The sequence below is a fragment of the Bubalus bubalis genome, chromosome 4 (assembly GCF_019923935.1).
Source record: "Bubalus bubalis isolate 160015118507 breed Murrah chromosome 4, NDDB_SH_1, whole genome shotgun sequence".
NCBI lineage: Eukaryota > Metazoa > Chordata > Mammalia > Artiodactyla > Bovidae > Bubalus > Bubalus bubalis.
This window is the reverse complement of record NC_059160.1, coordinates 767,028-836,984: the sequence shown is the minus strand read 5'-3', so window position 1 is coordinate 836,984 and position 69,957 is coordinate 767,028. Positions and strand designations below refer to the sequence as shown.

Genomic DNA, 69,957 nt, shown 5'->3' with positions numbered 1-69,957 from the left:
ACATCACCTCCAAAACTCCATCACCACATCACCTCCAAAAGTTTCTCGTCCTCTCAAACTGACACTCTGTCCCCATTAAACGCTCACTCCCTATCCCACCCCCAGCCCATGGCCCCTGCCGTCTACTCTCCGTCTCTATGAATCTGACGCCCCCTCAGAGAAGTGGGATCATGTAATACTTGTCCTTTTGTGACTGGTTTACTCCACGGAGCATACTCTTGTTCAGGCTCACCCACCTTGTAGCAGGGCCCGAATTCCCTGCCTTCTGAAGGCTGGACTACATCCCCCTGCGCGGGGACCACACTGTGTCCTCCACCCACTTGCCCGTGGACGCCTGGGCGGCTCCCGCTCTGACTGTGGTCACCATGCTGCTGAACGCGGTGTGCAAGCGCCTGCTCGAGCGGCCGACTCCGCTTCTTGGGGGACGTCCCACGGTAAAGGGTCGGGGCTTCCCTGGTGGCTCGGATGGTAAAGAATCTGCCTGCATTCACTTTGTGGGGCACGTCCCCACAAGTGGACCTGCTGGGTCACGTGGTAATTCCGTGCGTAATTCTCGAGGCACCTCCTCGCGGCCTTTCACGGCGGCCGCAGCGTTTGCGGGCCCGCAGCGCTGCACAGGGGCACCAGGTCCCCACCCCTGCCATGCGGGCCCGCAGCGCTGCACAGAGGCGCCAGGCCCCCGCCCCCGCCATCCTCGCTCTGGTCTGCTTTGCGTAGCGGTCATCGTGATGGGTGTGAGGTGGGTCCTCATGTGGCTGTTTTTTCTTTCTTTCCATGTGGCTTTGATTTGCGTTTCCCTAATGATCAGCGATTTATACCTTCCTTGAAGAAATACCCGTTCAAGCATCTTGCCCTTTTTTAATCAGGTGTTTGTTTCCTGTGGTAGAGTTGTAAGAATTCTTTGTTTATTCTGGACATTAGACCCTCATGTGAAACATAATTTGCAAACATCTTGTCCCATCCCATGGGTTTTCTTCCACTCTGTTGATAGAGTCTCTGATGCACAAAAGAACACTACATTTGGTGAAGTCTAATTTATCTATTTTTTATTCTGCTGCCTGTTGGTATCACATCCAAGAACTCAGTGCCAACCCATTAACATGAAGGTTTTCCTATTTGTTTTCTTCTGAGAGTTTATGGTTTTAGCTCTTCTGTTTAGGCCTTTGACCGTTTGGAGTTCATTTTTGTATATGGTGTTAGGTAAAGCTCCAACTCCTTTCTTTCACACGTGACGTCCAGATTTCCTGGCATCATTTGTTTAAAAAAAGTGTCCTTTCCCCATTGAATGGCCTTGGCACCCTTGCTGGAAACCACTGGCCATCTCTGTCCAGGGCCTGTACTTCTGGGCTGGAAACCACTGGCCATCTCTGTCCAGGGCCTGTACTTCTGGGCTGTCCGTTCTCACCCGTAGGTCTGTCTGTATGTTGGTCATCGTGCCAAACTGCTTGATTACTGCAGCTTTGTAGTGACTTTCAAAAACATTGTGAGTTCAACTTTGTTCTTCTTTTTTTAGATGGTTTCAGCTATTCTAGGTCTCCAGATTCCACATGAGATTTAGGATAAATTGTTCTTTTTCAGCAAAAAAAAAGAAGACACTGTGATTTTCATAGAGGTGGCACTGAATCTGCAGGTCGCTTTGGATAGAACTGCCCTCTTGAAAATCTTCAGTCTCCCAAGACGTGGACACAGGGTGTCTTTCTACTTATATCTTTCTCAATTTCTCTTAGTGACGTTCTGTTCAGTGCATGAGCCTTCCACCGCCTTGTTGATCCCTAAGCATTTCAGTCTTTTTGATGCGGTCATGAATGGGATCGTTACCTTCCTTTTGGATTGTTGTCTATTGCTGTACAGAAGTGCAGCTGATTTGGGGGTGCTGATTTTGCATCCTGCAAATTTGCCAAATTTATGAATTTTAAAAGAGCTTTTGTGGAGTCTTTACAGCTTTCTCCATTTAAAATCATGTCACGTGCAAACAGAGGTTAATTTTACATCTTCCTTTCCACCTCGGGTGGCTTTTATTTCCTTTTCCCCCTAATTGCTTTGGCTGGTACTTCTGTGCTATGTTGAATTGAAGTGATGAAATTAAGCTTCATGACTTGTTCCTGATCCCACAGGAAACATTTTTATTCTTTCTCCATCAATTACGATGTCTGCTGTGGGTCTGAGAATACGGCCATTACTGGGTCACGGTAGTTTAATTCTATTCCTAGTTTGGTGAGTGTTTTCCTCAGTTAGGTTTTTTTTAACTGAAATATAATTGACATACAATTCTGACTTAGTTTCAGGCGTGCAACACAAGCGTTTCACATTTACGCACAAGGCGGTCACCATGAATGTTGCGCATCTTCACCGTGAAAGTGCGCTGAATCTGCTGAACACTTTCTGCGTCCGCTGAGACGGCCGTGTGCTCCTTTTTCCTTTCTTCACTCTGCTCACATGGTGTGTCTTGACTCTCCGCCACAGCAGGGTCGCCTGGACACTGGCTGAGCTTTGCCTCTGGGACCCGAGCAGTATCAGCATCACAGCCACACTCAGAGCACAGTGTCCCTTCTCCAAGACCAGTCACGGTGCCAGCTCTGCGGTCGAGGGGTCAGAGCAGCGCAGAACAAAAAGCCGCAGAGAAACAAGGACATAGGGGCCAGGGCAATAGGAGCCAGGACCAGCGTCAGTCCACGTCCAGAGGAGCACAGACGGGATCACATAACCCTGCTGAGGCGAGCTCCAGAGGGACCGTGCCCCGGGGGTCCAGGGCAGGAGCCACAGAAAGACCCCCGAGCCTCCCCACCCCCAGCCATCTGCACCCTCAGGCTGGGTCAATGCATTCCGGCATCTCAAGAGCTCACACCTGCACAGGTGTGGACCCCCATGTGCAGGTTGGGTGATGAGTGGAGTTTAAAGACATTCCTCAGGGCCCTTCACCCCAAGAGACCCCAGAAGACATCAGATCACAGATGACCCAAGAAAGAGAGCAGGTTGAAGGTCTCGTGGCAAAGACTACTTCCAACTGAACTGCTGAGGGAAGTGTGTCCTGAGAGGGGCCAGCCCCTGGAGGCCCGGAGAAGGAGGTGGCCAGTCTCGAGCGGGGCCACATAGGACAACCCTCGCCCCACCCGTGTCTGGTCCCCGAGAGCGAGAGGGGCACTGTCCACGGTGCTGAGCAGCCCATCTCCAGCTGCAGGAAGTCACACACAGTCGCTCTGTAAAGCCTCGCGGGTGACACAGGGCTGGGAATGTTTAGCCATGGACTCGGGGCTCACGAGGACATGCCAGCAGGGAAAGAGAGGTGCTTCCACAAGGGACAGGGGGACGATGGGGCTCACACAGACAGGGATCCTGCTCAGCCCCCGTCCTCAGGGCCACGGGGGCTGAGGAGTGTGGCACTGCCCAGGAACTGACGGGACACGGCTGTCTGCCCACAGCCACCAAACCACCAGCAACCCCAAGGCCCTGGCTTCCGTCCCCTTCGGGCGAGGCACCCATGAGGCCTGAGCTCCAGCAGGGGCAGTGCAGCGCTGGACAGAGCCCAAGCAGGGGGCCAGAAGTGGACAGTTGGGGCTTCCAGCCACGCGAGAGGAAGGCCACGGAAGACGAGCCGTGCGCGTCCATGAGAATTGGCAGCGAGGGCCCAGGGCAGTGGGCAAGGGAAAGGGGGGCCACTGGCTGGGCAGCCTTGCTGGGCTTCAGCTCGGGGAAAGAAGACACTTTCTGGATGACAGAATTGTGCAGAAACAGACCAGGAGCTTCTGTGAAGGAGTGAGCTGCCTGTCCACTCTGCAACTTCAGGAGCTGGCAGACGCGGCTGCGTTAGGCCACAAAGAAGGGTGGGTGCCACCTGGAGAGGCAGGTGGGCCACGGTGTCCTCGTCCCAAAGTCACCCTTTACCTCTGGGGCCTGGGGCCTGCCTGCACCCCGACCCTGGAGCCAAGGTTCTGCCGCTGTTGACAGGAACAGTTTGCAGCTGTGTGTCTATATTGGTTCTCCAAGCCCAGCTATTTATAACCCCTTCCAAACGGAACTATAAGGAAATGTGTTGGCAATTTTGTCTTTATTTCATAAAACACAGGATGAGGCCAAATGGGAGTCGGTTTCCGAATGAGCACAATTACAGATCTGAAAAATCGAGTTCACTTTTAGCTGCAAATATTATTTAGAGGAAATCTCTTGTTTTGTGAAAAGAAGCTGCGTGTTGACAAATTTATTTGCTCAAATTCTGGAGAGTTTAAAGCTCCCAGAGTTGGGACTCTACCTTGAGCTAGGGGCTTGTATCCCACCCTCCGGGGACCCTCTCCCCTTTGGGGCTGGTTCAGGGTGACATCACCAGGTCACACGCAGCTGGAAAGGAGTGCTCCTCCCCCGCAGCCCACTGCCCCTGGAAGACCAGCCCGTCCAGCGTCAGGTTCATGAGAGTGTTCCCGTCCCCCCACAGCTCAGCCCCCGGCCCCCCAGCGCAGGTACAAGCGGCCCCGCCCACCACCCGGAGACCCGCCAGCTGCCCCCTCCTTCCAGACCCGCAGTCCAAGCACCCTGCCCCGCCTCCGCCTCACAGGACCCCCAAAGGCCCCGGGGGTCCACGGGCTCCTCCTCTACTTGGGACAAAGGCCCTCCGTCCTCCATCTCCTCATTCCCGGTGGTCCCTCCTCAAACATCACCCCCTCACAGCCCTCATCTGCTGCCTGAGACACAACCGTGCCTGCTCAAACCACTGACCCGCCAGCCCCTGCCTGTGTGTTTCCCGCCCCAGGAACTGCATCCACACTGTCCATCTCCACACCATGTCAGCTGCCTGTCCTGGTGCCAGCTGCAGCCCAGGAAGACTTCCTGGAGGCGGCATTTTCAATGTCAACCTAGACGCATGAAGAGAGTGATCACCCTCTGGGCTCAGGTTCCCCTCAGTTGTGGGGCTGGGATGCAATGGCCTGTGGGCATGTGGCTGGACCATCCTCCCCCGTGGACAGAGACACCTGGGGCCCAGGCAGGCGAAGGGACAGTCAGAGGCCAGATGAGAGCCCAAGGCTGGAGGAGGGGTGGAGCTGCCCACCACCCACCTCTCTCCCAGAGTCAGACCCACCTTCGCAGGACCTGGGACCCCCAGAGCTCCCCAACTGCTTGCCCTCCTGCTGGCCTCGGGGTCCTGGCTTCAGGGCCCATCAGCATGTGGCCCTATGTGGAATTTGTCTTGAGCACACCCTTGAGGACCAGCAGTGTGTACAGGAGAAAGCCACCAAACACAGGCCCCAGGTCCTCGCTGTGTGACCCCAGGCAAGTCACTGAACTTCTCTGGGCCTGTCTCCTCTCCTGGAAAATGGTCAGGAGGGCAGCTCTGCGCTGTGGTATGAAAAGAAGGGGCTGCATGGAAGTTGGTTGGCCAGCTGTCAGGAACACAGTAGCCCTTGGTCATGTGGCATGAATGAGCGGATGCATGGGTGGGTCATCAGACAGTGGAGGAGAGGATGATGAGTGATGAATGGTGGGTGGGTAGATGGGTGGATGGAAGAGTGGATGGATGGATGTGTGAGGCGAGGGGTGGATGGATGGATGGGTGGATGGATGGATGGATGTGTGAGGCGAGGGGTGGATGGATGGATGGGTGGATGGATGGATGGGTGTGTGAGGCGAGGGGTGGATGGGTGGATGGGTGGATGGACCGTTGAAGGGATGAATGGAGAGATAGGTGGTGGGTGGATGGATGGGTGGATGGATGTGTGAGGCGAGGGGTGGATGGATGGATGGGTGGATGGATGTGTGAGGCAAGGGGTGGATGGATGGATGGGTGGATGGGTGGATGAACGGTTGAAGGGATGAATGGAGAGATAGGTGGTGGGTGGATGGATGGGTGGATGGATGTGTGAGGCGAGTGGTGGATGGATGGATGGGTGGATGGATGGATGGATGTGTGAGGCGAGGGGTGGATGGGTGGATGGGTGGATGGACGGTTGAAGGGATGAATGGAGAGATAGGTGGTGGGTGGATGGATGGGAGATGGACCAAAGAAGAGCATTCCCCCCCCACACGCCATCCCACCACAGCGCCGCCCCCAAGAAGGTGCGCTTTGCTCAGAGGCATGAGGTGGCCGGCTTGCCTGTGGCCCCCAGGTTTCTGCAGCACTGGACACCCAGAGAGCCTGGTCCTCCCGCACAGCAGCCCGCAGGGCCTGGGCTGTCTGTTCTGTCTTTGTCCTGGGGCGAGAAGCTGGTGTCCCTGCCAGGAGAGAGGAGAATGGCCAGATCACGCATACACACAACCTCACCGCCAGGCTAATGAAAAGTAGCGATTAAATACTTGCAGGAGTCAGAGAGAGATGCACAGCTACCCCCAGCTCCAGCCCTTCTGTCTTTAAAATTATGGTTAGTAATTAGCAGAGAATTTTGACTTAAAAAAACAAGAGTAATAAGACATTTAATGGTTTCCAAACTAATTACAAATATGGCCATAATTGGAAAAGCAACTCCATAAAAATGACAACTTGGCTCACAGGAGAAACAGAACGTGCGTGGCCCATAGATGTCAGGCCTCCTTTAATCTCAGGGCCCAGAGGCTGGATGCCCTCCAGTCCGTGCCCTTCTGCTCCAGCCTCCGGGGGCGGGGGGGCGGGTAAAGGAGCTTTAGTACAGTTCTCATTTTTATACCTAGTGGCTTTATTGAAGTATAATGCACATATTATTCAACTCACCCATTTGAAGTGTACAATTCGGTGCCTTTTAATATATTTATGGAATTCTGCAGCTACCGCCACCTCAATTTCAGAGTATTTTTATCAGCCCCAAACCCCACCCCCCGCTCTTGTGAACCACTAACTTCTGCCTCTCATAGAAGTGTCCACTCCAGACGGTCCTGGGATCCTGGTTTCTTTCCCTGAGCTTATTGTTTTCAAGGTCCATCCATACTGTGACGTGTCGTTATTTCATCACTTTTCGTGGTTGAGTAATATCCCGTTCTGTGGCTACACCGCATTCTGTTTATCCATTTATCCTCTGACAGACATCGGGACGGTTTCCATTTTTGGGCTGTTACAAATAATGCTGACGTATGCGTCTCTGTGGGCATGTTTCCGCTTCTCTTGGATGGATACCTAGGCGTGGAATTTCAGGGTCATCTGGTAACTTTACATGTAAGCATTGGAAAAAGGGCGAAAGTGTTTTGAGGTGGTTATAGCCTTTGTCGTCCTGATCAGCACAGCGGAGTCTGTGACTCTGCCCCTTAGATGCCGGCCATCCTCCTGGGTTGCAGGTCGTGTCTCTTTGTGGCTTTGATTTGCGCTTTCTGATGACTAATATAATGATGTTGAGCATCTTTTCATATGCTTACTGATCTTCTTTGAAGACATATCTTTCGGATCCTTTACTCATTTTTCAATTAGGTGTCATTTCTTACTGAATTGTAATGGCACGTCAGTGATAATAAGGAGAAGGGGAGCAGAGGATGAGACGGTTGGATGGCATCACTGACTCAATGGAGATGAGTTTGAGCAAACTCCAGGAGGCAGTGAAGGACAGGGAGGCCTGGCGTGCTGCAGTCCAAGGGGTTGCAAAGAGTCAGACACCACAGAGCGACTGAACAACAATAACAATGAGACCATATATAATTCTTACATATTCTAGACACAAATCATTATCAGATATAAGATCCATAAATATTTACTCTAGTCCTCTGGGTTGTCTTTTTATTTTCCTGATGGGGTCCTTCGATACACAAATCGTTTAGCTTTGGTGAAGTCCAGCTCGTCTATGCTTTCCTTTGCTGCTGTGCGTTTGCTGCCATATTAAAGAAACCATCACCTTATCCAAGGTCATGATGATTCATACCTATTTCCTTTTAAGAGTTTTATCATTTGAACTCTTACAGTTGGATCCTCGATTCATTCTGGTTTAATTCTTGCATGTGGTCTGAGGTAGGACTCCAGATTTATTTTTTGCACACACATATCCTGTTGTTCCAGCACTATTAGTTGAGAAATGTTCTTTTCCTCCGGGGACAGGTCTTGGCACCTGTCAAAAATCAGTTGACTTCCAGGGTAAGGTCTTTTTAACATTTTGGTTTTTGAATTAATGTATTTATTTTTGGCTGTGCTGGGTCCTTGGGCTGTGAGAGGGCTGTCTCTGGTTGCAGCGAGCAGGGGCTGCCCTCCAGCTGCAGGTGCGGGCCTCCCCTTGCGGAGGCTTCTCCTGCTGTGGAGCGCCGGCCCCGGGCACCAGGCTCAGGAGTTATGCTGGACCGGCCTACTGCCCCTAGCACGTGGGATCCTCCCAGACTAGGGACTGAACGCGTGTCCCCTGCATTAGCAGACAGACTCTAAGTCCTGGGCAGCCAGCAAGCCCGTCGCGAGCTCCTCTGCCGTTTCCGGCTTTCTGTTCGCCTGGCTGACGGCGGCGCCGCTGCCTGCCTCACTGCAGCCTTAAGTAAGTTTCGGGAGATGTGACTGAAGTAAGGCGTATCCGGAGATATGCCTCCTCCAACTTTGTTCTTCCTTTTTCAAGATGGCTTTACCCTATTCAGGGTTCCTTGAGAGTCCATATGAATTGTAGAATGGCTTTTCTGTTTCTACAAAGAAGTCAGCTTAGATTTTGGTCGGCATAACAATCTGTAGATCAGTCTGGGGGTATTGCCATCTTGGGCTTCGCTGGCGGCTCAGGTAAAGAATCCGCCTGCAATGCGGGAGATGAGGGTTCGATCCCTGGGTGGGGAAGATCCCCTGGAGGAGGGCGTGGCAACCCACTCCAGTATTCTTGCCTGGAGGATCCCATGGACAGAGGAGCCTGGCGGGCTACAGTCTGCGGGGTCGCAGAGTCAGACACACCTGAGCAATTAACACTCACATTGCCACTTTAATAAGTTTAAATTTTCTTACCGTGAACACGTCTTTGCATTTATTTAGATCTAATTTATTTCAACAATGTTTTACAGCTTTCAGAGCACAAGGGTTGCTCTTCTTTCGTTAAATTTTTTCCCAAGTGTTTTGTTATTTTGACACTGCTATAGGTGTGATTGTTTTCCTAACTCACTTTCAGTCTGCTCAACGCTACGCTGGAGAAATACAGTCTCCTTTTGTGTTTGGCTCCATGTCCTGCAGCCTTTCTGAACTTGTCTGTTAGCTCTAACAGGTCTCCTCCCCGTCTGTCTGTCTGTCTGCCAAGCCGCCCACCTCCTCAGGCATCACACCCAGCCTGTGAGGTTCAGCTGACGCTCTGCTGCTTTCCCTGCTGGGTGGTAGGGCACTCGGCAGGTAATGCAACTGAATCCAGGCAGGGGCGATGTTCAGCCAGTCTTTGAGGTTTGCTCTTGCCCAGGGGGCCCTTCTCACCTCTTTCCATGGTTCCTTCTAATGGCCCATGGGGTAGCGAGTGCTATTAATTAAGAAGAGTTACTCTTTTCCAGTTGTCAGAGGACGCCTTACAAATAGCTGTGAAAAGAAGAGAAGCAAAATGCAAAGGAGAAAAGGAAAGATATAAGCATCTGAATGCACAGTTCCAAAGAATAGCAAGGAGAGATAAGAAAGCCTTCCTCAGTGATCAGCGCCAAGAAATAGAGGAAAACAATAGAATGGGGAAGACTAGAGATCCCTTCAAGAAAATTAGAGATACCTAGGGAACATTTCATGCAAAGGTGGGCATGAAATGGTATGGACCACTATAAAGGAGATGGCAAGAACACACAGAAGAACTATACAAAAAATATTTTCACGACCCAGATAATCATGATGGTGTGGTCACTCACCTAGAGCCAGACATCCTAGAATGCGAACTGGGCCTTAGGAAGCATCACTATGAACAAAGCTAGTGGAGGTGATGGAATTCCAGTTGAGCTATTTCAAATCCTAAAAGATGATGCTGTGAAAGGGCTGCACTCAATATGCCAGCAAATTTGGAAAACTCAGGAGTGGCCACAGGACTGGAAAAGGTCAGTTTTCATTCTAATCCCAAAGAAAGGCAATGCAAAGAATGCTCAAACTACTGCACAATTTCACTCATCTCACATGCTAGCAAAGTAATGCTCAAAATCCTCCAAGCCAGGCTTCAGCAATACGTGAACCGTGAACTTTCAGATGTTCAAGCTGCTTTTAGAAAAGGCAGAGGAACCAGAGATCAAATTGCCAACATCTGTTGGATCATCGAAAAAGCAAGAGAGTTCCAGAAAAACATCTATTTCTGCTTCATTGACTGTGTGGATCACAACAAACTGTGGAAAATTCTTAAAGAGATGGGAATACCAGACCACCTGAGCTGCCTCTTGAGAAATCTGTATGCAGGTCTGGAAGCAACAGTTAGAACTGGACATGGAACAACAGACTGGTTCCAAATAGGAAAAGGAGCACATCAAAGCTGTATATTGTCACCCTGCTTATTTAACTTATATGCAGAGTACATCATGAGAAACGCTGGACTGGAAGAAGCACAAGCTGGAATCAAGATTGCCGGGAGAAATATCAATAACCTCAGATATGCAGATGACACCACCCTTATGGCAGAAAGTGAAGGAACTAAAGAGCCTCTTGATGAAAGTGAAAGAGGAGAGTGAAAAGTTGGCTTAAAGCTCAACATTCAGAAAACGAAGATCATGGCATCTGGTCCCATCACTTCATGGCAAATAGATGGGGAAACAATGGAAACGGTGGCTGACTTTATTTTGGGGGGCTCCAAAATCACTGCAGATGGTGACTGCAGCCATGAAATTAAAAGATGCTTACTCCTTGGAAGGAAAGTTATGACCAACCTAGACAGCATATTAAAAAGCAGAGAGATTACTTGGCCAACAAAGGTCCATCTAGTCAAGGCTATGGTTTTTCCTATGGTCATGTAAGTTTGTGAGAGTTGGACTGTAAAGAAAGCTGAGTGCCAAAGAATTGATGCTTTTGAACTGTGGTGTTGGAGAAGACTCTTGAGAGTCCCTTGGACTGCAAGGAGATCCAACCAGTCCATCCTAAAGGAGATCAGTCCTGGGTGTTTATTGGAATGACTGATGCTGAGGCTGAAACTCCAATACTTTGGCCACCTCATGTGGAGAACTGATTCATTTGAAAAGACCCTGATGCTGGGAAAGATTGAAGGCAGGAGGAGAAGGGGATGATGAGATGGTTGGATGGCATCACTGACTCGATGGACATGAGTTTGGGTAAACTCCGGGAGTTGGTGATGGACAGGGAGGCCTGGTGTGCTGTGGTCCATGAGGTCGCAAAGAATCGGACACGACTGAGAGACTGAGCTTCTGAACTGAACTAATCTTTCCAGAGGCTTGAACTGTCACTCACTCTGTTTCAGATGAAGCTGGTTCCCTTGGGGAGCCTTTGGTGCGGTCTTCTCGAGGGACCCCCTCTCCCCTGGACAGTCTCTGAGCCACGCTCTGGGCAAGGCGTGACCTGTGGGCATCAGGCTGGCTTCTGGAAGCAGGGGTGAGAGCGGTCCGGTCCCCACCAGTCAGCCCTCCACAGCTGGCGCGGACCCTCCCGCCTCCTGGCCACCCTCCAGGAGTGGATCGTGGGGCGTCGTGGAGCTGAGGAGTGGGCGTGGGGGCTGGCGAGCTGCAAAGGCCTGGAGTGGCCGGGGGTGGCCCCTGCGTCCCGGGCTTCACCTCCCGGAGCAGTGTTTCCGTCAGGCCGGGCTGGGGCCCCAGCTCTCGGAATTCTCACCAAGTTTTAGTGAATTTTCCTGAGTAAATATTTCTTCGTTTGCTGTACGCCCCGAGGACAATTTCAACACACTCTAAGTGGGTTTTCTAAAGAGTCCTGCGAGCTTGGCCTGCTCTGCCGGGGGCCGTCCATAGAGCTCCTTCAGCTGTCACCGCAGGAGTGGAGCTCCCTCCAGCATCAGTTTCTAGATTCCTGGTTCTGGCTCAGACCCCACCTGTGCACGCAGCTGCCTCTGGGTAACCCCGCCCTTGGGTTCTGTAAGGACCATACGTCTCCTAACATGACACTGCCCAGGCTCACTGTCCTTAAAGCCTCCTGTGCCCCCAAGGAACGTGAGGTCCCCAGCAGCCTCTATCTTCACACCACGCCCCTCGTCCGGGGGGAGGGTTGGGGGGCCCAGCCTGCTCCTCGCCAGCCCCAACTGTCCCGAGGCCCTGGGAACCTCAGGGGCCCTGGGGACAAGGACGCAGAGCTGCGCCTCGGCCCGCCCAGCCAGACGTCCTCTCCGTCTCAACATCCAGGGATGCTCGCTCCACGTCCAACTACAACCTCAGACCCCCAGCCACTTGAGCAGGTGGGAGCCCCCCATATCAGGAACCCCCTCATCCCCACCGCACCCCACACCAGCCGCCCGAGGTCCCTGCCCACACAGGGGTCGACCTACTTGGAGCTGGGTCCCGCACCCTGCGCTGAGGGTCTGGGGACAGGGCACCCGTGGAGGCCACAGCCTAGGGGAGGGAGGGGCAATGACCCATCCCCTGAGGGGCTCCGAGGTTGCCCTGGGGGGCATGGGATCCGCAGGGGTCGTGGTAGGGGTCGAGGCGCCTGCCGGCCGGTCAGAACCACACCTAAAGCCAGCCCTGCTCTGTTTCAGAGACAGGGTCCTCCCCACTCCAGGCTCTGCAGCCTAAACTCGAAAGAGGGGCTTCCTGATAACCACGCAGGGGACGCGGCCCCACAGGGTCTCAGCAGACTCAGGTCCCCCTGCACCCCCACCCTGCAGTCTGGGCCCCACCCATTGGCTTGGTGAGAGGGTCTCCTGGGTCCACAGCACCCCGCCCACCTGCCTGGTTAGAAATCACACACAGAACACACCCTGTGTGAAGACCCACGGAGCCCGTGGGCCCCACACCCTACCAGGAGCAGGTCCCCCACCCGGCTCTCAAACACGCCGCTAATAAACAGTGGGGTACGGATGTGAGAGCTGGACTGTGAAGAAAGCTGAGCACCGAAGAACTGATGCTTCTGAACTGTGGTGTTGGAGAAGACTCTTGAGAGTCCCTTGGGCTGCAAGGAGATCCAACCAGTCCATTCTGAAGGAGATCAGCCCTGGGTGTTCATTGGAAGGACTGATGCTGAAGCTGAAACTCCAATACTTTGGCCACCTCATGCGAAGAGCTGACTCATTTGAAAAGACCCTGATGCTGGGAAAGATTGAAGGTGGGAGGAGAAGGGGACGACAGAGGATGAGACGGTTGGATGGAATCACCGACTCAATGGACATGAGTTTGAGCAAGCTCCGTGAGCTGGTGATGGACAGGGAGGCCTGGCATGCTGCAGTCCATGGGGTTGCAGAGAGTCAAATACGACTGAGTGACTGAACCGAACTGAACCCCTACAAAACCCAGCAGCACGTCCCAATTCTGCCCAAAGCTGCTACTTAAACTTTCCCTGTTTTATATTTCACGTTAGCCCCCAGACTTCGAGTTCACAGGAATGGGTCGCGGGCACTGCCCTGGTGGCTCAATGGGTAAGAATCCGCCTGCCAGTGCAGGGAGCAGGGGTTTGATCCCCGATCTCGGAAGATCCCACGTGCCAAGGGGCACCGACGCCCGTGTGCCACAACTGCTGAAGCCCAGGAGCCGCAGCCATGCTCACCGCAACTGCTCATGCAGCAGCAGGGCCCAGAGAACACAGAATAGTAAATACATAAAATTTAAAAAGAAAAGACAAGAAACGGGCTGAGGTTGGTGACAGCCGGAGCGGCCTGGCCAGCAAAGAGCACTTATGCCACCTGGTGGCCGTGCCGGGGATGACACCAACCGCGGGAAAGCCCAGCCCTGGGGAACCGGAACCCTGCAGACAGGAGTCCCCGCCCCGCAGGGCAGCGGCCAGAGAGCAGGACGCCTTACATGCTGCAGGAAACACCTGCTGAGGGCCACGCTCCCCTGGGGCTTGAGTTCACACTCTGCAGCCGGTCCCCCCTCAGCCTCCCCGCTGTCCCCCTGAGCCCAGTAGGCACGGAACAGATCCCGGAGAACAGGACCCGGGGCCCAGCACCGGGTGGACAGGGAGGAGCCTGGGCCGCCCAAGACCCCCAGGGCAAAGGGCTGGAAAGGAGCGGGCTCGGCTCCTCCGTGGGCAGGGCCACCGTCAGCACCCACCTCCACTTCCAGCCTCCCCTGAAGGCCCCAGGTCCCAGCGAGGGTAAGCGAGGGTGAGAACAGTGCCCACAGACAGCACCTCTCCCCGGGCCTGAGGCCAGAGCCCAGCCTGGGGGCCGTGCTGGAGAGTGGGGCACATGGCGCCCGGTCAGGGCACCAGGTCAGATCGAGCGGGAGGGGCCGGGGTGGGAGGAGAGGGGCCCACCCGGTGGGAGGAGGTGAGGGGCCCAGGCGGGAAACTGCCCCCACCCTCCACTCAGGAAAGCCGTGCTCCCTGCAGGGTTCACCCTGACTTTCTTTTCTCCTTTATTCTTAGATCAGCCACTTCACGTAAATTCAAGATCCTAAATATTATTTAATGCATTTTCTTGCTCTTAAGTAAAATTTATTTTTATTAATAAAAATCACTGCATATGCACTGCAATTAAGAAAACCCTCCTTATAAACAGACTCTGAGCAATTTCACAGTTTGTTCTGGGAAACCCGCCTCTGATAGTAAATGGCCCGGGGGTCCCACCCAGAGCCCAGAGAAGCCCCGCCCTCTTGACACCCCGCCTGCATGCATGTATGCAGAAGGTGACTAATGTGTGTTCTTGGGAGGCAGGCTGAAGTGGGCAGGAGTATCCTCGGAGGGCCAGTCCTCACGGACCCCAGGCTGACCTGGGCCCCGGGAGCAGCTGGACAGTAAGACCTCGGTGGGGGCAGCTTCTGAGGGCTTCACATACGTGACGGGCCCCCGAGGGGCCAGGAGGACGGGAGGGGCAGGTTGCAGAGGCTCCTCAAGTCCAGGTCCGAGAGGACACCTGCCCCACGGCCCAGCCGCAGGACTCAGGGTCCCGTGGCGTCGCGTGGCGTCCTGAGGGGATCTGAGGAGCACCCCCCAAGCCCTGCTGGACTGCAAGCACAGTGGCGGAGCGCTCCGCTTCCCTTGGACCCCGTCGCCGCGGGGCCACTTAGAATGGCGGTGTGCTTCAGACAAGGACAGGTGAGCACCATCGTGTACCTGCGGCCGCTGCACAGGAGCTGAGAAACTGAGACAGCGGCTTGTCTATAAAACTGGACCAGGACTATTTACTGGGCTTTCATTTACGATAGAGTCAGACGGCTTCTTTTAAGTCCCTTCCAAGCATTTTCTTGGGACGAGCGAGGGGCCCCTACTGAGGCCACCCCTGGGGATGGATCAGGGTGACGGGTATGAACTCGAAGGGAAGCAAATTTCTCCACCTCCTCAGAGATTAAGATCTGTAGGTTAAACATGAATCTGGAAAGACCCCCGAGCCGGGCTCTCCTGACACTGTTTTAAAGGTGAGCGTTGGGGCTTCCCTGGTGGCTCAGTGGTGGAGTCCGCTTGCCAACGCAGGGGACACGGGTTCGACCCCTGGTCTGGGAAGATTTTACATGATGGGGAGCAATGAAGCCCGTGCTCTGCAGCTGCTGACCCTGTGCCCGGGGACCCATGCTCTGCAGCAAGAGAAGCCCTCCCAGCACGACTAGAGAGCGGCCCCCACGCTCCACAACGAGAGGAGAGCCGCACAGCAACCAAGACCCAGAGCAACCAGAAATAAATGAATGATTTTTAATGCACACGAATGTTGCACATTTGGGCTTTTCGCCTGACAGGTAGCGTTGGCCTCCGAGGAGCAATGCTGACGGTTGGGTGGTGATCAGGGCTCCAGGAGGAAATCGCCCAAATAAGCTAGTACCCAGGAAGCCGTGCTGGGCCTCCTCCTGTCTTGCCCCTCCAGGCCATGCTTGTCCCATGTGGACAGGGAACAAGCACGGGGCCCGTAGATGAGCTGGCAGGAGCTCCTTGGAGAAGCGGAAAAGACTCAAACACCCTTCAGCTTGAGCGGTGGGTTTCACACCAAGAGCAAGAAGAATAGAGACCAACCCCTCATATGAAGTTGTAGCCTTGGGACCTGCGAGGGCTGCCCCGGGGTGGAGAGGGGCTCGACACGGCACCCACCTCCTCAGAGGGCAGAAAGTGGGGAGCAGAAGGCGCGGGTGGGCAGGGGGGCCAGGGGTGTCCTGCGAGGCTGGGGTACATGGCCCCCCACCCCAGCCAGCCCCTGGCTCCAGCTCCTGGCTCCCAGTCCAATTCCCTGGGGATGGTCAGCGGAAGTGAGGAAGCGGACGGCATCAGTAACGAGCTGTGATGAAGTGCTGACGGCGGACCTGGGGCCGTGTCAGGGGAGGGGCGGCGCCTGGCGGCCCAGTGTAATATATCATAATTCACACAGTTTGGGGAGAATTACCATATTTTTCAAATGCCTTCAAACTTATTTTCCTTCCACGGTCCCTAAGTTTCTCCGGCCCCATTGCTGATTAGTTCCAGCTAAATCTGCCTTTTCTCATCAAAAGAAAAGATCATGCATTTTATTTTCAATTAAGTTGCAGGAATCCATCAGGAGTAATCCAGCCAAACCTCATCATTCACAATCCAATTTCTCAAACTGCCAGGAGCCGGGAGGGGTGAGGCAGGGTGGGCCTGGGGGTCAACTTAGGGGGGTGCATCCACCCCCCAGTCTGGGTCGTGGCTGCAGCATGCCCCGAAGAGTGGGTGGCAGGGCCTCCATCACCAACTGTGCCCAGAGCCCCTCAGGGCACCCATGGACCTCACTGGCAGAACTCGGGCCCTGGCCGCCCACCGGGAGGGCGGCTCCCGGACCCCCGGGGAGCTGCTGGCAGGGGTCTGGACCCCCACCCCGGCACCCCGGCAAGACTGGAAGCAAAGTGGCCCCGAGGCTTCCCATCCCACGTCCCAGGGGCGTCCGGTGGGGCCTGTGGGTGGGCCGTCTCCCCGCGTAGCCTGTCCTCCCGTCTCTCTGGCCGTGACCTTGCCTGCGTCCCAGGTCCCCTCCGACCGGGCACCTGTGCTTCTCAAGGCAACAGAAGCCTTGTGGCCCTCCGAGGCCCGCGTGTCCACAGACTGCACTATCCTGGCCTGGCGTGGCCGCGTCCCGGCCGCAGAGGTGGAACAAGACGGTGGGCCTGAGAACAGGCGGCCCCGCCCCGGCCCCGCCCCGGCCCCGCCCCTGTCGGACCCGCCTCCTCGGCGGCTCCACCGCCCCCCTGCATCGAGACGACCTCTCCAGGGTCCCAGGGGCCCCCGGCTCCCTTCCGACCCGCTCGGCCACCCCACCCCCCCCAGAAGCTTCTCCACTTGGTGTCCAGGATGCCTCCCTTCCTGGACCCTCCTTTTGCCCCTCCCCCTCCAGACCACCCTGCTCTGAACACATCCACTCTCTGGAGACCCTCCCTCCTTCTGAAGAATTCCTGCCCCGCCTTCTCCAGCCCCCAGGGCTCCCGGGCCCCCAGCTCAGGGGTCAGCAGGCGTCCCGCGGTGCCCCGCCCGCAGGTCCCACCATCAGCAAAGCTGTCGCTGACCTGCAGACCCGCCTGCGCGCGCGGCCCCTCCGCCACCTCCCCGCAGGCGAGCCGCCTCGCGCGGCCCCAGGCCCTGCACTCAGAGCCGCAGCCTCAAGCGCCCCCGTAGCTCGGATGGCGTCACCCACCGGGCGACCCCCAGGCCTTGGAGCACAGCCCCCAGCGTCTCCCCCTCCTCATTTGGCCTGGCCTTGTGGTTCCTGCCCGGGTGCCGGGTCTCTGCCCTTGCCTTGCCCTCCACCCAGGACCCGCCAGGTAACAATAAGCAGAGCGCAAAGGCCCCGGCTCAGAAAGAACTGGGAGCTGAGACACCCGCCCCTCCTGACACCACGCGCTTCTGTGCCATGTCCTCAGAGCCCCTCTGCCCGGAAGCCACCATGGGCGCGACTCCGTCCACAGCCTCAGACCTGCCTCCTCTACAGCTCAGTCCAGCCATGTCACGGCCTCCACTTCACCCTTCAACGTGCACAACTGTCCGGCTAGCGTGGTGGACCCCTAGCTAGCTAACCTTGTACCCTTGTCCAGGTGGTGGCCTTACGCCCCTCCCCAGGCCTCTCAGGGGCTCCTCCATCCCAACACCCCGCGCCCCCCTCCCTTGAACTGATGCCTTCCTGCCGTGCACCCAGGAGCACCCCATCCTGGGCAAAGCTGTGAGACGCCTCCTCCAGGCAGCCTGCCCGGCATACCTGTGGCTCCACACTCGTTTTGGGCGCTGCCCAGCTCCTGCCTCGGAGGGGGCACCAGGCCCTCACCCATCTCCTGTTCTGACACAGAATCTGGCATACAGTAGTTCCCAGAAAACAGCTGTGGACCTAAGTAGATACATGCAGAAAGGTGGGGGAGAACAGATGGGCTAGAGGAAGGAGGCTCAGTAACCAGGGGGCTCGAGGAAGACCCAGAGAAGGAGGCTGAAGGGAGAAGCAAAGCCAAGGAGGCCGGGCTGGGGGGCACTGCCCAAGGAGGGCCCTGCCAGGCTTGCAGCCCAGGAGACAAAGGCCTGGGGTCTGGAAAGCAGTGCAGGGGGCTGGCAGGGGTGGATGGGGAGCTGGTGCATGCCCAGCAGGGCTGCCCCAGACCCAGATGTGCCATGAGGGCTGTCTCTGTGCAGAGGACAGAGAAGGCCTGGGTCTGGTGGCAGTACTGGGGGAGCCACGGTGGGGCCCCAGCACCCCCAAACCAGAGGCATCTCCCTCCCGGGAGGCCATCGGCTCCCCAGGGCCCCCCTCAGCAGCAGTGGCCGTGGAGTCCAGTCATCGTCCCCTGTGGACCGAGCCTCCTGCCCCTGCTGGCTGGGTGCTCACAGAGGCCTGAGGAGTCCGGTGGGGAGGACTTGCTCGGGGGCCACCGTGCGTGGGTCAGGGGCATGTGAGGCTCCCAGGCTGGGGTGGGCAGCTGAGTGCGGGGAGTCAAGTTCCCGGGTCCACACCAGCCCCCAGCCCTGAGCTGAGCACCTCTGGGCTCCGGATTGCTTAATGTTCACAGAGGCCAGCAAGCAAGGCCACAATCCACTGGGGGCACCAGCAAAGCCGCAGCATCTGCTACGTATAAATTAAAACAAATTCGCCGTCTCGCTGAGGACATGCAGCCGTCACAGGCGCGGCCAGCGCATGCGCATGACACACGTGATTTATGCGCAGAAAGCACAGAATCACCAACACAGCCAGGGAGCCACGGGCCAGGCTGCCCCCCACCTGTAGCCCTGACCCCAGGACCACCAGCTTCACCCCCGGCAGAGCGGAGCAGGATCAGCCTGTCCTCAGACCTTGGCGGTCACCCACTGAGGCCCACCCCCACCGGGACATGTCACGGAAGCCAGGCTCACAGAGGACACGGAGGGGCAGAGGGAAGAGGAACGGAGGGCGCCACTTTCCAACTCAGTTCAACTCAGTTCAGTCTCTCAGCCATGTCCAACTCTCTGCGATCCCAGGGGCTGCAGCACGCCAGGCCTCCCTGTCCATCACCAACTCCTGGAGCTTATTCAAACCCATGTTCATTTAGTCGGTGATGCCATCCAACCATCTCATCCTCTGTCATCCCCTTCTCCTCCCGCCCTCAATCTTTCCCAGCATCAGGGTCTTTTCAAATGAGTCAGCTCTTCGCATCAGGTGGCCAAAGTATTGGAGTTTCAGCTTCAACATCAGTCCTTCCAATGAATATTCAGGACTGATTTCCTTTAGGATGGACTGGCTGTATCTCCTTGCAGTCCAAGGGACTCTCAAGAGTCTTCTCCAACACCACAGTTCAGAAGCATCAATTCTTCAGCGCTCAGCTTTCTTTATAATCCAACCCTCACATCCATACCTGACTACTGCAAAAACCATAGATTTGACTAGGCGGACCTTTGTTGGCAGAGTAATGTCTCTGCTTTTTAATATGCTATCTAGGTTGGTCATAGCTTTCCTTCCAAGGAGGAAGCGTCTTTTAATTTCATGGCTGCAGTCACCATCTGCAATGATTTTGGAGCCCCCCAAAATAAAGTATCTCACTGTTTCCACTGTTTCCCCATCTATTTGCCATAAAGTGATGGGACGACATGCCATGATCTTCGTTTTCTGAATGTTGAGTTTTAAGCCAATTTTTCACTCTCCTCTTTCACTTTCATCAAGAGGCTCTTTAGTTCCTCTTCACTTTCTGCCATAAGGGTGGTGTCATCTGCATATCTGAGGTGATTGATATTTCTCCCGGCAATCTTGATTCCAGCTTGTGTTTCTTCCAGTCCCACGTTTCTCATGATGTACTCTGCATCTAAGTTAAATAAGCAGGGTGACAGTATACAGCCTTGATGTACTCCTTTTCCTATTTGGAACCAGTCTGTTGTTCCATGTCCAGTTCTAACTGTTGCTTCCTGACCTGCATACACGTTTCTCAGGAGGCAGGTCAGGTGGTCTGGTATTCCCATCTCTTGAAGAATTTTCCACTAATTATTGTGATCCACACAAAGGCTTTGGCAAAGTCAACAAAGCAGAAATAGATGTTTTTTAACTCTCTTGCTTTTTCGATGATCCAACAGATGTTGGCAATTTGATCTCTGGTTCCTCTGCCTTTTCTAAAAGCAGCTTGAACATCAGGAAGTTCACGGTTCATGTATTGCTGAAGCCTGGCTTGGAGAATTTTGAGCATTACTTTACTAGCATGTGAGATGAGTGCAATTGTGCAGTAGTTTGAGCATTCTTTGGCATTGCCTTTCTTTGGGATTGGAATGAAAACGGACCTTTTCCAGTCCTGTGGCCACTGCTGAGTTTTCCAAATTTGCTGGCATATCGAGTGCAGCACTTTCGCGGCATCATCTTTTAGGATTTGAAAGAGCTCAACTGGAATTCCATCACCTCCACTACTTTGTTCATAGTGATGCTTCCTAAAGCCCCCTTGACTTCACATTCCAGGATGTCTGGCTCTAGGTGAGTGATCACACCATCGTGATAATCTGGGTCGTGAAGATCTTTTTTGTATAGTTCTTCTGTGTATTCCTGCCACCTCTTCTTAATATCTTCTGCTGGCTCCATGGCACTGGAGCAGCCATGAAGAGATACCCCACATCCAAGGTAAGAGAAACCTAAGTAAGATGGTAGGCGCTGAGAAAGGGCATCAGAGGGCAGACAGACTGAAACCACAATCACAGACAACTAGCCAATCTGATCACACGGACCACAGCCTTATCTAACTCAATGAAACTAAGCTATGCCATGTGGGGCCACCCAAGACGGACGGGTCATGGTGGAGAGTTCTGACGGAATGTGGTCCACTGGGGAAGGGAATGGCAAACCACTTCAGTATTCTTGCCTTGAGAACCCCATGAACAGTATGAAAAGGCAAAATGATAGGATACTGAAAGATGAACTCCCCAGGTCAGTAGGTGCCCAATATGCTACGGGAGATCAGTGGAGAAATAATTCCAGAAAGAATGAAGGGATGGAGCCAAAGCAAAAACAACACCCAATGTGGATGTGACTGGTGATAGAAGCAAGGTCCGATGCTGTAAAGAGCAACATTGCATAGGAACCTGGAATGTTAGGTCCATGAATCAAGGCAAACTGGAAGTGTTAAACAGGAGATGGCAAGAGTGAACGTCGACATTCTAGGAATCAGCAAACTAAAAGGGACTGGAATGTGTGAATTTAACTCAGATGACCATTATATCTACTACTGTGGGCAGGAATCCCTCAGAAGAAATGGACTAGCCATCATAGTCAACAAAAGAGTTCGAATTGCAGTACTTGGATGCAATCTCAAAAACAACAGAATGATCTCTGTTTGTTTCCAAGGCAAACCATTCAATATCACGGTAATCCAAGTCTATGCCCCAACCAGTAACACTGAAGAAGCTGAAGTTGAATGGTTCTATGGAGACCTACAAGACCTTTTAGAACTAACACCCAAAAAAGATGTCCTTTTCATTATAGGGGACTGGAATGCCAAATTAGGAAGTCAAGAAACACCTGGAGTAACAGGCAAATTTGGCCTTGGAGTACAGAATGAAGCAGGGCAAAGGCTAATAGGGTTTTGCCAAGAGAACACACTGGTCATAGCAAACACCCTCTTCCAACAACACAAGAGAAGACTCTACACAGGGACATCACCAGATGGTCAACACCAAAATCAGATTGATTATATTCTTTGCAGTCAAAGATGGAGAAGCTCTATACAGTCAGCAAAAACAAGACCAGAAGCTGACCATGGCTCAGATCATGAACTCCTTATTGCCAAATTCAGACTGAAATTGAAGAAAGTGGAGAAAACCACTGGACCATTCAGGTATGACCTAAACCAAATCCCTTATGATTATACAGTGGAAGTGAGAAATAGATTTAAGGGACTAGACCTGATACACAGAGTGCCTGATGAACTCTGGACAGAGGTTCGTGACATTGTACAGGAGACAGGGATCAAGACCATCCCCAAGAAAAAGGAATGCAAAAAGCAAAATGGCTGTCTGAGGAGGCCTTACAAACAGCTGTGAAATGAAGAAAAGCGAAAAGCAAAGGAGAAAAGGAAAGATATAAGCATCTGAATGCAGAGTTACAAAGAATAGCAAGGAGAGATAGGAAAGCCTTCCTCAGTAATCAATGCAAAGAAATAGAGGAAAACAAGAGAATGGGAAAGACTAGAGATCTCTTCAAGAAAACTAGAGATATCAAGGGAACACTTTCCAACTATGGCTGTTTTATCTGACTCAATGGACATGAGTTTGAATAAACTCCGGGAGTTGGTGAAGGACAGGAAGGCCTGGTGAGCTGCAGTCCATGGGGTCGCAAAGAGTCGGACAGACTGAGCTGAACTGGTTAATAACAGCAGGAGGGCCTGGGGCTCCTGCCCACCCCCTACCCCGACCCAGCCCAGGTCCAGTGCACAGGGCCGCCCACCACCCCGGACACGACCACGGCCCTCAGACCTCTCTGTACCTCTACCCTGGGGGCCTCCTCTGGTTGGGCAGGTGGAGGGAGGCGTGAGGGCCTGGAGGGTCTAGGCTCCAGGATGGGAGTTAGTACTACGAGAGATGCTTTTCATTTGCAACAGAAGAAGCACGTTAATGAGATAAGGCAACAGAACGCCATCAGACAGATTTCCCAAGGAGTCTCTGCCCTCCGCAGTGTCTCCCCAAATCTGCAGCTAAGAGCCCAGGCCCCCCACTCCCAGCCACCTTGACAAATCACCCCCTTGTGTCTCAGCGAGCCCGATGGAGTCTTGGAGCACTGATGAATTTTTAATTTTCAATATCTTTGTGTATATTGCTTTTTAAGACCAAATAAAATAAGTCCTCCATGACAGGTAAGCATTTCTTTTTAAACACAAGTCTCATGTGTCAAGTGGGGTGATAACCATGGGACTGGGAGTGGAAGCTGCCGGAGGGGCGCTCTGGACAAACTAAAGGGTTGGACATGGGGTGGGTAGGTTCGGGAGGGAGGGCACGTGTGTTCTTGTCGCTCATTCACGTCATTTATGGCAGAAGCCAACGCAACAGTGACATGAGGTATTTTAAAGTGCGAGTCTGGGTTATAGACGGCGGGGCCCCCATCGGGGAGGAAGCACACGAGCCCCGAGGAGCCCCCCAGCCAGTGTCCCCCGACCCGAGGCCGGTTCCCGCAGCCCCGGCTGCCTGGCTGTGGAGCAGAGACGGACGGTCGGCTCCGCGTCCCCGACCTTTTATATGGGAACCAGGAGCAGCTGGACACCAGTTGGTCCTTGTCGGACCCCAGGCTGGACCCCCACCCACCCGGCCTCACCTGGAGGGAGCCCCTGGGCTGCCTGGCTCCGGGCCCGCTCTGGGGATTGGGGATCGGGTCTCTGCATGTAGTCCCCGCAGATGCAAGCGGGCGCCCCCTCTGACCCAGCAGGGCACACAGTGTCCACCCTCCCCCGTCAGGGGGCGAGGCCGTGAGGACCCCCGTGCACTGTGTCTCTGACGGGCCCCCCCACTCCCTGCCTGTGGACGTCAAGGGCGCCGCCAACCGTGGCCCTTCCCAGATTCTGCCGCCTGGGAGGCCGCTTGTCGCGGTGGACACAGCTCACGGCTCGTCACTCAGGCAGCTTCGGGCCGGAAGGGCTCCGGCCGGATGACCAGCGTGGGGCCCGACCGGCTCGGCATGGCGTCTTCCAGCCGCCAGGGGCGCTCGTGCCGCGCCCCGTCTAGCTTCTCTGCCCTCCTGAAGGTTTAAAACGGCCTTTATGGCGCCTCTGTAATTTGCGTTTCTATTACTATGCATGAAATTCAGCATTTTTTTTCAACATGTGTCGAGCCAATTGTACTTACTTTTCTGTGAAACGAGTCCACTGTTTGCCCGTTTTTTTCTGTCCTATTGGTGAACTATCGGGCTTGCAGGAGGAGAATACAGGAAACTCAGGTTCGATTCCTGGGTTGGGAAGATCCCCTGGAGGAGGAAATGTCAACCCATTCCAGTATTCTTGCCTGGAGAATCCCATGGACAGAGGAGCCTGGCGGGCTACAGTTGATGGGGTCTCAAAGAATCAGACAGGACTGAAGTGACTTGCCACAAACACACATCACATAAAGTCTTCAGGATTCATGGTATTGACGAAAAATTAATCAGTCAAGCTACATAAGAAATGGAACATTTCATTTGAGCCAAATTTGAGGGTTATCACCCGGGAAGGACGTGTCGGTAAGCTCCGAGAACTGTCCTGCCCATTACACGTCGAGGCACGGTGAGACAAGGCTTTTGAGACCTTATACCTCAACCTTGAGGGCTGGACATCAAATGACATATTATTGACAGTTTACACAACCCAGATCTAAGTGTCATCATGGCCCCTCAGGAGATTAAGAAGGAATTTATCTCTAAGGAGTTGTCTTGCTGACGCTGGGAGAGTATTGGTTTTCATGGCTGAGCAGGTTATTTCTGCCAATGGGGAAAGCTTGGTTGCTGCATATTGCAGATACACCGTGCACAGGCACAGCAGGGGAAGAGAGTGGGCCAAAGGGTAGAGAACATTTTTTGTACAAACTTTTGTCTTGCCATAAAATATGAGCTGCATTTCACAACAGGCAAACTCTGTGCTTGCACCAGAGACCCAGGCTCCATCAATCTTGTGGTTCTGCCCCTCCCCACAGGACCCAGAATGGCCGCCCTGGCACCAACCGCCCCACCCGCACCCCAGCCAGCAAGAGAACTCCTCCCACCTGAAGGACGCTGCCTGGCAGTGGTGCTTCCAGTTACTTGGCATCTCTCTGGTCCCCAGGCCTCACCGAGCTGCCAAGGAGCCTGGAGGTGTGGCCTTTACTTCAAGAGGCTTCATTACAACACACAAGCAGAACGCGGTGGGGGGGCCGGCTGATACCTCAGCAGCAGGAACTATAGCAGAGGCCGCTCCCCACCCCACAGAACTCGGTTCTGGAAGCCTGGGGCTCCAGGATGAAGCTAGGGGCCTCAACTGCCCATGGATGGCGTTCCCTGGGGGGGTCCCAGGAGGGCCTGGGGTCTGAGTGAGGGTGGCAAGACCTGACCTCACAAGTTCTTGGGGTGAGGGGGGTGTGAACAGTCTCCCCAGCCTGGAGTCAGCCCCTGGTTTGTGGGGAAGGATTTGGGGGATCGCGGATCCCTCCTCCCCCATGAAGCCAGATGTACCTGGTCCAGGAGTGGGGAGTCCACCATACCCACAGAGCAGGCCTGGAGGGGGGCCAGGAAGACACATCTGGAACGGAGGGCCCCACAGAGGGCATGCAGGGAGACCCAAGGATCCCTGCCCTGCTCAGTGCTGCCCACAGGACTGGGGGAAGCCGCACCACTGGGGGACTCTGTGTGAGGGGACAGGTCGGGAGCCCCAACCCCATAACAAGCACCGTCTACACTGCCTTGAACACAGAATGCCCCAGGACAGGCTGGGAGCTGGACACCAGGGCCACACTTGGCGGGGGCGCAGGCTCCTCTGCCTGGACCAGGAGACCCGTGTCCAGTCTCTGCCCCTGTGGCCTCAAGTCAGTAGGGCCAGGGCCCTGAGCAGAGAGCACACAGGGTTAGCTGCAGAAGCTGAGAGACCAGCCCAAGGGCCCCCAGCTATCCGTGCAGACCCCCACACACAGAAACTGCCCCCTGCCCACCGGTCCCCCAGGACCCATCCTCTCCCCACACAGCCCCTGGGAAAACCTACTCCCCTCCACCAGCCCCAACACTGCCCACCCGAGGCCTTGTCTCCACCGGGCCCAGGACACCTCTGCATGACCCAGGGCCAAGAGACCCCAAACACAGGTGCCCCCACTTTAAACCGCCCTGCGAGGGACAGAATTCAGACTATCGACGAGATGCTACACCCTGGCCAGAGACCAAAGCGCAGGACCCAGGGAGCAGCGCGCCCAGGCTGGCCAACACCCCCAGCGGGCACACACCACCCCACACCCACTCCAAGCTCTCAGCAGCCCGCTCTGTACTCCTGTCTGAAACAGAGATGGGGAAGACAGATGAGCTGGAAGCAAGAGCGGGACAGGCTGGAGTTGGGCCCCAGGAGACTGGACTTTGGACAAATCCTCTCAACTGTGAAACATCTGCATCCTGGAGCCCCAGGGCCCTTGGGGCGTGACCCAAGCTAAGGACACAGGGTGCCCTCAGCCCGGGCAGGGGTCCGCCAGCAGCCCCACCCACCACGGCCCTGCCCAGGGTCGGGGGCCAGGCCGTCAGCCCTGGGCCGAGGGAGCTTCCAAGATGGGGGCTCCCTGGGGCTGCCCTCCATCAGAGGAGCCGGTGCGAGGCTGGGTGCGCCTAGTGGAACCTCACGGCGGAGCGAGGAGCAGCAATGCCAACGTCCGTGCCTACACCACAGAACCTGGGCAGACTGGCAGGCTGCACATGGGCAGGGCCGAGCGGGCGGCCCTGAGAGGCGGGGCAGCCCCAGAGCGGAGGTGCAGGAGCCCCCACCCCCCCACGAGCACAGGCCCTGGGCGGGAGGGCTCTGTCCCTCTCGTCCCCCTTGGACCATGGCCAAGGCCGCACCACGGAAAGACAGCCCCAGCAGGCCGTCCACGAGGACCCGGGATGCGGGCAGAGAGAAGGCGGCCGTCAGACACGGGACAGAGCTATCCAAGGAAGATGTTTATTTTCAAGTTTCTATGGAAATGTTACAAACAATGGAAACTGAAAAGAAAAAAACATTTAAAGTTTCAAGCTACCATTTTAAAATAAAAATATGATTAGGTGAAATAATAAATAACGACACCCCAGAACACGAGCGATGAAGGCGGGGCCCGGGCCAGGGGCAGGCCCAGGCCGGGCACCCTCCCCAGCCCGCAGCCGGCCGCTCGGCGTGCTAGGGAGGCAGGAATGAAAGGGCCACACCGTCCAAATCTTGACTTTATTTTTTTTTTATATAAAAAATGCAATTTTGGAAACCCACCCTACCTTTTCCCCTAACATAATGCTTTTACCTCTTAAAAATAAAAATAAAGTACTAATTCTATATACATCACATGTACCATACAAAAATGTATCCAAAGTTTCTATTGCTACCAAAGTGTTCTAAATTAAAACGAGTTACAGAAAGCCCCTCATTGTAAACAAAAGATTACAAGTTACAAAATCAAAGCACACACAGCCAGAGTCATTTATACACCAACCAACATCCTGCTCCCAAAGCAAGTTGAATTTTTATGTGCCTGTATAAAAATGCATATCAATATACTTCTGCAAATTTATTTTTCATTATAAAGCAAATGAATACACTTTCTACAATAAATAATCCGCTGGGAGGCACACCGTGGGAGGCTGGCAGGTGGGCAAGGCGGCAGGGGAGGCCCGGGAGGCCCGCCCCGGCCCTCACGGAGGCGGCGGAGTGTTTTTGGTGATTTGCGAGTGATGCACGCGGCATAAATTTATTCTCCACCTCTTTCCACAAAGTACCATTCAAAATAATGTCATTTTCTTTCTTAAAATACACATTTGTCATTGTAAATGTACATCCCGTCTATTAAATAGTGGTACTCTGTGTAAAGAGTATGATTTACAAAATTATTAAACATTCAAAAGTCTTTAAAAAAAAAGAGAGAGAGAGAGCGCTACAGATGGAAGAAATGACGCCAGCAGCAGCCGGCCGGTGCCTGTGAGGGGCACGGAGCGGCGCCCGGGGTGCGCCCACGCCGTCACGGCGCCAGATGGACATGGGTCCTAGAAAACCAGGAAAGAAAACCTCCCCCTCCCTGGGAGAAAGAACTCAACTATACCTAAAACTCAGAATAAGTTAAGTGGTGAACAATGTACAGCATGTACAGCTATGCACACTGGACGGGCCGCCGCTCAGTCTATGTCGCTGAGGTCGCTGGCCGGCTCCCCATGCACGCGGCTCAGGTGGCTCATGGCGCGGTCGAAGGCGACCCTCACGGCCTTGCGGATGCTCGAGTTCCTGCCCTCCATCATCTTCAGCTTGTCTATCGTCTCGTCGATGCCCAGAGGGACCATCTTGGACTTTGGAAGCCACTGCCTTTGAGGAAGAAAACAGAATGTGAGGCCCGAGCGCACCACCTGCCCATGGCGACCCCGCACACGCCCGGCCTCCACACCCCAGGCAGCGCCTCGGAACCCCAGAGCGCCGGCCCTGCGGGCACTCCCACCGCCCCTGCCTGACCGCCAGGCACACCGCTCCCCAGCCGGCGGAGGGCAGGGTTGCCCAGCGGAACTCAGCAGGGCGGCCAGCTGGGGGAGGCAGGGTCAGCAAGACGCGCCCCCACTGACCTGGGGCACGGCAGGCCCCGCACAGGGCGGTCTGGCCTCACACAGGCCTCGGGACGGGGGCTGCGGAGGAGAAGGCCGTGCAGCCACGGCGGGAGCAGCCCTTGCAGAGACAGGGGTCCGGGAGCCCGAGTGGGGCCCGCAGGGTGCACGTGGACCCGGGGGCCCAGCGCCCGCACCCCCGCCTGCCCCGGGGGAGGCTGAGCGCCCACTTGCGCTCAGCGGGACCGTGCTCACCAGCTCCTCTTGTTGTCAAAGAAGAGCACGAGGAAGAGCTTCTCGTCGGCCTTGGTCTGCATGTGCTCGCCGACCTTCAGCACGTCCAGCGGCGGGGCCGGGATGGTCACCCCGTTGTGGTGGCCAGGCACGCGCGGCATCTTAGGGTCAATAATCTGCACAGGGAGGGCGTGAGGTCACGGCACAGGCCGCGCGACCAGAGAGCGGTGGGCAGGTAGGGACGCCAGCCACACCCGACACCGTGAGACCCCGACCCCAAGACCCCCACACCCCGACCCCGACACCCCAACTCCCCAACACCCTGAGACCCCGACCCCGACACCCCAACTCCCCAACACCCTGAGACCCCGACCCCGACACCCTGACTCCCCAACACCGTGAGACCCTGACCCTGAGACCCCCACATCCCAACCCCAAGACCCTGACACCCTGACACCCTGAGACCCCGACCCCGAGACCCCCACACCCCGACCCTGACACCCTGACTCCCCAACACCCTGAGACCCCAACTCTGAGACACCCACACCCCGACACCCCCACTCCCTGAGACCCCGACTCCAAGACTCCAACTCTGAGAACCCCACACCCCGACTCCCCGACACCCTGAGGCCCCGACTCCGATTCCCCAACTCTGAGAACCCCACACCCCGGCTCCCTGACACCCTGAGGCCCCGACTCCGATTCCCCAACTCTGAGAACCCCACACCCCGACTCCCCGACACCCTGAGGCCCCGACTCCGATTCCCCAACTCTGAGAACCCCACACCCCGGCTCCCCGACACCCTGAGGCCCTGACTCTGAGTCCCCAACTGAGACCCCCACACCCCGACTCCCTGATACCCTGACTGCCCAACACCCTGAGGCCCCGACTCCGCGTGGGGTCTCCCGGGACACCTGTCCAAGCGGTGCTGGGGTGGCCCCAGGCCCAGGAGCGGGGGACACGGCCCCGAGGCTCGGTGCCTGTACACCCTGACCCGCCCACCCGCACTCACCAGGGCCGGGTACGAGGGGTAGCCACTGCACTTGGCCCACACAACCTTCAGGGGCTCGAGAACGGAGGCGGCCGCGTCAGTGGATATCCACATGCTGTTCTGACCGACCTCTGGGGAGAAGAGTTGGGGAGAGGGGAGTCACGGCAGGGCCCTCAGGACCCGCTGGGCCACGCGCCTAAGATCACCTGGACACCAGGACCGGGGGACACGGGTGGCCCGGCGTGGTGTCAGGAGTCCTCTGCAACTGCGCCCCGCCCCGCTCCGCAGCCCTGGGCTTCGGGGTTCCGGCACCTCCCGCGCTGCGCAGGGCTGGTGGGCGTGCACTCACCAGCAGCAATACGCGCTGCCTTTGCGTAGTTCCCGTTCTCGATGCAAGATATCAGCTCGCTGCGGCCCTCCAGCGTGTGCCTGCGGACCAGGGCCGGCTTGCCGCGGCCGCACTTCGGTGCGCTGAAGCTTCAGGGGGAAGCGGACAGACCGTCAGCACCCAGAGCACACCGGTGCCAGGCGTGGGGGGTGTTCAGGGGAGGCAGTGTGGGCTACAGCCACTGTTTTTTGGCTCCACCACGTGGGATCTCAGTTTCCCAACCAAGGACCAGCCTGGGCCAGGCAATGAGAGTGCCAGGTCCTAACCACGGGATGCCCAGGGGCTCCCAGCCATCACCGCGATAAACCAGGGCTGGGAAGGCCCGTATGGACGTGGCCTATTCGTTCGCAAGCTGCGCTCAACTCTCACATGGTGTCTTCCCCACTTGTGAGCTCCACAGAGCGGGCAGCGGGGAGCAGGCACACCCGGGGCCCACCTGGCGTCGCAGAGCGGGCTGCTGCTGGAGGAGATGCTGGACTCGGAGGCGCAGCGGCGGCGCGGCGCAGCGGTCCTCCCCGGGGCGCCGCCCAGCTCCTGCTCGCCCCGCGCAGCCCCAAAGCCATTGGTGAGACCTGAAAAACAAGTGTGCGTGCAGCCCTGAGCTCGCCAGCTCTCTAAATCGGGACAACACAGACAAACGCACCCTGCAACCCACACCCACGCACCCGGTACATGGAGACGCACGGAAGCGGGGAACTGAGTGGAAACACAGATCCCACGAAGGCAAAGAGACACCGGCTATTCCTTCCTGGACACTCCCATCCCACCAACTGAGGCCCTGAGCCTCCGGGGGGCGGGGGAGGCTTCCAGGGGATCTGCACGTCCCCAGCGAAGGAAAACCTTCTTCCAAGACAAAGCACGAGCAGGGTCCCCAGCCCTCCAGAGCCTGGGACCCAACACAAGCGTCTGGTCCACGTGGGACCCTTGTGTCTGGAAGCCACTCACACCGACCCTGCCACAGCACACAGGAGGCCAGGAGGCCCGAAGAGCAAGCGGCCCACAGGCCCAAGGCATCAGGCCGCAGGTCGAGGAGGACCTCAGAGCCAACCTCAGGTCCTGCCCCAGAAGTCCACGCCAGGAGGAGGCAGGGAGGGGATCAAGCGCCCCACCCGCTGGGTCACGAGGTGCCGGGAGCCCGAGGCGTGTCCAGCGCCGCCCGGCCCGGCCCGGACCCTCTGGGCGACGGCTGCAGGGGGGACGTGCCTTTTCCCCCAAAAGAATCCCATTCCTCATGCTTCAAAAATCTAAAAATCTATGTCTTTAAAAATGTTTTGAAGGAACTAGCTGATTACAGGTTTTCTCATCTGCTGCACATACTTCTCTGTAAATAAAAGGAGACAGGGAGACCCTTTATCAGACCGCCTCAAAGATGCAGGAAGACAGCGCGCTTCCTGCTGCCCCGCCCACAGCGAGCAGGTCAGGCGGCTGCGGCTCTGCCGGACGCACCCCGAGCCTGGCACTCTCTCTCTCCTACCAAGTCTTATTTACTTATAAGCAGCAGCCACAGGTAGTCAGGGGTGTTACACTCATTTTTGGAACCTGGACCAAACCACCCAGAGAAAGCACGCATCTTGTCTCAGCCCAGGGGCCAGGTCCCCGGGCGCAAGCCCTGCACCTGGGCTCTGAGACCCCACCCACACCCCAGGAGACCCCCAGACAGCCCGACGCGGGGCCAGGCCCAGACAGGCCCTCAGGGACAGCAGGGCCGCGGAACCAGAGCCGGGGCCGCCTCCCCAGCCCCCCAAGCCGCTCAGCGGCCTTTCCTGGAGGAGAGGAGGACCCCGAGAGGGCGACAGGCAGCCTCACCCCGACAGGCACCCGGCGCCTGGGGAGGGCTCGGCAAGGGGTCAACGGGGCCTGCCGTCCGTGGCCCCAGCACATGGCGGGAGCCGGGAGCCGCACACCCAAGGCTGACAGAGGGCGGGAAAAGGGGGAGACAGGCCAGCCCCAGGAGCCCGAGCGCATCCCGGGGAGACGGCGCCGACAGCCCTGCCCGTGCACACACGTGGTGACGAGCGACCCAGGGAGAGAGGACCCGGGGGGCAGCCGGGGAACACAGGACAGGCGCGCCTCCCCAGGACTCAGGGGACACACCCACCCAGGGTGACGAGCGAGCCGAGCAGAGTCCTCCAGAGCGGCAGACAAGCCCAAGGGCATGAGGCCCGTGGCTGGAGCAGGACCAGGCTCTGCCAGCTGCCCCACGCGGCCCAGAGACCTCGCGGGGCCTGAAGTGACACTGGGCAGGAGCTCGCACAGGGTCCCTTTGAAACACCAGGAGTCAGGTCAGGGCCCATTCAAAAGTGGCTTTGGGGACAGGCCAAAGCCCCCAGGTTCCCTGGGAATCAGAGCCAAAGCCTCGGATGACAGAGGCACCCTTCTCCATCCCAGAGACTGACACGCCGAGTGGGGAGCCCTGGCCCAACTCAAGACGCCGGTCGGCGGGGCCACAGCAAGCGTCCTGAACCCTCACACCACGGGGACAGGAGGCCCCCAGGGGCTCCCACAGGTGCGCCGGGCACCAGGCCCACACGCCACAGCCTGACGGGCACGCAGGGGGCGGCACGGGGCCGCAGCCAGCCTCTCGGAGCAGGGTGTCGAGTGCCGGTCACTTTGGTTACAAGCTTTATTTTCACTGTTGGCAATGGAGTTGCATGTGGGGGTGTTTCTCCACCTTTCAATGAAAACACAGATGCACAGCAAGTAGGATCCCGACGCCCTGCTCGTGCCCAGACCGGCTCCAAGAAGACGCAGCAGCAGGAAGGCCAGCAGGTCCCCCGTCAGCGGACGCCCACGCCTGGGGACAGGACGTCCGCTCCCGGCAGCAGGCATTCGGCGTGGTGACAGAGACAGAGCTGTACATCCCGGAGACCCGGGGGGCGACCGAGGCACCGGAGAAGCAGGGGGGCGGCAGACTCCAGGGGGCCAGCGCCAACAGCAGACAGCGAGGGCGGAGGCGCTGACGCCACGCGGGCTGGGCAGCGCGGTCCTTCCTGAGCCGGCCCCAGCTCCACCCCAGGTCCTCTAGAGCCAGTCCGGTGCTGGCCGAGCGCAGTCCAGGTCTGTCCACGTCAGTCGTCTGTGGAGGCAGCGGCTCTGAGGGCGCCTCAGCCCAAGGCTTCCCTCTGCACGGCCACCCCGGGCGCAGGGAGGCCACGCGACGTCCCAGCCAGCTTGAGAGCCTGCGGGCGGCCGGACGCCTGACGGGGCGGGGTGGGGCGGCCTGGCTCCTCCGGGTGCTGTGTGTGGGCTTTGTGTGGCGCTTCCAATGCCATCCACAAGGACTGGGTGACACGCAAGGATGAGGGGTCCTTCCGCTTCTCCCGTCCAAGGTGAGTGAGAGAGAACAGTTAGGGTCCAAAGAGTGAGTTACCCCGCATGTTAGTAGCTAAAACGAGGACCTGGAAAACAGCGAAACAGCCGTTTAGTCTGACTGAAGGCCAGACGCTCCCTGAGCAGCGCGCACGCCAGGAGCCAGGAGCCAGGAGCCACGTGGCAGGTGTCGCGACAGGAGGGGCCGAAAGCTCGGAGCCCGGCCCAGGCCAAGAGTCGGCGGGCACAGAGGAAGCGGGCAGACAGCACGGGCCCTGGAGACATGGCTCCGGGACCAACAGCCAACGTGATGACCCCCGGGGCACCTGCAGCGAGAGGCCCGTGTGTCCGGAAGGAGGAGGCCTTGCCGCGTGCAGTGGACGTCAAAGACTTCCTACGAGGCACAAAATGGCTCTCTGGGAAAACCGGAAGGTTGCGAATGCCCATATCCCGAGACCGCAAAGTCTGTGGCTTGGAGCCACGGAGCCCGCCAGACGCCCGGGTGAGGCCACACCAGGACCAGGGGCCAGGCCAGTTGGTGCCAAGCAGACCCTCAGGACAAACCGCGCGTGGAAGACGGAAGATGCCACTGTCTGGAGAGGAAGAAAGGGCTCTGCCTGAGCCGGGCCGCAGGGCCAGCACCTCCAATGCACCCAGCCCGCTCGCAAGGCCTCCAGAGCCGCCTTCCAGAGCTGCCACCAGAACCTGCAGCGTCCTTGGCTCAGGGCTGGCAGCGAAGAAGCGACGTGGTTTCCACAGAGACATCTTGGGAGGGAGCCCAGAGGCCCCAAAGTCCAGCAGCCGGAGACCCACAGGGCGGTGTCTAACTCGCCTCCCGGCAGCAGGGGGCCTGCTAGGAGAATCCTAGCAACAGAAAACCAAGCCGAGTGTCTCCCACTAAGCCTAGCTGAGAAAGGCCCCCGCCACGAAGGGACCCATCTGAACCTGGGTCCTGGACACTAACGCAGCCCAGAGAGCTCATAATTCTAACAATGTACCAAAAATTACCAACTTGATATCAACTCATCAAAACAAAAGCACTGTACTTACTGGAAAGTGTATTATCTAATAAAACTAATTAATGGGCACAAGTTTACTCTGGCGACAAGAAGACCAGTCTGTCCGTCAAGGTGCAGGAGACACACCTCCGTGAAAGCTGGGCACCCGCCCACTCCGCGAACCCGTCGCTCAAATCCAAGCAGCAGAGGGGAGGACGCACTTCTCTGCGTGGCTGTGACCGACGCACCAACAGCTCACTCCACGGCTCCGGTCCGCGGCCAGCACGCCTCCAGCAACACCCACAGCACAGACACCGTGGAGCGGATGCGAGCGTGACCCGCCGCTACTTCACCAATATGGAAAGCCCGCGCCTCCGCCAGGAAGGCTGGGGTTCAGTGCAGGCTGAGCACAGGGGAGCGAAGGTGCCCGGTGTAAACACAGCCCGGGGGGCTCCTGAGGAGCGCAGGCACGCGGACGTGAGTTCATCAGACAGACCTCAGCCTTGAGAGCTCCGTGATAAACCAGAAGCACACTCACACTACCTTAGCAGCGGACAGCTCAGTGCACGTGAACCAACCAAGCCACACAGCACAGAGAGCAGGCGGACGGCACGCCGCATCCACTTGGGCCCGCAGGCTTCAGAAGAGGGGCCCGCCGCCCGGCACCCACGCGCCCGCCACAGTCAGGAGCCTCCCGGGTCCAGACTCCCAGCAAGGGACCAGCAGGGCCCCTAGGCCAGGCCGACCCCAGCCCTCGGCCACCCTGAGGTGCTGCCACCCCAGGCCTGCGACTGGGTGCTTTTCAAAAAGAAACACGTCTGTCCCCTCCCGTGGATGCAAAGGGCAAACACCGGCCCTGGAGGCACCCCCACCCCGACTCTGCCCGGGACTGGGAGCACACGGGTGGCGCTATTTACCTGTGTCCAGGCGCTTTCCCGGGGACCCCTCCTCCACCTCAGAGTCGCCGCAGGTGCTTCGCGACCTTTTTCTTGGCTGCAGAAGAGTCTCCAACCTCGGAAGGACTACAGACAAAAAGGTTTTGGTCCCTAGCTGAGGAGAAGTTGGCTGGGTTTCAGTGTTCTTGGCAGACTTTGGGGGGCTTACACTTTTCGATTTGCAGAAGAGAACAGAAGTGCGTCTGTTTACATCGCTCGATGGCTCCGCCCCCGGCGCAGCGCCACTACGGGCGAGGGTGGGCTCTGGAGAGTGTCCGCTTAGCAGCGCGCTCTGAGTGCAAGTGCTATGTGACTCATTACCAAATGTGACTCTTTTGGACAGTTTACTCTGCTCTGGGTGGAGTTCTACTGGGTTGAGGGTTGGTGGTTCTGAGTTAGGCTCCGAGTTTGAAGGAAGAGGTAATGCATCTGATGGTTCAAGTTTAGGGGGAGATTTATCTCCTGAAAAAATTATAAATAAAGTGATTTTTGAAAGCTGATAATTATCAAAGCTATCATAAAACGTACTACAATTGTGAAGTCCACCAAACACTAATCCAATCAAGGAAACACAGCATCGCACGTAGCTGTCTGCAAGCAGCCGCGGTCACACTGTGTGCGCGCCCCTGACGCCCGGCCGGCACCTGCACCCAGGGCCAGAGGCTCCCTGAGACCACCGCACACGCGCCAGCCCAAGACACAGCCGAGTCATGACACGCGCTGCCATCGACAGTCACTTACCTTGAGGAGGAAAAATATGTCACGTAACTAAGGGGGTCTAAGCGGGCATTCCCACAGTCCTGACCTGGTCCACAAGGTTAGCAAACAGAAGGAAACAAGCATGTGAATCTGATTTCTGACCAGGGCATTCTAAGTTGATGTCAAAAAACAGGGAGCAGTGAGTGGCTGCGAACGCGCCAGGGAAGCCCCCCATCGGCTCTCAGACCGTGCCGCCTTCAGAAACGTTATAATCCAAGCTCGTTATTTTAAATCTGACTTGAAAGATAAAAACACAATCCTTGGACAACGACTGCCTTAGCCTCTTTAGAAAGGCTTTTAGAAATTACAAAACAAGACGCCTGAGCGCCAGTGCATCGGCCCCGGGCCCTGGGCAGCTGGAGAGACCTGTCCTTGGAGCACGGGCTGCGCACATCCTCTGGGATAAGCCACTGAGGTTTTCCTCCAATCAAGGCTGAGGTTGGCATCAAGACGTGCAACACAGAGCAAGTGACTACGCAGCACATACGGCCACAAAGTCGTCCCTATTGGACGAACCCTGCAAACCTCCCCACATCCATCCGAAACAACACAAGGTTAACGTTTTCAACTCAAAGTCATTTTGAAAGTGAAAAGCTACACAACTTCAAAAGTTCACCTATGTCTCGGAGCACATTTTGTGAATTCTCCCCACTGATAGTGAGATGGGCCGGCCAGGCTTGGCCCCCAGGAGGGCGGCAGCGGTCAGGCTCCGCCCAGAGCTTTCAGACGCCACTCACCTACGAAGGCTCGTGACACAGCTCAGAAAACGAGGAGAAAGCCTTTCCTTAACCAAAGCCGTTAGAAACGTCAGTGCAAACACACGTGCAAACTGGAAACACGTGTGCAGCTGGCAGGGCTCGAGTCCTGCTGACGGCGTGTGGCTGGTGACTGGTGACGAAGCTCCCACCTGCTGCCCGTGGCTGTGAGAGACACTGACCCGTTGGGGAGCTGCAAGCGGGCAGAGTGAGCACTGGACGCTCCCTGGGAGCAGGCCCCCCTCCTTCCCCAGAGAGGCCTCCTCTCCCCCCAACCTGGGGCCCCACAGGGGCTCTCGTGCTGACCTGATACCCGAGCTGCCGGCATCTGCCTCTGCCTCCACCTGGGCAGGGGACCCGCACTGCCCTGGAGCCGCCCCGCCCTCCGTGGAGGACGCCCCTCCCTCCGTGGAGGACACCCCTCCCAGGGCCCCCACTCAGCAGCGGGCCAAGACGACGGCCGCCCCACCCCAGGCCTGGGCACTCCTGCCAGGGCAGCTGCCCCCAGCACACAGGCCCTGAACCCCGCGGCACCCACTGTGCCCACACTCTGCCTGCACCAGCCACGAGGGGGGCTCGTCTTAGGGGCGCCTCGCTCCTCCTCCCAAAGATGACGCTATGGCTCGGGGCTCTGAGTCTGCCAGGGCGGCTCACAGACATGTCCCGGGCGTCCACAGCCTCACGGATGGCGGGGATCACGGCAGAAGGTGCTCAGGTGACCCAGTGCAAACCATCCCCCCACCAGCTGCAGGCCCCTCATGGGCCGCGGACTCCAAGCCTTGGTGTTCTCATCCGTCAGGCGGGAACAGACAGAACAGTGCCCGCCATCTGGTGGCCCACAGAGCAGGTGCTGGCCAGGGATGCTGGGGCCTGCCCTCGGGGTCGACACACTAGACCGACCTCCCTGCGGTCACTGGCTCTGGGGCCTGCCCTTGGGGTCGACACACTAGACTGACCTCCCCGTGGTCACTGGCTCTGGGGCCTGCCCTCGGGGTCGACACACTAGACTGACCTCCCCGTGGTCCCTGGCTCTGGGGCCTGCCCTCGGGGTCGACACACTAGACTGACCTCCCCGTGGTCCCTGGCTCGGGGGCCTGCCCTCGGGGTTGACACACTAGACTCACCTCCCAGTGGTCCCTGGCTCGGGGGTCTGCCCTCGGGGACCACACACTAGACCAACTTTCCCCACGGTCACTGGCTCGGGGGTCTGCCCTCGGGGACCACACACGAGACCGACTTCCCCGAGGTCATTGGCTCTGGGGCCTGCCCTCAGGGACCACACACGAGACCGACCTCCCCGAGGTCACTGGCTCTGGGGCCTGTCCTCGGGGACCACACACGAGACCGACTTCCCCGTGGTCACTGGCTCTGGGGCCTGTCCTCAGGGTCTACACACGAGACCGACTTCCCCGTGGTCACTGGCTCTGGGGCCTGCCCTCGGGGACCACACACGAGACCGACTTCCCCGTGGTCACTGGCTCTGGGGCCTGCCCTCAGGGTCGACACACTAGACTAACCATCCCCGCGGTCACTGGTTCCTAACACACCACTCAGCTGCTCGGGAGAAACATTCCGGGAACATCTGGAATAAATGATGTGTTCGCGGCATAAACGAACGCAGAGCCTCAGGACGCGCCAGCGTGAAACCTGGCATCTGGAGTCCCACTTGAGGGAACTCACGACGCACAGATCGGCATGGGCCCCGCCCAGGGCACCCCACGCCACCATCCATGCCCCGGGCACTGACCTCCCATGAGATGCTTCCAAACCAAAGCTACACATGGACCAGGGACCCGGCCTGGCACCTCACTCGACACCGTGCCGCCGTCTCTCCCGAGTCGGGGCGCCCCCCACCCAACTCAAGCATGACCTCGTCATCCAGCCTAAGCTGCAGTGGTCCCGGCAGCCCCTACCCCTCTGGGGAAGGAGAGGACCCAGTCCTGAGCCGCGAAAACAGAGCCTCACCCTGAGACTAGACTGCAGTGTGGCAGCGGGAAGCAGACACCCCCTCGAGGCCCACGGCCACGCCCTCCTGACTGTTCGGGCCACTGCTCAAGGAAACCAACCTGGAAACTGAAGACCTGCCTGCAAGGCTCCCCGCCGACCAGGGGGAGGTCACGGCTGCCAGCCCTCCGGCCTGCCCCACATCTCCTCATCAGGGTTTCCAGGGGAAACCCCGTGAGCACCAAATGACAACTAAGACGTTGAGAAACCACTGCCCTTTCAGGTGTGATGGACGATACTGAGTGATTTCTGTCCCAGGACCGTGTTCCCAAGCACATTCCTGCAGTCCTTCACACGCGGCCGTCTCTGCGGTCTGCACCAACCACTGTTCACAGACACCCCCCCCCAGCGCTGATGTCTGTCGCCTCACAGGGGGCACCCCCACCTGTGCCGCTGGCCAGCCACCTCCACCACACCGCTCCGCCCACACGTCCCTTCCAGCCAGCCCCACTCAGACCACTGCGCTGGCTTCCTCTAACGTGGGCCCAGCCCCAGAAGCAGCATGAGGGGGCCCACAGGGACACCCGCATCGTGGGAGAGCTCAGAGAAGCTGCTCTGTGGATAGTAAACCAACCTGGTGACCCGTTCTCCCCCAAGAAGGGAGACGCACACCCTCACCCCGAGGAGCAGCGGGGGCAGCAGGGGTGGCTGGCAGGAGGGGCCTCCCTGCACCCTGAGAACCCCGAGGGCACAGGGGGGCACAGCCGGGGAGCCCAGCGAGACCCGGCTGCCCAAGGCCCCCGGGAGAAGGGCTGCTAGGAGCCAAACACACAGGCAGGGCCAGTGTGCTGATGGCAGGGAGGCCCCGGACTCTACCGTCCAAGCGTGAGTCCCGCCCCCGAGCAGGGACACTCCAGAGCCTGCAGCTGGCACACGGCCCCCCAGGCAGAGGGCACCACCAGGGGCCCCGCCCCACCACACGGCCACCTTCTCCAAGCAGTGAAAGCTTAGGGATCCAGGTCCTATCCGCTGCTCCTCAGGCAGCTGGACCCCAGGACACCACCGGACCAGAGCAGTCCACCCGCCCACAGGCACCACAGAGACGTGGCATCACAGCAGGATACCTCAGGGCTGCAAGGCCAGCACACACCCGCAGAGGCCACGGTCCTGTTCAAAGGGTGAGCAGCAGGACAGCTTTCTATGTCCTTTCATGAACGGCTTTGTTGTTCTTATTTGGACAAAGTGGTAAAAATTCAGAAAGACCACACACAGCTGCTAAGAGCCATGCAGGGAGGGAGCCTGACCCCACGGCCTGTGCTGCTGCCTAAAACGCCCAAGTCCCAAGTGAGGCGAGGAGGGCAGGAGCGGGGGGACCCTCCACCTGCCCGAAGGGCACCTGAAGGGCACCTCCAGGAGCCCAGGCTGAGCCCGGGGCTGTCCCCGGGGAGGGGCCCCAACGGCGCGCGTCCCACCCACAGGGGCACGGGGCCGCTGGAGGGCCCTGCTACCTTACACGCCCTGGGAGGGGGGCTGAGACAGTCCTCCCCCCGCGCAGCCTTGCCGGGTTACCAGGCACCTGCTGGGAGACTCTGCTCCACGTTCCCGCCCCAGCACACGGCCGTGCCTCCCGGCACACCAACCCCTTACTCTCCGACTGCCCTGCAAGGCTGTGGACAACCTGAACCGTGCTCGAGAAATAAATCTCATTTCACCCCCAATGTTTTTCAGTGGCCAAATGCGGCGCAGACAGGACGAGACCCCGGCCTCAGCCCGGAGCGTCTCCGAGCGCTTACCTTCCTCCGCGGCCTCCTGCCCCCGCGGAGCACCGTCCTCTTCTGAGCCTGCAGTACCTGACTCCACGGCCGGGGGCTGGCTGTGTTGCTGGCTCAGCTTGCTCCGCAGGACAGCAATCTCCTTCTTCAGCAGCTTGGCCCGCTTGCTCCGCGACCCGCTGGACTTCATGGCACACGTGAGGTCCAGCATGTCCAGCAGCTCCCTCAGCTGCTCCTCCAGGACCATGTGGGCCCTGTTGGCCGGGTTCAGCAACCTGTCCACTGGAGGCAGAGACACGGCCATCAGCTGCCACACGGGTGCCGCCCACCTGAGACCGCCTCACCAGGGGCCCCAAGGCCCGCCTCGCATGGCACCTGCTGGCTGGGTGCCCCTGGCAGACACGGGGGCCGGGGCCGCACCCGGGGACACTGAGCCCTCCCATCGAGACCCGGGGCCGCACCCGGGGACACTGAGCTCTCCCACCAAGACCAGGCGCCCAGGCCAAGAAGGGCCAGAAAGAGGTCCAGACCAGCCAGGGTGCCAGCTCGGGGCCAGTGCGTCTGAGCCCGAGTCACAGTCGCAGGTGGCTATGTGGCTTTTCTTAACTGGGCTGCAAAGTTCACAGGTAATCCAGAGTTTGGGGCATATTTATAAGAAAAATTCTTAACGAAATTTCAATTTCAGCCAAACACCAAAACATATAAAGTAGACTACGCTAAATCAGTGAGAGGCGGCTAAGAAACTAAATGAGTCTACAGAACCCCCTGCAGACAGACCTGGGACTGAAAGCACGGCAGCGCGGCCATCCGACAAGGAGACGCCCCTCACTCCACCGGCAAACCTCTCCCTAAAGCACCCACCTCATTACGAGAAGAACAAGAAGCCAGAACAGGGAATCGAGTAAGAACACGTCCTAACAGGACGCCACAGACAAGAAGGTTCACAGCAAGAAATCCTATCTCATCCGAAAGCCTTGTAGCATCTGGCCTGCCCTCGAGCAGAGGACACCACGGGGAGGGGCCTGGGGCCGCCCAAACGCAGAAGGGACACAACTGTGCTTCTCGCCCCAGTCCATCCTTCGTGAAAACTTGGGCGTGGAAATGGATGCAGAGACTCATAGTGACGCGCCCGGCCATTTCCTGCAAGGCTGGCACCCCTTCCCCACCCCGAGCGCTCAGGTGGGGGAGGGGATAGGACCCGGGAGAGCCAGCGGACACGGACGTCCCTCCCGAGGCCGCCTCGTGAGGTGGGCAGAGCCCTGCAGGGAGGGCCTGCACCTGTTCCCTGCTCCCTCACCAGGGGGTTCCTCTGCCACAGGACGTCCTCTCAGGCCCCCAGGCCCACCTGAGCACACGGCCCGAGCGACACTGCTCCCTGGCCTGTATCAGGGCGACCTGCTGTCCCACTCGGGCCACGGCTCACGTGTCTCTCAAGTGGGCACCTGAAACGTGGATGCTCTCAGCAGAGATGTGCTGACTAAGATGCACGCCACACGGCAAACAGAAGGAGAAGCCGTGAAAGCGACCCTCTGTGTCCCTGTGTCACTTACACATTAGAATCACCATACTGAGGCGTACTAGGTTGAAGATACGACGCGAACACAAGTCCTCACGAGGCTCCTAGGAAACCTCAAGCCAGCGTGCAGCTCGCATCCCACCTCCTGAGCCTGCACTCCAGCATCAGGCAAAGTGCCCCACCACCTGCTCCTGGATGGCCGTGCTCACCCTCGTCCCAGGAGAAAGGCCGCCGGGGGGCCGGGGGCGGCCGCTCGGGCAGGTGCATCCCCGAGGCCTCGTCGAAGCCGACGCTGTCTGCCTGGCGCCGGGCCTGCCTGAGCACCACGCCGCCCTGGTCGCGCAGCCGCACGGCGGCCCGGTAGAACACCGTATCCTTGGCATTGTACTTCATGCAGTTGTCCACGATGAGGTCAAAGTCCTCTTCCAGCTCCCTGAGTGTCCGGTACCCCTGTGCTTCTAGCCGCTTCCGCATTGTGGCAAAGTCCATGGGGCGTTTGATGTGATCCAGATAATCCGGGACCTGATTTCAGGGAACAAAGCAACTGTTTACAGACACAACCAGAGTCACACACTCCACATAACCAGGACACCCGTCATGTACATACACACACACACAGGCGCACTCCAGGCTCACGCAGTACCGCGGGGCAGCCCAGGTCCTCTGGCCAGACATGCACGCATTGGGAGGGGTCGTTCCACATCCCCTGGGTCACTGCAGACCCGAGGGAGGCCGCACAGGAGGCAAGGACACCCACCTCCTTCAGGCTCACTGGCTGGGCGAATATGCGGGCCGGGTCCTTCTCCTGCAGCTGGTCCAGCACCGAGCGCAGCAGCACACTGAGCGGGGTCAGCCGCAGCTCCAAGGCCATCTGCTCCACCTTCACCTGGGGGCCAGTGCACCAGGGCTCAGCGCCCGAGGGCACACTCCCTCTGAGGAGCCACCTCCCACCTCGAGGACGCAGGACCGTCCAGGGGCCAATGGAGGTCCACATTAAAGGCACAAGCGGTACGCCCCTCCTGCTCACACCTCCTGGGACCCGCTGGACACCACAAAGACCCCACCCCAGCCAGTCTCCTTCACGGCAGAGATCAGTGTCAGCCCCTAAAGCCACCAGCACCCCTCACCAGAGAGGACCACTCAGAGGACGCGGGGGCAAGGACTGCGGGGCCCAGCACAAGCTGCCCCTTCCCCGGGACGCCCCGCCCCTTCCCCGGGACGCCCCGCCCCTTCCCCGGGACGCCCCGCCCCTTCCCCGGGACGCCCCGCCCCCGCAGCCTCACCTGCTCCCGCTTGAGCTTCTCGCGCTTGCGCAGAAGCTCGATGAGCAGGCGCGCGCGCTCCAAGTCATGCCGCAGCCGCTGCCAGTACTTGAGCTTCTCTTTGGCGGCTTGAATCTCCTCGTCGTTCTCTCTCTGAGAAGAAGAATGGAGTCAACCTTGTCCCCGACACAGACACGCACGGGGAGGGCTCCGCGGCTCAGCCCCTCGCCTCCTCCCCGGGGAGCCTCCTCCGGGGACAAGCTCGCCCGTCGCTGGTTCACCTCCAGGCCAGCGCTGCGGCGAGGGGTGGGGCCGGGCAGGGAGAGCGCGAGGCCAGGGCGCCCAGTGCTTCCGCCTGCACCCCACCGCCAGTGCCCGCATCCCCGGCCTCGCTCCCCTCCCTCCCCGAGCTCTGCCCAGGGCCTGGGGTCCTCAGAGCTTCCTGGAGGGGCTCAGGGCTGCCTGCCCCCAGCTCCCGGGGCCCACCCTCCCACCGCCGCACGTGCTGGCCGCTCAGCGCACCTGAAGGCTGTCCCACCACAGCTCCTCCCACAACCCCCATTAAGGCTCCAGGCGGGAGTCTGGGGCCCTCCTGGTCAAGGCCACCCGGAAGCCGAGTCCGACCTCACGCATGAGGCTCCCCTTCCCTGCCGCCGCCGCCACCGCCACCGCCACCGCCACCGTGGGGCTGCGGCGGCGCAGGCACCGCTTTCCAGAACGCTCCGCACAAGCCTCAGGCCCTCTTCTCTCCTCATCCTCTTCTGCCCCTTGGAGCCCACCCCATCCGGAGCGAGCTGTAACAGCGCAGCCATGTGGCTGCGTTCGCGGCCCCCAACCCCTATCCCAGTGCAAACCCTGAACCCTGGCAGCAGGGAGCACTCTGCTCTCAGAGGATCGACCCCAAGGCTGATGCTGCGTTCCAGGACCTCAGGGTCTGAAGGCAAAAAACCCGTGGCCAGAGTTGCAAGGCCCCTCTCGCTTTACTGGGGAAGGCAGCAGAGGGGCCCACCCAGGAGGCCGGGCGCAGGGACGGAGCCGGGCCTGAGCCTCCCCTCCACCGGCATCCTCCAGCTCTACCGGATTCCAATCACCGGCTTGTTTTTACGTTATTTGAAATTCTCAGGCATCAAACAGGAGTTAACAGTAACATCAGCTGTATCAACAAAGCCAGTAAATACATTAAACAGTGGGCTCAGAAAACCAAATTCCCCGAGAGCATCTGAAATCATCTTGTTCGTCAGTTTGAAACAGACACTGAAAATACCAGCTCCAAGGACGTTTAGCCTGGTGGCCCACATGAGACAGAGGAAAGCAGTTAAGTCCCCAGAAACCCCTGATGCCCACCTGCTGTGCCCACCACTGGCTGCAAGACCACAGGCCCTGCCTCCAACACAGTGCCCCCGCCAAGCAGGAAGCTGCAGGGAGGACATGACCGAGCCCCACACCTCTTGTGTACAGAAGGGCCTGCCTTTCTGACTCCACATGAGCAGTCTTTAATTTATGCTGCTGCTGCTGCTGCTAAGTCACTTCAGTCGTGTCCAACTCTGTGCGACCCCATAGACGTCTGGCAGCCCACCAGGCTCCCCCGTCCTTGGGATTCTCCAGGCAAGAACACCGGAGTGGGTTGCCATTTCCTTCTCCAGTGCATGAAAGTGAAAAGTGAAAGTGAAGTCGCTCAGTCGTGTCCGACTCTCAGCGACCCCGTGGACTGCAGCCTACCAGGCTCCTCCATCCATGGGATTTTCCAGGCAAGAGTACTGGAGTTGGGTGCCATCGCCTTCTCCGCTTTAATTGCTATGTGAAACCAATCCTGGAAGATTGCATACACTGGGGGAATACTGCAGTCATTTCTGGTTTCAAACAGCTATCAAGAGAGCTCTGAGAAGACTGCAACCCAGCCGTCGTTCACCCGCCGAAGGAGGGGAGCACACCCAGTGCCTACAAGTGAGACGGACAGAACCCCCCCACCCCACAAGGTCAACACCAACTGGGTCAGACCAGCACCCCGGCTGCGGACAGAGCAGGCCAGCTCTGCAGCGTGAGGACCCCGCAGATCAGGCCGACTCCCAGGACACGAGCAAGGGTGGGAGTCGCTGCGGGACAGCCATCTCGCCCTGCTGAACCACCAGGAGCAGTGGTGTGGACAGCAAGAGGCCCTGCCCCAGCTCAGCAGGACAACCAGCTGTCCGAAAGCCCCCGGAAAGCGAACGGGGACGCCCTCCCACTACAGGACGCATCAGGGGGACCTGGCGGACGTGAGCACTCGAGGGCCGGTGGGACAGGAGCCGCGCCCCCATGCCCAGCACGTGCCCGCAGGCCCCCAGCCTGCTCTGCAGGACGGAACCACCACGGGAACCTACAGAGGCCAGGGCTCCATGGGCCCAGGAGAGACCACCGAGGGGCCAGACCACCGAGGAGGCAGGGGCCAGGAGCGCCCAGCAACCGCAGCGCCTCATCCCGTCCAGCCCAGCTCACCCCATGTGTCCGTCCGTCCCTGACTGGAAGGCCTGCCGTGAGAGAGAAGGGCCGCACCGAGCCTCTCCCAGGGCCCGGCTCAGGGCAGACGCCCACACACACACACACTAGTGAGTCAGGTCACACTCTGATACCCGACAGTTTAAAGTTTCAAAAACCATCAAAATCACACCAAGCCTTCGACAGTCCATGTGGAACATGAACGGGTTGCCCGCAAAAGCCAACCTTCACTAGGATGGGGTGGGAAGCCAGAGGCAGCGCAGCCCTCCCACCGAGCCCGTGATGGGGAGCTCCCGGCCATTCCAGGCTGGCGGGGGGCAGGCGGACCCCCACCCGTGGCCCTGCCCACACAGGCTGCACTGCTTAGCTCACCGCCACCGAGGCAGGACTGGCCCCTGGTCAAGCCCAGCTGCACCTCCAGTCTCAATCTCTGTGGTTCCTTCCAATTCCTTCAGCCAAGAGGACCGGCCCTTCTGTTTCCTGTGCATGGACTCTCCTGTCATTACGAACTCCCCATGCGTGGCAGGACGTGAGAAGAACACAACTGCTCTCAAGCCCACGTGCTGACCCTGGGAACGTGTGCTCCCCTGAGGTGCGGGCAGGCCCCTCACGCACCCCAACCTCGCCCAGGTCCCGCTCGCTCCCTACTCGACTCCCCACGCCAGCCCAGCCCCAGACCAGACTCCCAGCTCTGCACTCTCTGCACCTCCCACTGCTCCGCCGTCACCGAGCTGAGGACAAAGGCCCCCGTCCGGCCTCCCTGCTCCCATCTCGAGATGCCCTCTGCCTAACTCACCAGCCCCAAGGCCCAGCACCCTCTCTGAGCACCCAAAGGCCCTGTGGGCTCTGCCCTGCCCTCCTTCCTGGAGCTCCTGAGGCAGCACCAAGCCAGCCAGCCACCCTCAGTCCCCACGGTTGCAGCCCTGCAGCCCCAAGGACGCTCCCCCAGCCCACAGCCAGCCCTCACAGCCCACAGGCCCAGGTCCTGACACAGCCCTGACGGAGACAGAACCCCGTGTCCAGTGGGGAGGGGGGGCACACGGCCTCCCCAAGAAAGGCCCAGGAGGGGCAGAAGGCTCAGGACGGGCATCCCCGCCCCAGGGCGGGCAGCAGGACTGGACTCAGCCGTCAGCAGTCCTGACGCTGCACAGAGCGGGCAGGAGGCGGGAGCCGAGCACCTGGCCCTGTCGGCCCCTCTGTACGCGTCCAGGGCAGCTCCGGCCTGGTGCGTGGGGCTCAGCCTCCCCAGCGGGCGGGGAGGGGGCTGGTGAGCCTGCACATCTGTGCCCGTCTCGGGGGAGGGGACTCAGGCGGCACTGCAGGCACCAGGACCGCCGGGCGGGGGGCCTGACCTGCCTGTCACACCCCGGGAGCGGCAGGTCCAGGGAGCGGCCCTGCAGCCATGTGCTACCTCCCTCCCTGGAGGCAGAGGAAGGCTAGGGGCACAGCCCACCCCGCAGCCGCCCAGAAACGTCACACTCCTCTGGATTTCAAAAAGCATTAGAAAGATAGCAGAATCCAAGCTTCTCTTTTTAAACGAGCATTCATGTGTGTGCGATGCTGAATGACCTGCCGTCGGCACCGCAGGCCTGAGGAGGTGAAGAGGCAGAGCTCCGTCCAGGCCGGGCGGCACACAGCCGGGGACTCGCACAAGAACCATGGGAAGAAGGCACACAGAGCGGGGAAGCGGCGGCTCTCAGGACCACGCGACGGAACAGGCGGCCGCCACCACCCGCCGTGGGACCCGCGACGGCAGCCTCCAGCCAGGCAGCCCTGCCCCGACTGGAACTCGGCGGGGGGCTCCCCACACCAGGGAAGCCCCTGCCAGCCCAGAGGCACCGCGACCCCTGCACCCCCTCGGGCATCGTGACTCACGGAGCCTTCTGGAAAACGTGCTGGGCGGCCCTGCTGCGCGCAGGCAGTGGGAAGAGCAGAGTCCGCTCGGCCCTGAGGCCCGCCCTCAGCTCCAGCAGCGGCCAAGCCCCATTTATCGTAGCTCACGAAGCCGGTGTCTCCCTTCCTAAACCCGCCTTTCAGAAAAGGACTCTGAACGTCAGCCGGCCTGTGACCCTGCGTCAGCTACTGAGGGGAAGGCGCGCGCCCCGCCCCGGCCGCCCCTCCTGCGCACGGGTCCCTGCCCCGAGGCCCCGGCACGCCCACCCCTGCTCAGCTGGCAGAGGCTCCCCCGCGCGCCCCCAGCGGGCAGGGCCAGGAAAGGCCAGCACACCGCGGGGCCGAGGGGCACCTCGGACGGAGGCTCCGCCTGCCGCCCCGGCCGAATGCCGCCTCCAGGCCCCCGCGGGCCACGTACCTGCTGCGAGCTTCTGTGGGACTGCAGGCTGGACTGGAGTCTGCGCAGCAGCGGGGCTCCGTTCCTGGACAGCCTCTTGAGGAGCCAGTAGCTGTGGGCGCGCTCAACAAACTGCTTCTTCCGCTGAATGGCCACCTGATTTGCAATCCTATTTAATCTAGAACACGGAAAAACTCAGGGTTTAGCTAAGAAGCAGGACGTGGACACGTTATCACGGAAACTAGAAACAACAGCGTTACAGTTAACAAACCGTGTGCGTCCCCCTGCCTACCCCCACCCCCTCACCACCACCACCTGCCTCCTGGCTCCACCTGTCTGCAGGCTGCAACCCGCCACTGCCACTCAGCTCACGCGTCCAGGGACCCCGGGTGCCACCTGCTCTGAGCCCTCAGCTTACGCGTCCAAGGACCCCGGGTGTCCCTCCCTCCGAGCCCTCAGTTCACACGTCCAGGGACCCCGGGTGTCCCCCCCTCCGAGCTCTCAGCTCACGCGTCCAGGGACCCCGGGTGTCCCCCTCTCCGAGCCCTCAGCTTACGCGTCCAAGGACCCCAGCGCCTCCAAGCCCTCAGCTCATGCGTCCAAGGACCCCAGGTGTCCCTCCCTCCGAGCCCTCAGCTCACGCGTCCAGGGACCCCGGGTGTCCCCCACCCCGAGCCGCGCATGCTCACGCACCAACCTCCCCCAGGTGGGAGCGGCCCTGCAGGATGGCTCCTCTCAGGGGGCCCTGGTCCCCGCAAGACAAAAAGCAATGGGACGGCTGGAGGCAGAAGCTGCTGGGGGTGGGGTCAGCTCCTTGTCATAAAAATGAGCACAAGCGTCTCCAGGCCTCGTGGCAAGACCATCGTTTCAGACACTGTAAAACTTGAAGGATTTTAAGAACACTCAAGGGCACACCAAGGGCTTCACACCCTCCAGGCTGGGTTCTGGCCCCTGCCTCTGCCCCTCCTGGGAACCACCTCCCGAAGACAACAGATGCAGGCTGAGGACCAAACTCCAATGGGACCAGGAGGCTTCCTTCCGGTACACGGGACATCAACATTTCAGGGTGGAGATAAAGGAATTTTAAAAGACATCTCCTGAGGCGTGTGATTCCTGATTCACATGTACCTGTGCCGACGCCCTCGGCTCTGCTGCGTCCAGACCCACAACCCCCTCCTCATTAAGGCAGCGGCTGCAGCTCGAGCCTCGGGGCCGAAGGCCACGTGCCGCTCAGGATGGCCCTGCCCGGGGCCTCTTCTGGTGGCCGAGGAACCCAGCGAGGGGCAGCTCCACCCAGGCACAGCGGCCCGGGTAGACAGCGAGCCCCAGCCCAGCGCGTCCACAGGCCCGCCCGGTTACACAGTGCCGGCTCCCACGGCAGCCAGAGCATCCCCACAGCCCCTCCACGGCTCCAGCAGAAGGCGCTGGGGACCCCGGGCCCCCCCTCTGCAGAGGGGCTGTGTCCGTCCTGGGCACCTAGCAGGCGCCCTTCTGCTGAGGCCTGTCCTCGCCCCGCGATGCCACCTGACTCAGGACCAGCAAAGGCAGGCAGCGCCACACACGGAGCGCACGCAGAGGGTGCTCTCATGCTCGGCTCCCCCAGCGGTGAAGGGTGGCACCAGTAAGAGGCGGACTCGGCGTGCGCCACCGACTGAGGCTGCCAGGGAGGAGCACGAGGCACAAGAGCGCGGGAAAACCTCAGCGAAACCAGAACAGCGTCAGCTGAAAAGACTAGCAAAGAAGCAAACGGGAGCAGAAAGCAACGAACAGCGAGCCTTGTGCCTTTAAAACAGCACTGTTCACAACAGCCAAGACACAGAGACAACCTCAATGCCGGTCGACAGGAATGGCAGAGAAGATGGGGTGTGTGAGAGACAGCCACAAAAAAAGAAGGAAATAATGACACAGTAGCAACAGGGATGGGGTGTGTGTGTGAGAGAGAGAGAGGGAGAGGGAGGGGGAATATCACTCAGCCATTAAAATAAGGAAATAATGACACAGTGGAGAATCCCAGGGACGGCGGGGCCTGGTGGGCTGCCGTCTATGGGGTCGCACAGAGTCGGACACGACTGAAGCGACTTAGCAGCAGCAGCAGCAACACAGATGGACCTGGAGACGGTCACGCTGAGTGAACTAAATCAAAGATAAACACTGTATTGCTTATACGTGCAATCTAAATGAGACAGATCAACTTATGTACAAAACAGAGAGAGACTCACAGGCTTGGCTTAGAGACCAGACTTACAGTGACCAAAGGGGACAGGGTTGGGGAGAGATGAGTCAGGAGTTTGGGATTAATATATACACAGGACTGTATGTAAAATAGATAAATAACAAGCGGCTACTATGCAGCATAGAGAATTACATTCAATGTCCCATAATGAACCATAATGGAAAAGAATGTGAAAAAAAAAACAGCCGTGTAATGTGTCACTCTGCAGCACACCAGAAATTTCCCACTGTCCAGTCACTGACTCTCTGCGACCCCATGGACTTGCTGCAGCAAGCCAGGATTCCCCGTCCTTCACTGTCTCCCGGCGTTTGCTCAAACTCACGTCCATTGAGTCAGTGATGCCATCCAACCATCTCGTCCTCTGTCACCCTAACCCTCCCCTCAATCTTTCCGAGCATCAGGGTCTTTTCCAATGAGTCAGCTCTTCGCATCAGGTGGCCAAAGTATTGGAGCTTCAGCACGAGTCCATCCAATGAAGTAGAAACTAACACTTTCTAAATCAATCAACCATACTTCAATTAAAAAAAAAAAAGTATCATGAAAACTAAGATGCCAAACAAACCTGTAGAAAAATGTAACTGGCGAAATCTGAATTATGAAAAAAAATAAGAAAACTGAAATACATTCCTTTAACAATTACTCTAGAAACTGAATGAACCGTTTAAAAGTTTTCTTACCACCCTCAAAAGAAATAAAAGGAACCCATTTTTCACAGGAGGTTCACTATCAGACAAGAAAATCGGGCCAACCCAGCCGTGCACTGACTGCGGGAAGGCGAGGACACGCGTCCAGTCCTCCGGGTGAGTGTCCCGACCAGGCGGGACGGTGGGGTCAGGCCAGACGCCACGCGCACAGACACACGCCAGGGCCTGGGGTCCACGGCCACGTGCAGGAGGCCAGTGGTCTAGAGATCGAAGTCCCAGAAGCAGCACTCACACAGCGGAGACCAGACTGCGACCCCCGACAAAAGACAAGAAAAGGGGCCCTCGCGCCCTGCGACTCGCTCCTGGCTCCCTGGGAGGTGCCCCTCGAGAGCAGCCCCCCAGGACCCCTGCCAGGGCTGGCTCACCACACAAGTGGGCACACCAACCATGAAGGAAGACGGTCACGGGACACGTTCAAGTGACAGGAAGGCCAGAAGTGGAGGCAGCCCACGATGATGCCAGTGAGAAGGACAAACAGGGACACGCAGGTCACCCCCAAACCAACCCGAAATCCCAAGAGCCTGACGGACGACCGGGGCACACAGGAGGCAGGCGGGCACAGCGCGCAGGCTGGCCGCACAGACGCCCCCGGGCCGGGTGGGTGTGAGTCTCTGGGGGAGGAGGTGTTCCGTGGACGCCGGCACGTGAGCATGAGGGACGGCGAGGCTGCAGTGCCTCGCCTCGGAGCCATCCTGACCTGGGAGGCCAGCAGTCCAGGCCCCAGAGGCCCCATCAGTGCCAAGGCCGCGGGGCAGGGGGCAGGGGCGGAGGGATAGCTGCAAAGCTTTCAGAAGAAAACCTCGAGGCCCTCAGGAAATGGATGGTTAAGTAAGATGTGACATATACAAGCCATAAAACAGATCAAAAATACACATTAAAAGCAGGTGGTGATCCCTGTGGCGGGGCTGCCCGCTCTCGCCTGTCAAACCCACTCGGGCTAGCAAAAAAAAGACAGGAAAACCCGAAGGAGGGAAAGTCCGCCCAAACCGTCCCCTCACACACAATGTCCAGACAACCTAAGGGAACCTGCAATGCGCAACACCAACGTAAAACCCTGGATCTACACCAACACCCAGACATGCCGAGTTGAGAGAACACTATTTCTAAGACTAAGATTTCCATGGACATTTTTATGGAGAAAACCGTGAACTTTCAACAAACACTGGAGAGGTCGTAGTGAGCAAAAGGTGGGCCATGCCCGGGTCAGGCTGAAGGCAGGCATGGAGCCAGGTTTCCAGGAGGAGACACACATCTCGGGGATGGGGGGCCCACAGAGTGGTCTCCAGGTCAGGGGTGCAGGGACAGGCCAGTGACGGCCCTGCCCGCCAGCGGGAAGGACAGGTGTGTGGGCTGAGGACCACAGGGTCAGACGCCGCGTCCTCAGACCAGACAGACACAGCTATCCAGACACACCCACTCCAGGGCCGCAGGCACGGCCCAGGCACGGCGAGGCTCTGAAGCGTGCCGTTAGCTGTGCTGCCGGGGGACGTCCAGGACTGGGGTGTGCTCCAAGTGACCCAAAAAGGAGCGGGCGAGGGGGCCAGCCCAGTGCTCCCGAAGCTGGGGTATGGGGGTGGCGCTTCCGGCCTCACAAACGTCCAGCCTTGACTAGGGCTTTTAAAGACGTAAAGAGCAGGGACACCGAGGGGAGACGTGCACTGAGCACCAGCAGACTGCCTGCCACCCACAGGCCAAACCGGGGAGAGACCCAGGACCCCGGGGCACGGAGACCGCCCTGCTGACAAGGCCCAGGCCTGCGCCAGGGGCCTGCGGTCAGAGGGCTGCACTCAAGGCCTGCCCATGCCCGCAGCAGGAGAGCAGCCCACCCCGGCAGGAAGAACGGAAAGGCAGGCCTGAGAGGGACCCAGCCCCATCCACTCCAAGCGGCTGCTGCGAGCGCGGCCGGGCTGGTGGGCCTGGAGGCGCCTCAGGAACAAGCGTCAGTCACCGTTTTTTGCTACATTTGATAAATCCCTGTCAGTGCCTCTTTTATTTTTTAACTTTCTATATTAAAGTCATGGAAAACAGCATTAAAAGCCATCCCCTGGGACTTTCCGGCAGTCCGTTGGCTGAGACTCCACACGCGGGGACCGAGGTCAAGGACCCCTCAGGCCGCAATCACGAGCCCAAATGCCGCAATTGCAGAGCCCGTGCAGCCAGATTCATTACTTGGTTTTTTAAACACACCATCCCTCCTCACACACACAGACGCGGGAGCAGGGCCCAGGCCGCCCCGCCGGCATCTCAGGGAGCAGGGCCACCTTCCCTTCCCAGCCAGCTGCAACTCCACAACAGGCCCTGCACTTTCAGAACAGCTCAGACGGAGATCAGGGGACGCGAGAGAAGCCCCCACCAGACCCAAAAAGCCCAGAGTCAGCCTCTGGAGGGCCGCAGCTCTGGGCCTTGCTGGTTCCTGGGGCGCCCCCTGCCCGACGGCACAGATCACGGCCAGGAGCCCCAGAAGCCTGTGCGCGCCTCCCGGCGGGACCCCCCACCCCCCAGCCAGGCAGCTGCCTGCCCCGGGCGCCGCCCCTCACAGCCCGAGCAGGCGCGTGACCGCCAGCTGGTCAGAGCCCCCTTTCCTGAGAAACCCCACCAGCGCTGACACCCCCAGATGCCCACCTCAGCACCCAGGCCCGCTGGGCAGACCCTCCGAAAACCGCACCTCCCTCCATGGCGCTGAGAGGAGAAGAGAACCCCATGGGGTGGGCACGCCCTTCAGCCCTCACAGGGAGGCACAGGCAGTCTAAGGGCGACTCTGATCCGGGGAGGCAAAGCGGGACTCCCGGCCGCAGGCCAGAAGGCGCCCGGGGAGGCCAGCCCCCGCCTGGGCGGTGCCCAGGGGCACATGGTCTGCCCCCGGGACAGCACACGGGTGAGCCGTCAGCGAGAGGGCCCTCTGGCTAAGGGGGTGAGGGGAGACGTCTCTCCCCCTACTTCTGCAAGCTTTTATAAATCTGAAGTTATCTCAGAGAAAAACTCGAAACTAATACAGGACGAGGCGCGGCGGGATGCCGAGGCCGCTCTCCACATGCGCCGGGCCCACCCCACGGGCCACTCCAGGCAGCGACCCCAAGCGCAGCACGGAGGAAAACGCCCCCGTGTGCCTGGCCCCCCCCCCCCCCCCCCCCCGCAAAGCAGACACGGAGGCCGTGAGCAGGGACTGCCAGACCCCAGTCCTCGGCAGACGCCCTAGGGGCCGGGCCCCCTCTGCGCCTCCAGGATGCCCGGCCCACCAGAGGTCCGCACGCCCGAGGGACACGGGACGCGCCCCGCTGCACCCCGCTCGGCGCTTGCTTCAGCCTCAGACACACGGGAGCCCGCGGGAGGCGCTCAGAGACGCCCAAGATGCGCCACAGCCGCCGTGAGGCGCCAGGCGCCCCACACTGGGCTTCACTGACTCACAGTGCCCAGGGGCTGGCCCGTGCCCAGACCCCACCCCACCCCCGAAGGCCCTCGGGGGCAAAGCCTGGAGCTGGCCGCCAGCCCCCACACCCCACCCCAAATTCAAGTACAGGGAAACCAGCGAAGCCACGGGAGGGTCAGCACGGACACGTGGCCCCACGTGGCGCGGTCCCCCAGCCGTGCACTCGCCCAGTGGGGCAGGGGCGACGCGCAGCCGGCTCCCGCACCATGGCCACGGTTCAACCTGCACTCCTGACCTGGGCTCCGTCAACAGCCCCTCCCCAAGGACCCACTGGGGGGCTGCCTGCGACACCCACACGCGTGGGGCACCCAGAGCTGTGCTCCCACCTGCGGGGGCCACGAGGCTCCCCCATTTCCCCAGGCCACAGCCCATCAGAACTTCAGGAATCATAGTAAAACTAGCTGCCAGAAAAGAAGGCAGGCAAGACTAAAGCCCAGACTCCTCGCTGCTACATTCAACAAGCATTAAGCGCGTGAGCCCAGCGACCCGAGCCCCCACCGTCCAGCCGGCCGCCCTGGGGTTTCAGCCTCGTCTTCGCAGGGATGAGACCCGAGCCCCCTCCCTGGCAAGGGCCCTGTCAGGGCTCGGGAGGCAGCGTCCACGGTGAGCACCAGTGCGTGAACCGCCCGGGCGGCCACATGGGCCAGCCGTGGCCCCTCCCCACGCCCAGAGCAGCACCCACAGCACCCACAGCGCAGACGGCCTGCAGCTCCGCGGGAGCTTCACTCAGCCAATGACCCCCGAGACCCAGAAGCTCCAATTCCACACACCCCTTCTCAGAGCCTGTGCCCTGCCGCGACTGCCTCTACCGCCCTTTGCCCTCGCACACAAGGCAGAGAAAGCGAACGAGGAAACAGAGGCTCCAAGGAGAACAGCGGCCACCCAAGGACAAGGGCCGCTTCACCAGGAGAAGGGCGGCGCCAGCTCAGGCGGGAGAGAGGAGGGCGAGCGACCGCTCTCTCTCCTTCCGACCTGACCTTGCGGGTCTTCCCCAACTTCAAACGTGTCGCTTCTCCATCGGGGAGAAAGTCACCCTAACTGAAGAGCAGGAGAGGGAGGGGACAGGCGGGCAGACGGGCACAGCTCCCGCACTCGCTGCAGGCTGGGCCCTCACGGCAACAGGACCGGGAGGCCACGAGGGCCACCCAGGGCAGCGCTCGGCGTTCCCGAAAGAGCCAATGCCATGCCTGGTTGTGCACGGAGCAGCCGCAGGGCTGAGCCCGCACAGCCAGCGAGCCTGACCGCGGGCCTGGGGCCCTCGGACAGGAGGGAGCACATGCTCAGGGCACCCACACCTCTGTTCTGGGGTCTGTTACTAGACACAAAAAAACCAACCTTTGTAGTGTAAACATGCTGCAAGATGAGAAAAGCTAAACCATCTGCCTCTTGTTGAGAACAGATGATGGTCTCAAAATTAGTGTGTCTGAACTATCTTTTTCATTTGCAAACAACTCTTTAAACCACGCAAACTACGGAAGCACCACAGTCCCTGCCACCACCCCAGCCTCCGCACAGCTGACCCTCCCCTCAGCCGAGTGAGCGGCCCCTCCTCTTCTGAGACCTCAGAGCCCCTCGTGCAGCCGGCGCCTGAGCCAGCTCTGAACGCCGTCCTGGCGGCAGCTCCGTCCTGCGGCTGTGGAGAGCGCGGGGTCACACCCCCACTGACCGCCTCTGGGGCCTGCATCCTAAGGCCGCACCGCGGACCACAGCTTCAGGAAGAGAGCAGTGGTCGTGAGCTTGGGCCTCCCAGCCGCCCCAACACCCTACACGCTGGTCTGACGTCAGGGTCTCTGGACACGCGGGGCAACAGCGACGGTGAGGCCCACGGCCACACACACCCGCCCAGGTGCATCGCTGACCTCCACCCTGAGCCGGGGGGGCAGCGCAAGGGCCTGTCGCTCCTCCGCTCGGGCCCCATCAGGCGGCACCTCCGACCCCAGGAGCCCGCGCTTCCCAGCCGCGTGCCTGCCCCTCGGGCGGACGGACAGACGGGCAGTGGGCACCACGTGGGACTGGACAGAGGGCAGCACCTTGGCTCCTGGCTTCTCAATTTATAAAGTCACAACTTTTATTTACTTTGATTTTAGTAAACCTGAAAACTTTGGGGTCTTAAACAAAACTTGTTGATACAAATCCTATACTTTCCAACCCTCGGGTAGAAACGCAAGTGAAGTCAAAGAGAATTCACTCAGTCCTGTCTTTCTGCAACCCCATGGATTCCTGAATACCAGGCTCCTCCGTCCACGGGATTTTCCAGGCAAGGGTACTGAAGTGGGTTGCCTTTTCCTTCTCCAAATGCAAGTGAAACTCTCTTAAAAGTCAGACCGACTTATTTGCAAAGAGACACTCGGTTTTACCAGAAGTCTTCTCCAGATAAGAGGAATGAGAAGTGCTTTCTATTCACTGTCTGAATTTACTGTTATCTCCGTACTTTTCTCCTCTTGGACGCTTGTAACAAACACCCAGGAAGTGCCTGCTCCTCCAGCCCAAGGCAGGACTTCCGAGGCGGCGCCCACACCGGCCGCCCTGCCGCAGCCCCGAGCCGCTCTCCCTGCCTTTCTGCCGCTGAGGGGAGGCCCCGGGCCCCAGGCCCCAACACCAGAGCCCGTGTTTAAGTCTTTCCCTAACCACACGGCGCTCACAAGTCTGCCAAGAAATTCCCCAAGCCACTTACCTGGTGTTCCCGGCAAGAGCATTTTTAAATCCAATGAAATAAAAACAGGAAGTCAGTAGCAAGAGTGACAAGCAGAAGGCGGAGAGTTTAGAGATGGGGGTGGCCGGCGGGATCCTGACCCACCACCGGGACCACTCTAGAAAGAGAACCCCACGCTGACCAGGCAACGATCATCTGAGAGAAACGGTTGGGAAACCAGACAGCCCGTGCCCCGACAGGAAGGAAGCCAGAATCTCCCGCCAGGGTCCCTGTCAGCCCCACTCTCATCTCCACCGTGTCTGCCTCACCCGGCCACACTGCCTAAGTTCAGCAAATTAAACATCCCACAAGGGGACTCCCTGGTGATCCAGTGGGTGGAAGTCCGCCTCCCAACGCAAGGAACAAGGGATCCGTTGCTGGTTGGGGACCTGGACCCCCACATGCTGCAGGGCAACGGAGCCCGCACGCTCGGGGCCACACGCCACAGAGGATCCCGTGCGCCGCAGTTAAGACCCGATACAGCCAGATAAATAAATGCATGTGTTTTTTCAGTCCCAAGATCCCCAAACGCTGCCGCGAGCACGGTGAGGAAGGCAGAGAGGGCAGCGAATCCTGGGCACCCGAGGCGGGGCTGCGGCTGGGTGAGCTCGGCCCCAGGCTTCGAGGAGACCAGATGCACACACACCCCGGCCTCAGACCCGAGTCTCTGACAACAGCCACGCTCCCGCCAAGTGCAGCGGGAACAAGGTCCCCGTCAGAGGAGCCGTCAGGGCCGGGCAGACGGCAGGTGGTGGGCCTGCACAGACCCTGCGCCCCCTCACAGCGCTCACCTCTGCGGGGGGATGTAGGGCGCGCACACGGGCGGCAGGGCCGTGCAGGGCTCCCGGGCCGTCTTCTTGGCCTTCTTGGCTTTCTTCCTGACCTTGGACGTGGACCTGACCGCTTTGACCGAACTCTCCTTCCGACAGACGCCGTTTTTCATCTCCACGTCCCCGTAAATGTTCAGAGGCCTGCGGGTGCAGCCGGGGGGCGTGTGGACGTCACAGTAAGCGGTCTTCCTGACGGAGAAGGTGGCGGCGCCGCCGGCCAGCTCCCGCACGGGCTCCATCTTCATGTAGAGGCCGGCGCGCTGGGCGCACGTCACGTGGAAGGCGGTGTAGCAGTTGGCTTTGTGGCACTGGATGCAGGCGCCCACGCCCTTCTGCTTGCAGAGGTAGCAGGTCAGCTTCCAGCGCGCGGGGGGGATGTTCCGCACGCCGTCGATGGGCTCGATGAACACGGTGTTGGCGAAGCCCACCTCGGGGATCCACAGGGCGCACACCACGTGGCCCCAGCGGTCGTCGTCCGTCTTCTTGAAGGCGCCGCCCTTGTTGGGGCAGAGCACGCAGTCGGCCGGCCGGGCCCGGGACTGCAGGCAGTGGCGGCAGAGCCACTGGCCCTCGGGGATGTAGGGCACGCCGTAGCACTCCTGGTGCACGGCCAGGTTGCACATGTCGCAGAAGAGGATGGCGTTGCTGTTCTGGCACTCGCCGTCCATGCACACGCAGCACACCGCGTCCTCATCGATCAGGCACTGCTGCTCCCCCTGCTTCTGCTTCTCGCAGTGTGAGGCCTTCTCGAAGCGGTCCATGAGGAACTCGAACACGCTCTGCGACACGGCTGACACGCAGTCGCCCCTGCGCTTCTCGTTGACAATCTCCAGCCAGGCGTAGTCCTCCTCGTCCATGTCGTACTCCACCTCGTTGTCCAGCTCCTCGGCTGACTTCTCCACGAACTTGTAGTACACGGGGGGCCGCCGTGGTGCTGACGGGGGGCTGTACTCCACCACCCGCACCTTGGGCTCGGGGAGGGTGCTGGCGGAGGCGGGCGCGCCGTGGGTGCTGGGCGGGGCGTCGCCTTTCTTCTTGACCCGGTTGTTCTTGTGCCGCTTAGTTCTCAAGCACACGGGCGGCCGCTCGCTGTTCTCCTTGTTGCTGTTGCACTCACTCATCTCCTGGGCCGTGAGGTCATCTTCCAGGATGATCTCCAGGGGGTCGAAGATGCTGATCCTGTGCAGGCGCCCCTCGATCTCGATCTCCACCATCCTCTGGGCTTGCGCGTAGGTCAGGGTCTCTCGCGTGGGGGAGTGCTTGGTGCTGCCGGGGGAGGAAGTGTGCCTCGCTGCAGCGCGATGACCTCGGCCTTTCCTCCTCATTTGGCACTGACTCCCTGAAACAGACAAGACAACACGTGAGCGCCACGCAGAAGACAGGAGAGGCGAAAACCACCAAGCACACGTGGGTAGAACTAACCAACTGGCACTAAATCCAAGCAGACGTCCCAGCTAACCCGCCCAAGGCTTCCAAAATCACACATCTGGGACTCATGAAGGTATGACAACAACCGCCTACAGCCACTGCCCCCCGCCAAGGCCTCCCAGGACCAGAGGAGAAGGCAGGCAGTCAGGAGGGCCCCCAGAGGCACACACGGGGACGAGCCCTTCCAGAATGCTGACGCCCACTGCTCACTGGTCACCCTGGATCCACACCCCTTGCGAGCTGGGGTCGCAGTCCCAAGCCCAAGACAGTACGTGCACAGAGCTGCACTCCTGCAGGCTCTGGCCACTGTCTGACCCCCGCTACTACCCAGGAGAGAGCCCTCAGCCCATCGCTGTCTCCATGAACACACCCTCCACAACCGTGTTGAGGCACAGGCCATCGGCCGCGCCGGGACCCAAGAGGGCAGCCTCATACTGGCCTGGGGAGGCTTCACCCCAGGACACCCCACCCAGCCTCTGCAGGGCCTCAGACGTGGCCACCGCATGCCAGCCACCTGCCTGCCCCTTGGGGGCCTTCTCGGCTGCTGGCTTGACCACAGTGCTGGGCCATCATCCCGTCACAGCGAGGGCAACCCGGAGACCCCCTCGCCACCCAGAGTGCTCCTCCCCTCTACCGGGGGCAGCACAGGCTCAGGCGACTTAAGCCTTGGCCATGGAGACTTTCAAGCACTTGCTCTTGTCAGACATCCGCCATCGGCCACCAGCAAGTTCTACTTCCAGTCTCCCTCTCCTGACGATCCCTGACTCTGGCCCACCACCCGCCAAGCAGGGTGACACCTTAGGAACTGATGACAATGCCCTCTCCCCACTCCAAACCACCACACGCCAGACAGGAAGCAGAGTGATGCTGATGAGACTGGCTGACACACATGCCAGGTGGAGCCCAAGGCCCCCGCTGGACAAGGCCCCCCGCTGGACAAGGCCCCGCTGGACAAGGCCCCCGCTGGACAAGGCCCCGCTGGACAAGGCCCCCCGCTGGACAAGGCCCCCTGCTGGACAAGGCCCCCTGCTGGACAAGGCCCCCGCTGGACAAGGCCCTGGGGAGTCGGCCAGGAAAAGCCCCCATCGGCGGCCTGCACTGTCACACCTGAGAGGAAATCGCAGCAGACCCGAAATGCATTCCTTGAGACAGGTCCTTCTGACTGTGGTTTTCCTTCTCTTTTGTCAAACAGAAATGTTTATGTGAAATCTGACAAGAATGCCCTACAAAGGGGAGCCTGAGAGCCACCACGGGCAAACCAACCCTAACCCATCTGCATCTTCACGTCCCAGGGGCCCACAGCCCTGGATTCCTGGGGTGCAGTCAGCCAAGCTGCGCCCCAGCTGCCCTGGCCCTGCCAGCGCTTCTGCGGGAGGGGCAAGTCCCCCTGTTGTCAGCGCCACAGCCTGCGGAGGGCCCCCAGTGCAGCCTCAGGGGTCCTCTGGGGTGGGGCAGAAGCCACAGCTGGTTACTCAGCAGACGAAAGGCAAACGTGTAATTTTCTCCTCCAGAACACAGTACCAAGAGCGCTAACCATAACCGGCTCTTCAAAACCCACATGCTCCTGAAGTGACTGAGGCTTTGTATGTGGCCACTTGCTATAAGAAGGACAACAGTTACTGGTCACGGCAGCTCTGGAATTTGAAAGCTCGATGGTGACAGGGACAAAAGGCGCTGGTCACTCTGCAGACCACCTCACCAGCCCACCATTCCCCTACACCCCAGGCTCCAAACCTCCAACCTCCGTCCACCTGGAGCTCCCCTGCAGGACAAAGGTTCCCACGTGGAGACTATCGGCAGCCCCTCCAGACCCTTCTGATAAATGCCCCTTGAAAAACCGTGTGGCCACAAGAGAGGAACGCGGCACCCAGGGCCGCTTCACCTTCCAACACCGCCTTTCCCGCCTGGCCCTAGGAAAGCCACGAACACCCTCGCGCAGGGGCGGCACGCAGCGCCGCCCCCGCGACCCTTCTCCGGCAGTGGGCGGCTCCTCCAGCGGGGCCCGCCTGCAGCGCGTGCCCCGTAAATTACAACCAGGTCACTTCTTCCTGGGGGCCCGGAGGCCGCCCGCAGCGGGCGCGGGAGGGGGCGGCCGCCCGGGTCCGCGCGGCCCTGGAACAGGAAGTTTCCCGTCCGGGCTCTACAAGCCCAGCGCGTCCGTTACATAACGCGACCCTCGGGCAAACGCTCGGCCGGGGAAGCCGAGCCCCCGGGCCCGCCCCCACCTCGCCGGGCGGCCGGGCAGGAGGCGCGGCGGGCAGGGTGGCCCCGGCGCCTCCACAGCCCGGCCTCCCTCCCCGTCCAGCCTCCCGCCCGCCGGCCTCGCCTCCCGAGCTCCCAAGCCGCCGGGGCTCCCTCCCCGGCCCAGCCTCCCACCCAGGCCTCGCAGCCTCCCGACCGGACCTCCGGGCCTCCCCGTCGGCCTCCCTCCCTGCCGGCCGCTCAGCCTCTCAACCCGGCCCGCCCTCACTCCCTGGCCTTGCAGCCTTCCGACCGGACCCCAGGCCTCCCCGCCTCGCCAGACGGACCTCCCCGCCGGCCCCCCGGCCTCTCAACCCGGCCGGCCTCCCTCGCCGTCCAGCCTCCCGCCCGCCGGCCTCGCCTCCCTCCCTGTCGAGCTCCCAAGCCGCCCGGCCTCCCTCCCCGGCCCCCCGGCCTCCCTCCCGGGCCTCCCTCCAGGGCCTCCGGGCCGCCCTCGCTCCCCGCCTCGCCAGGCCGGCCTCCCGCCCGCCGGCCCCGGCCTCCCCGCCGCCGCCCCCACACCGCGGCCTCCCCCGGCCCCGCCGCCCGCGGACAATGCGTCGCCGCGGCGGCCCCAAACATGGCGGCGGCCCCAGCACCGAGAGGCCGGCGGCGGCCCGCGGGCGAGGCGGCGACCCCGGCCCCGGCCCCGGCCTCGGCCCGCCCGGCGCACTCACCTTCGGGGCCGCGGCCGCGGGAGCCGGGCGGCGGGCGCGGGGGCCGGCGCGGCCGAGGCGGCGCTAATGGCGCCCGCGGCTCCTCCGCCAACGGCCGCGCAGGCCCGGCCCGCCGCCGCTCTGGGCGCGGGCTCCTGGCGGCGGCGGCCCGGCCCGGCTCGGCGCGGCGGCCGCGGGCTCGCGGGCGGCGGCTCGCGCGGGCGGCGGGGCCGAGCGGAGGCCCGGCGCGGGAGCCCGGCCGGCGGGCGGCGGGCGGCGGCGGCAGCGGCGGGGCGGCGGGGCGCTGGCGCGGGGCTGCTCGGACGCCAGGGCCGGCTTGCTCGCCCGCTCGCTCCCCAGCGAAGCAAACAATGCGGCGAGCGCTCCGCCCGGCGCGCTGCGTGCGAGACGCGCCCCGCCCGCCGCCGCCATGACGCGCGGCCGCCGCCGGGGGAGGGGGCGGAGGGCAGGGCCGCGCGCCGACGCTCGGGCGGGGGCATCCGAGGGGCGCGGGCTTCAGGAGAGGGGGCGTCGGGAGGGCGACGGGGATCGGAAACCGGCTGTGAGGGGCATCTGAGGGGCGCCGGGTTCAGGAGAGGGGGCGCTGGGCGGGCGACAGGGCTCCGGACACGGGCTGGGGGCATCGGAGGGGCGCGGGCTTCAGGAGAGGGGGCGCTGGGCGGGCGACGGGGCTCCGGACACGGGCTGGGGGCTGTCTGAGGGGGAGCCGGGCAGGCGATGGGGACTGGAAACCGGCTGTGGGGGACGTCCGAGGGGCGCGGGCTTCACGAGAGGGGGCAATGGGCGCGCGAGGGAGTCGCGGACACCGGACCGGGGGCATCGGAGGGGGCGCTGGTGCGGGAGCCTGGGAGGGGAGCGGGAAGGGGATGAGGGGGGCCGGTCCAGGAGCCGGGAGCACTGGATGGGGCAGGCCCCGCTGAGTGTTGGGGGAACCTGGCGGGTAGGGTGCCTGGAGGGGGGGCCACAGGACTGAGGGAGCCCACAGTGAGCGCCAGATGCACACGGGCTGGGCCAGGCAGAGAGCCGCGGGCAGCCTGGAGGGCCCTGCGCTGGACGGCCAGGCCTCGCTGGAGACCTGGGGGCGCCAGTACTGGCAGGGGCAAGCAGCGGGGAGCCCTGAGGAACTGAGGGCGGGGGGCCTGGATGGGAACACCGCGTAGGATCCAGGTAGGACAGAAGGGGCCTGAGCAGCGCTTCTTCAGAGGCCTGAGGGTTAGCCTTAGTCTCCACTGGCAGCTTCCACCGTGGCCTTGGCTTGAACTCCAAAATTCAGTAGTTTCATGATAGTTTTCATCTCGAGATTGAATCCCCAAGTGTTTTGGGAGGAGGGAGAGGCCTGGCTGTTTCCCTGAGGATTTGGCCATGAGAGAGCCCAGCCCTGCCTGGGGACAAGCGGCAGATGGCCCCCAGTCTGTGGCAGCCAGGGAAGCCCCAGTGTAGGAGAAGAAACACGCTCCCAGGGCAGAGCCTGGGTTCTTCGGAGCCCCGGGAGACCTTCCTCCACGTGCGCAGGCAGGGCAGGGGCCGCCGCTTAGGCTCTTCGGGCAAACATCTTATTGGCAGTAGGCTGGCCGTGTCCACCCACGGGTGCTGGCGGGGCCTTTTGCTGACCAGAATTTGTGCAGCCAGTGTTCAGGTTGAAAAGTGAAGGCTTGGCAGGCGGCTAAGGGCTGCAGGCAAGGCCACCCAGAGATCAAGTTCCTGAGCAAAGTCCAACCTCCAGACACATCCTTGGGCCAAGGTGAGGCAGACCCAGCAGTGGGCCCCGACCACATTTGCACCAGATGCAGGAGCCGCACGCATATCCTCCTCTCTTGCAAATGTCTGCTGTCTGGGTCCAGATGTATGGGAACAGCAGTGGAGAATAAACACCCTTGTCCACCTCGGGCAAGCCGGGTGCCAACAGGAAGCTGGAGACAGGAAACAGGAGACAGCCCAGGAGGATGGCTTCTCCACCACCAGGGGGATGGCAGGAGGAGGGAAGGCGTGTCCTAGTGGCCTTCCGGAATTCCAAGGGTGAAGAGAATAGCTCAAAAGCCTTCAGTGGGGAAGGGTTTTCTTTAATCAGATGGAACCTGATTGTCAGTTGGCAAAGGGGTGAACCTGTCAACATTCTTAGAGAACTAAACCTAAAATTCCATACACAATGAAACGTGCATTCAAGTGAAACAGCAAAATAATGGTGTCTTCACACCTATAAACATCCACACACCAAGTGTCTCAAAAAGGACTGAAAGATATGCCCTAGAAAATGAATCCAAGGATGAGACCTTGATGCCGCAAAGAAACCAGCTTAAACTGTTCAGGGAAAATCAAACAACGACTTGAGAGAGTCCCACGTGAGACGAACACGGCCTATGGAAAGAGGAGGGGAGGAGCAGGAAGGAGGAGCACCCAACAGCTCTTGTATCACAACCCTGAGTGTTCACTGGAAGGACTGATGCTGAAGCTGAAGCTCCAGTACTTCGGCCACCTGATTCGAAGAGGCGACTCATTGGAAAAGACCCTGATGCTGGGAAAGATTGAGGGCAGGAGGAGAAGGGGACGACAGAGGATGAGATGGTTGGATGACATCATTGACTCCATGGACATGAGTTTAAGCAAACTCCAGGAGACAGTGAAGGACAGGGAAGCTTGGTGTGCTGCAGTCCATGGGACCGCAAAGAGTCGGACATGATTTAGCAACTGAACAACAAGAAGAAAATTTTAGAATCAAAAGAAGAAAAGTCTGAAATTCCAAAGTTTCCATGAGAAAAATGGAAATAGGACTTGCAGATTTCAAAACAGCCAGGAGAAAACTGAAGTGAAGAAAAATTGTGCCAACAAAAAGCAGAAAAGAGAAAAAAGATAAATACGTGATAAATGAGGAAAACAAAATTAGATGATGGGAATAAATTTAAACACCTGAGTAATCAGAGACATGGTGGAATTAAAATCATCTGTTAGAACACAGAGACTCTCTAATTAGAATGTTGACACACTTAAATACTAATTACAGGAAACACACCCCAAAAACGTCACCAAGATTGAAAATAAAAAGGTGGAAAGCATGTATCATGCGACTTTTGTTCCTCAGAAGACCATAAGGAGAATGAAGAACTGAAAACTAGAAGATATTTGCGACACAAACACCTTGCAAATGATTCGTATCCACAATGATCAGATCAGATCAGATCAGATCAGTCGCTCAGTCGTGTCCGACTCTTTGCGACCCCATGAATCGCAGCACGCCAGGCCTCCCTGTCCATCACCAACTCCCGGAGTTCACTCAGACTCACGTCCATCGAGTCAGCGATGCCATGAAGAGCCCTCCAAATCCATTAGAGAAAGACAAGCCAAAAGAATGACGGGCACGTGTGTCATCAGTCTCCTTTCAAAGAAGAACATGGAAAAAGCCAATAACATCACTGGCGATTTTGGAAATAGAAACTAAAACCACACCAAAGGAGCACGAGCCCTGCTGGCTGGAACTCCAGGTGTACAATTATCTTGTAAACAATGTGGCATTCTTCAAAGAAACTGGGTGTGTGCATCAGTCAGCCACTGCCGCATAACAAAGCACCCCCAAACTGGGCAGCTTCAAACAACAGCAATCACTCCTTTCCCTCAGGAGTCTGCTACTTGGGAGAGATTCAGCGGCCTGGCTGGTCTGCTCCTCGCTGCACCCCAGGCGCTTCCGGGACATCCAGCACTGTGTGCCTGGCAAGCTGGTTCCTGCTGTGGGCTGACGGCCTGGTGGGGATGCCCTCAAGGGAGGGTGGCCAGGTTCCAAGAGCAAGAGTGCCAAGAGAACCAGGTGGCCCCTGTATCCCTTTTCAGACATCATGTAGCATCGCTTGTCCGCAACGCTGACCCGATTCGGCAGGCAGAGGGGCAATGACGCCTACATCCTGTGAAAAGCGGTCTCAGAGTCACTTCAAGACGAGCATATGGCAGGGAGACGCGACCGGCGTTTGGGAAAAGGCAAGCTGCCAGGCTTTGCACACCTGTTCTCAGCGCTAGGGTTCAGTCAACAGATACTCCTAGGGACGTCCCATGCCTGGCTGCATGCCAGAGAAAGCTGCACTAACCCATCAGGAGACCTGGCCACATTTTCAAAGCAGCACCACTTAAGAGCAAAAATACTGCAAAGTGGAAGTGTTAGTCGCTCAGTCGTGTCTGACTCCTTGCAACTCCATGGATTGTAGCCCATCAGGCTTCTCTGTCCATGAAATTCTCCAGGCAAGAGTACTGGAGCAGGTTGCCATTCCCTTCTCCAGGGGATCTTCCAACCCAGGGATCAAACCCAGGTCTCCTGCACTGCAGGCAGATTCTTTCCCGTCAGAGCCACCAGGGAAGCCCTAAAAATACTGGGGGGAGGAACATGTACATGTCCACAGACAATAGAACGAATAGAGTGAGGGGTGCCCACACAGTGGTCTGGCACACGGCAACTGAAATGAAGGAGCTGCACCGTTTGGGTCCACGTGGCTGGGTCTCAATCACGTGACGCTGAATGGGAGAAACAGAATATAATATCATCATGATAATGCACAGTGTGCTTCCATTTGCACTCTGCAGAGAGAGTCAGGAGGGCATGGGTATGTGCACGCACGCGCACACACACGCACGCACGCATGCACACACACACTCCTGATTCTCGCCTGATGTCTGTGGACAAATTTTGAGCTCACAATGATAGCTTTAGTTATGGCACAACACATCTCGTCTGTCCTTCCGCATTTCTAAGTTTGTAACCCTTTCAATAGTGAGAAGCCTCTGAGTGTGTACCCTGCACTCCGGCCCCATCGTCTGTTGGGCTATACCAGCCAGAAACTTGGCCCAAGACGCACAACTACCTCCCCCCACACCCCATTGCTTGCTTGCTTAGTCGCTCAGTCGTGTCCGACTCTTTGCGACCCTTTGGACCGTAGCCCGCCAGGTCCCTCTGTCCATGGGACTTTTCAGGCAAGAATACTGGAGTGGGTTGCCATGCCCTCCTCCAGGGGACCTTCCTGACCGAGGGGTCGAAGCTGGGTCTCCTGTGCCTCCTGCACTGCAGGCACGTTCTTTACTGCTGAGCCACCGCGAAAGCCCAAGCCATCAGGGAAGCTCCTGATTAGATGCATCAAGCTGAGCCCAGCTCTGGGTACATCCCTGGCCCTCCTGCTCCACAGCCCTCCCTCCCCACCCCTCCCCATTCTATGTTTGCTGAAAGCTTGGGCCTGACAAAGCCAAGGAGATGGTATCGGTGTTACTTTGTAATGTTCTATCGACATTTTTTGGCAGGAGTAAGATTAAAATCCTTCTTCTTGATCTGCCTCTAACCTTTCATTTAGTAGACTGTGCTTTTGCAAACAAAACATTCTTTAAATGATATTTTCTTACTTTGGAATTCAGGGAAAATCATTTTTACCCACAATTAAATTCCAAGAGAAATCTAGTTATTTGCATAGGTTCAGTAGAAATCAGCCCTCTTTTTTTTACCAGGATGTAATTAGACAAATGGAGAAGGGAATGGCAATCGACTCCAGTGTTCTTGCCCGGAGAATCCCAGGGACGGAGGAGCCTGGCGGGCTGCAGCCCATGGGGTCGCGAAGAGCCGGACACGACTGAGCGACTGCCACAACTAGACAAAAGGGCTGTGCCGCCCTGGCCTGAGACAGGCGTCACATTTGAGAGCACGTCTCCTGTGATTCAGGATGACCCGTCCACCTGTGGAATCAGGGTTGTAGCCTCAGCGATGAACCAGGGCCCACGGGCCCACGCCAGGTCTGAACGACGGTGTGCCCGGGTTCAGCTTTGGATGCAGTCAGGCAGACGGGAACTGTGCCCAACCCCAAGGTCCTTGTGCAGAAAGAAACTCCCACATGCACAGGTGTTGCAGGCAAGAGAAACTGGAATCTCAGGCGTGCTAGAGACTCAACCCCACATTCCTAGTGAGGACATCTCCAGACAGAAGTGGATTTTCCGGCCTTGGTTGTTAGGTAACCCTGTGCCACACAGCTAAGCAGGCGCAGGTGTGTTAATTACCACTTCTTTCAGCACCTGTGAAGGTGAGTCAGGTCCAAACACAGAAAGACCGCCTTTCTGTGAAGAACCGCCTTTGGAGAATATGTATCCTCGTAGCGGGGGACTACTTAAACATTTCCAAAACATGAATGAGCGAGAGGATGGCGGTGGATCCTTTCGGTGGGAGGCTGAGTGTGTTCCAGCAGACCCGCCAAGGTACTTTTTGATTCTCTAGGGTGTGTGTCTGTTTTACTTGCTGTTTACTACTGATTATGATTTTTAATAACTCAGAAAAGGTAGATTGCAGAAAATGGATGGGTAGGTAATGAGAGTCTTGTCTGATAGCATTGCAAATGAATTTTCCCAGTGGTGACAAAATTTATTTCTGCAGAAAAGGTTAGTTGGAAGAGGTTGCAGTTTTACAGCCCTGTAGAACATTAACCAGGTTTTAATCTAAATCAGCGCACTTACTCAAGCAAGCTCTTTTTCAGCCACTCGCTACACATCCTTCTGTCTCTCCAGGGTTTTAACCAGCCTCAGCACTACGCTGGTTTCCTCGTTAACGAGGTAAGTAAATCTTGGACACATCCTTGCTTCAGAGCTGGGGAGTTGTATTCTTAACTTTTGAAAATCACACTTGGGCAGCTCCGTATCTCTTTGTGTCCTCGGCGTCTTCTCTAAGAGGTGTAACGGATGCCCTTAACCAAACACGCCTGACGCCCGGCTCCTGGCCTCCGTCCCCAGCCTGCTCCGCTGGTGTCTCCCCATCCGTTACAGGTTGAATTGTGTCCCCCCAACAAAGATAGGTTGGCACCCTCATGCTCAGTAACCATGGATGTGACCTTGCTTGGAAATAGGGTCCCTGCAGGCGATTGAGGTCACTGGGGGTGGCCCTGAGCCCATGAATGGTGTCCCCACAAGCAGAGGGAACTGTGGACGCAGACTCCAGGGAGAAGGCCACGAGATCACAGAGGCAGAGGCTTGAGGGACACGGCTGCCGACCCGGGAATGACCGGGTCTGACCGGGTCAGGAGTGACCTCCAGAGCCGGGAGAGGCAGGAAGGATGCTCCTGACGGGCTTCCGGGGGGCAGCACCCGACACCGGAGCTCAGATGTTCCGCCTGCAGGGCTCTGGGGTCGAAGCCTCACAGCCGCCGGGTCTGTGGTGCTTTGTCAGGGCGCGCAGCACGCTAACCCACCGTCTCAGCTGGTGGTGACCCCACGCGTCCTGAGAGGCACTCCTGCTGCTCACATCTGTTGTTGCTGTTGTTCAGTTGCCAAGTTGTATCTGACTCTTTGTGACCCCGTGGACTGCAGCATGCCAGGCTTCCCTGAGCCATCAGCGAATCCTGCGAGCTCCCCTCAGAGGCGTCTGGAACCAGCCCGGTGTTTCCGCCCCTGCTACGACCCCGGCGCCAGGCTTTCGTCTCCCACCTGTGTCATCCAGGTGTCCTGACCGGTCTCTCCGCTGCCCCTGGCATCGCTGTAGCTGTTCTTTGGACAGCAGCCCACGTGATACCATCACCCCTGTGCTCAGAACCTCCTGGTGGCTCCGCAGTCTCTC

At 59.1% G+C, this 69,957-nt stretch overlaps 1 protein-coding gene across 5 annotated transcripts; it reads right to left on the bottom strand.

Moving 5' to 3' along the window:
• Positions 1 to 26,917: 26,917 nt before the first annotated feature.
• On the bottom strand, positions 26,918 to 62,511 carry BRD1 (bromodomain containing 1). Of its 5 annotated transcripts, XM_025282664.3 has the most exons (13): positions 62,403 to 62,511; positions 58,018 to 59,395; positions 48,192 to 48,348; positions 43,427 to 43,558; positions 42,901 to 43,029; positions 42,353 to 42,665; positions 40,649 to 40,909; positions 35,380 to 35,859; positions 30,592 to 30,727; positions 30,117 to 30,244; positions 29,789 to 29,898; positions 28,797 to 28,951; positions 26,918 to 28,311 (listed from the first exon to the last, which is right to left on the bottom strand). In XM_025282664.3, exons 2-13 carry the CDS (start codon positions 59,379 to 59,381, stop codon positions 28,128 to 28,130), a joined length of 3,549 nt encoding a protein of 1,182 aa, XP_025138449.1. In that variant the 5' UTR covers positions 59,382 to 59,395; positions 62,403 to 62,511; the 3' UTR covers positions 26,918 to 28,127. The 5 variants fall into 5 exon arrangements, 4 of the variants coding, with proteins under 4 accessions (XP_025138449.1, XP_025138451.1, XP_044796679.1 ...); XM_025282666.3 differs by lacking the exon at positions 62,403 to 62,511 and having other exon boundaries at positions 35,380 to 35,484; positions 58,018 to 60,426; XM_044940744.2 differs by lacking the exons at positions 35,380 to 35,859; positions 62,403 to 62,511 and having other exon boundaries at positions 58,018 to 60,425.
• Positions 62,512 to 69,957: the final 7,446 nt, after the last annotated feature.

Excerpts from the sequence above, each read along its gene's own strand:
- BRD1 (XM_025282664.3), bottom strand. The coding sequence starts at position 59,381 with ATGAGGAGGAAAGGCCGAGGTCATCGCGCTGCAGCGAGGCACACTTCC. Across the intron at positions 40,910-42,352 it reads GCCTTTCTCCTGGGACGAGG|TGGACAGGTTGCTGAACCCG; the intron begins GTGAGCACGGCC and ends CTCTGCCTCCAG. Across the intron at positions 29,899-30,116 it reads GGCAGCGCGTATTGCTGCTG|AGGTCGGTCAGAACAGCATG; the intron begins GTGAGTGCACGC and ends TCTTCTCCCCAG.